The sequence below is a fragment of the Bombina bombina genome, chromosome 5 (genome assembly GCF_027579735.1).
Source record: "Bombina bombina isolate aBomBom1 chromosome 5, aBomBom1.pri, whole genome shotgun sequence".
NCBI classification, from domain to species: Eukaryota; Metazoa; Chordata; class Amphibia; order Anura; family Bombinatoridae; genus Bombina; species Bombina bombina.
Window position 1 is genome coordinate 695,987,436 of NC_069503.1, and position 72,089 is coordinate 696,059,524.

Consider the following 72,089-nt stretch of genomic DNA (forward strand, 5'->3'; position numbering starts at 1 on the left):
TAGGATGCAATGTAACCATTTATTTCTCTTTTAGCAAATGTCTAGTTTTAGCTCCAAACAGATATGTAGCATGTCCTACCTTAAATATGCAGCCATAGGATGCAATGTAACCATTTATTTCTCTTTTAGCAAATGTCTAGTTTATGCAAAATACGCATATGTAGCATGTCCTACCTTAAATGTGCAGCTTTGTGTACACAAATGCATTGTATTTTCAGATAATAATTTTAACGATATTTGTAATATTTGACATTTTTTTATGTTCATTATTTATAGGTGATTCGGGTTACATGAGCCGGCGTTGGATTATTACGCCATTGCATAACCCAGCTGACGACGCCCAGGTGCGCTATAATCGGGCACACAAGAGGACTAGGGCTGTAGTGGAGAGGATGTTTGGGCTCCTCAAAATACGCTTAAGATGCCTGGACAGGTCTGGAGGAGCCCTCCAATACAGCCCTAGTAAGGTGGCAAAGATTGTTATAGCCTGCAGCGTCCTGCATAACATAGCTCAGCGGGCTGGGATGCTGCAGGCCAAGATGAGGAGGACGACCCTGTTCTAGAGGGGCCATTCCGGGATGAGGGGCTCAATGTCAGAAACAACATCATCAACCGCAACTTCAGACGATAAATACTAGAAGTTATATAGGAGCCTTGCAAATATGTGTGAATTTTAGGGAAATGAGAAGTAGAGAATTGTGAAAACATGTTAGGATTGTTCAACAAATGATTATCAAAATTTAATTTTATAATTTTATTATCATAAGTAATTTATACATCAGATGATTCTGGCATTGGCTCCTGTAATGAATTTGCCACCTGATTTTGCAAGACAACATCAGATAGTAAGTATACACAATGTATGGACTGGGGGGGGGGTATTTAGCACAATATATGGCATACAATTTTAAATGTAGTGTTTAGTTTACACATTACTAGATTTTTAAATAATCAGAAAGGGATACTCTAGCAATACTTTGTTCTTCCAAGTCAGACATCAGTGGTTAGGTCTGCACAATGTATGACTCAGCTTCACACTTGATTTATAGAACATAAGACAAAAGATGCTATATACGCTTAGTAAGCTATTTATCTAAATAGTTTAGAAAATGTTTAGGGGGGGGGGGGTGCAAAACCAAGCCACACATTTTTATTAATGATTTTATTGACACTTTATTTTCCATTAGGTAGATGACTTCATCTACAGACAGAAAGTGAAGAATTCCAGACTGAAAGTGAAGAATTCCAGATTGAAAGTGAAGAATCCCATACTGAAAGTGAAGAATACCATACTGAAAGTGAAGATTACCAATGTGATCATGTCTGTGGCATTGTCTTTCAACTGTGCTGACTTTGAAAAACCTACAAAGACATGTTCACATGGTAAGTGGCCACAGTTCTCTTGAACAAGACTGGGGAGGCAGGATGTATCCTATGGGAGACACTTACGGTTAATATTTTTTTTTATTTTTAGATGGTATTTCACAATCCTCTATTTTGAAAATGATGAATAGGACACCTAATGAAGATAAACTTATATTTTGAAGAGAATTGCCTTTCAAAGACCATACATCCAGGTTAGTTTGCATGCTATTTAAGAATCATAGGAGGAAGAATGTTCAAGGAATTCTGAATATATACATGTCCTATTTTAGAATGTTTATTTTCTATGCATTACCCTTACTTTGTGCTAGAGTGGACTCAGATTCTGACCAATCAGACAAAGGGATATATTTAATAGTTGACATTTGGGTATATTATTATTTGAAGGGACATACAATATTACATTCAATTATGTCCCTCATACAATAGAATATATTTTATTTATTTTTAAAAAATTGCTATGCATTATTTTGTCTAATTGTAAATGCTAATATGTGTAATTCAAATATTGATTAGACAATTGAATGTGATTATTTTCAAATTATGGATAGATATAGATTTCCACTCTGAACCTGTTTTTAATATCAAGACAAAAAATACATGTTGGAGCATAGACAGAAGATGAATTCACAATTATTAGATGTAATGAATATTTTAAGACATGTGTTCATTAAATAACCTAAATGATTTATGTTTTAATATTTATTTTCTTTCTTTTTCAGATTTTCATTTTTGCTGAATTCCCAAAAACGTTTTTTTAAAAATCAATTTATTTTCATACTATATTTTTGCATTTTATTTATTGAAATACATATTTTTTGAGACATATCTCTATCACAGTAAGCTAAGAAAAAATACATCCATCTAATCTTCTGACATGTAAACAAAATATTAGTCCCATGACTGTTAAAGTATCTATTTTACAAGCACATGCCTGATATCAAATATAATAATTATGATTAATGTATTGAATGAAAAATATCAAGACAAGTATCTTACAAAATTTATGGTGGAGTTAGATACAGCCATCTATGATTTTATTGTGTGATTTATATATGTTAAAATCATAAAATGTTTATGACAAGGATATGTAGTATAAATTATACATAACAATGTTGCTCATTTCACTTTTAAGAAATGAAAGTGTTTAAACTACACTGTCACTTTAATGTAAGAAGTTAATGTTATATTTACATTCTAATCTCTATAATCTTTCTTAGGTTTCCAAAAACATTCTTACAATAAATATAGGTTATTAGGCTTTATTTGCAAGGTAATATATTTAAAATTATCTTTAAATGAAACGTAAGTTAATTTCACATTTATACCAAGCTAGTTATTGCATGACATATTGATGACTTTCCACTCTAGTGGAGTCATTTGAAGGGCCAGTTAACTATAGATATATCAAAATATAATTTCTCTCAATTATACTCTTTACCTGTTCGATAGATATCACATATCTATAAGTGTTTCTGTTACCCTTTAGTTTATTTTATTTATCAAATGTTAACTCCACATATTCCTAATGGTTTTGTCATTAAAAGGACATTAAACACAAAATATTATTTCATGATTCAGACAGAGAATACAATTTTAAACAACATTCAAATTTACTTCCATTATCTAATTAGATTCATTCTTTAGATATCCTTTGTTAAACAAATAGCAATGCACATGGGTTATCCAATTACACAAGGTATCTATGTGCAGCCACAAATCAGCAGCAACAGAGCCTATCTAGATATGCTTTTCAGGAAAGAATATCAAGAGATAAATGCTAATGAGATAATAGAAATAAATTTGAAAGTTGTTTAACATTGCATGATCCATCTAAATCATGAAAGAAAATATTCTAAAACAAAACTCTGACAACCTTACTCACATTCCTCTTGCATCAAAAGCCACTACCCCTTTCACTTGTGCACCCTGGAACTCTCGCTCTGTTTGCAACAAACTCACTTCTATACATGACCTCTTTATCTCCCGCTCCCTCAACCTTATGGCCCTAACAGAAACCTGGCTCTCTCCCCTAGACACAGCATCCACTGCTGCTCTGTCACATGGGGGTCTCCACTTCAGCCACACTCCTAGGTCTGGTAATAGACAAGGAGGTGGTGTAGGTATTTTACTTTCCTCTCGTTGCACCTTTCAACAAATACATCCCATCTCTTCCCTCACATTTTCCTCATTCGAAACCCACATGATTCACTTATTCTCTCCTCTTTCTATATATGTTGCAGTCATATACCGTCCTCCTGGCTCCTCAACTCAATTTCTAGATCACTTGGCTGCCTGGCTAACTTATTTTCTTTCCTCAGACACCCCTTCCCTCATTCTTGGTGACTTCAACATCCCTCTTGACAATCCCACTGCCTCCTCTGCAAAACAACTTCTGCAACTCACTTCCTTTTTCGGTTTGTCACAATGGACTGATTCTCCCACTCACAAAGATGGTCACTCCCTTGACCTGATCTTTAGCTATCGATGCACTCTCTCAAACTTCACAAACTCCCCCTTTCCTCTTTCTGACCACCATCTCCTTACTTGCAACATATCATCCCTCCCTACAACTCTCCCTCCTTCTGCTCCTCACACCAAACTTGACAGAAGCATTATGTCATTAGATCAACAACAGCTTTCTAATTCCCTCAAACCTCTCCTCTCATCCTTCTCCTCCTTTTCCTGCCCTGACCAATCTATCTGCCACTATAGTTCCACCCTTACATCCGTCCTTGACAATCTCGCCCCTCTTACCATAGCTCGGAAATCAAACACTCATCCTCAGCCCTGGCATACTCCTCTGACACAATACCTATGCAGATGTTCCCGTGCTGCTGAGCGGCACTGGAGAAAATCTAGGAGTGCAGCTGATTTTCAACTTTACAAATTTATCTTGAACTCCTACTACTCTGCCCTTAATTTCCATAAGCAACACTACTTCTCTACTCTTATCTCTAATCTTTCTTCAAACCCAAAATGTTTGTTCTCCACTTTCAATACTCTTCTCCTCCCTCCCCTACCTCCTAATACAACTTCTCTGTCAGTTCAAGACTTTGCCAACCACTTCAATAACAAAATCAACTCCATCAGAAATTAAATCAGCTCTCAACATAATTCCATTCTCTCACCCCCTCAAATGCTCTCAATCAACTACAACCCACATAACCTTAAACTTAGCTCATTCTCCCCTGTTACTGAGGAAGAAGTTTCGGCACTTATACTGTGCTCTCACCTCACTACCTGTCCCCTTGACCCTATCCCCTCACAGCTACTTCCCTCCCTCTCTGCCACCCTTACCCCTATTCACACACACTTTCAACCTCTCTCTCAGCACCGGTATATTTCCCTCATTGCTGAAACATGCACTGGTCACACCTATCCTCAAAAAACCTTCCCTTGATCCTACCTCCCCATCCAACTATTGCCCTATTTCCCTCCTCCCTCTTGCATCAAAGCTTCTTGAAAAACTAGCTTATGCATGCCTATCCCATTTCCTTACAATAAACTCCCTCCTTGACCCATTGCAATCTGGATTTCGTCCCCATCACTCCACAGAGACAGCAATTGTTAAGGTTACCAACAACCTACTTACATCAAAATCAAAAGGCCACTTCTCTCTGCTTATCCTCCTTGATCTGTCCGCAGCCTTTGACACTGTTGACCACCCTCTTTTGCTCCAAACCCTACAATTCTCATCTGTGACACAGCCCTCTCGTGGCTCTCTTCCTACCTGTCAAACCGTACCTTTAGTGTAGCCTTCTCTGGGGCCTCCTCTGCCCCATCACCACTTTCTGTCGGAGTACCGCAAGGCTCTGTCCTTGGTCCCTTTCTCTTCTCAATCTACACATCATCACTAGGTTCCCACGGTTTACAATATCATTTGTATGATGACGACACCCAAATCTACTTCTCTGCACCAGACCTATCTCCTTCCTTGCTAACCCGTGTCACTAACTGTCTCTCTCACATCTCTAACTGGATGTCCTCTCACTACCTCAAGCTAAATCTCTCCAAAACTGAGCTCCTTATTTCCCTCCCTTCTTCTAAACTCTCCACCCCCAATCTCTCTATAACTGTCAACAACTCCATCATTACCCCTACCCCGCACGCCCAATGTCTCGGGGTCACATTTGACTCAGATCTTTCTTTCACTCCTCACATTCAGTCATTGGCTAAAGCCTGCCGCTTCCACCTTAAAAACATCTCTAAAATTAGACACTTCCTTACACAAGACACAACCAAGATTTTAATCCACTCTCTCATTCTTTCCCGCCTTGATTACTGCAACTCTGTCCTCTCTGGTTTCCCCACCTGCCACCTAGCTCCTTTACAATCCATAATGAATGCCTTTGCCAGACTCATCTGGCACATTGCTCTTCATCTGCTGCACCTCTCCGCCAATCCCATCACTGGCTTCCTTTTGCCCCTAGGATCAAACACAAAATTCTCATTCTGACATACAAAGCCCTCAACTGCACTGCTCCCCCCTATATCTTAGACCTTGTCTCCAGATACTCTCCCTCCCGTCCCCTTCGCTCTGCTCAAGACCTTCTACTCTCCTCCTCTCTTGTCACCTCATCACACTCCCGTTTACAGGACTTCTCCAGACTGGCTCCCATCTTGTGGAACCCTTTGCCTCGCTCCACAAGACTCTCTTCTAGTTTTAAAAGCTTCAAGTGCTCCCTAAAGACTCTACTGTTCAGGGATGCATACAACCTACGCTAACCTTTCTTTATACCAGTTCCTCTCCTCCATTGCTATCCCCTGAACCCCCTTAGCATGTAAGCCTAAAAGTCCAGCTGTTTGTAGATCATCTTCTTAAGAGCTGACTACAACAGTGCAACTCTTGGCAGGGCCCTCTACCCATTTGATCCCTATAATTGTTTTGTTGTACTCCACCTCAGTTTATAGCGCTGTGGAATCTGTTGGCGCTCTACAAATAACAGATAATATTAATAATAATAATTCTTGTTTAATGTCCCTTTAAGGTAAAGCTGTATCAATACAGCCATTGTAAGATATTTCATTCACAGTGGGGCATACAATACATAAGGTAATACAAATATGCTTTATTCTCATGTTATCATTATTTATAAAAAAAACGAGATGCATAGGTTTATGATCAGCAAAGCATTACTGGGAAATATCTACTTATTTGTGGATATGCAACAATGCATATTTACTATGTTTTCACAGATGTATTTAGATAAATTTAAAGATTGCATATTAGCTCATTAACGGGACATTAATAAAAAATAGTTTCTTTCATGATTCCTAAAGAAAATATATTTTAAAACATTAAAATGTACTTATATTATCTAATTTCCTTCATTCTTTTGATATACTTTCCTTTACAGCCATATCTAGATATGCTCAGTAGCTGAAGATTGGTGGATGCACAGAGATGCCTTGTGTGATTGGTACAACCATGTGCATTGCTATTTCTTCTGTAAAGGATATCTAAAGAATAAGCTAAATATATAGATTAACATTTTAAAGTATAAAAATGTATTCTCTACCTGGATCATGAAATAAAATATTTTGTTGTAATGTCCCTTTAAAAAACTAGAAAACACAGTTGCCAAACAAAATATGTGTGAGCATTTCTGACCAATACAATCTCGATGTTTATTTAATAATAATGAGCAATCATGGAAACAAAATTAACCAACATTTTCCAAAGTTATGTCCATTATAAATACAAATTACGCATTTCAGAAATATAGCATGGTAAACGTATCTTGCAACACAAGATTTGCATCTTTAAAAATTCTATTCTAATGTCACGCACTAGCACACAATCGATGTGCCTTGTTGGGATTATAAATACATTTAATAGAGCAATGTCAATACTTCACAATGAGTCACAATATTTCTTTAATAAACTATAAAGACATACAATGTTTAGGTTTTACAATAAAATATATTTATATTAAATAACATGATCAATATTAAACATTGAAATGTGTAAAACATTTACTAATGTGACTGGATTATATTTACTATTGTGAGTAAAATCAAAGCGAGATCAAATGTAAATTTTATATATTAATATTTAACAGATCACGTATATTAAATATGCGTCACACATATACGCATAACAGTCCCATAAATTACAAAAAAGTCTACATGACAAATGTAGTAACAGCACCCCCCTGGAGATATGTGTATGGAAGTTACAAAGATATGAAACATTAAGGAACGGCCAATCAGAGTTCATAACACAAACATAACTTGAGTCAGTATGGTCTCACAGACATGACAACAAAATTTTAATTTTTTATCCAATCAGATGAACAGATACCATGTCCCATGGTATAGCTCATGTTTACTTCACCATATAAAAGTCCATTACACGTTGCCATTTTTGTCAGTTCTCTAATGCCTGCTGGCAGATATAAATAATTATATTATATTTATTATTATAAGGACTAGCAGGCATGACATCTCCCAGGTTCACACGGGCGGAGAGTGCAGCACTGGTCGTCGCGGTCGAGGACTTCTATCCGCAGCTGTTTGGGAACAAGAAGAGGTCGACGAAGCAGAGTATTAGGAAGGCCCTCTGGTTGTCTATCACCAATGATGTTAAATTGGTGTGTGGCATCCAGAGGACCACGGATCAAATCATGCAGAAAATCTGGGATATGAGGTTACAGCTCCGTAAAAAAGTCAGCCTTATAAGTGAGTGGGTAAAAGCCCATCTGAGGGATGGAAAGAAGGTCCCCCCCCCCATGGAAACTATATGTGCAACCTTATGAGGTGACTTTATGCACCCTCCTCAATCTCCGGGTCCCCAGCAGATTTGCATCCTCTCGCTCCTCAACTTCTTCTTCTTTCCCAGTTGCTGGATATGAAAGCCCAGACCCGGAGGCCAGTGCTGCAGCTTCTCCACTTGGTGACCTGGGAGAAGAAAGTCGAGAGGCTGAACCAGGTAAATATCAGACTTAATATAATATATTAATATTTGAGTAGATATTTAAGAAATGTGTATATAGTCAGATATTCAACCTATATAGATCTCACAACACACGCTACATATGATGTTTAGATATCTGAATTTAGATTCGTCACACATGAAATAGGAATGATGTTGCTTGCGGTCTCCAGAATATGCGTCACAGAGCTAAAATGGAATTGTGCATCCGTAAAATCCCTATCATCCGCCATTTCATACATTGAATATTGAATCATACAAAAGTTATAAATAAAAATTATTAGCATTCAAACTTTAAAAATATCAGATTTGAATCTCGTAATACACCCAAATGCAAATATATTTGAAGTCTTTAGAAATTATACTCATCACACTACTATATCCAAATCAATTCTGAATCACGGATGCGCAATTGCGCTTTGAATCATTGCGCAATGATTTCGAAAGATATAATTGCACACGCATGTGAACATGTGTTTGCTGTAACAGTGGCATTGCTTTAGACATGTTGGTCAAATGTACAGTATATGTTAATTAGTATATATGTGAAGAATACATTATCCTTATTTACAATCTTCTGCATTATAAAAGCTATACTAGCAAGATTCAAAGAATCATTGAACAATGTCTAACAATTGATGACAATGCAATAAGAAAAGAATTACTTAAAGCGACAGTCAACAGCATAAAATATTGTAAATAAGAATACATGATTTTATTATTATTTATTATTATCGGTTATTTGTAGAGCGCCAACAGATTCCGCAGCGCTATAAACAAAGGGGGAGTACAACAAACAATTATAGGGTAGAGGGCCCTGCCAATAGTTGCACTGTTGTAGTCAGCTCTTAAGAAGGTGATCTACTAACAGCTGGACTATTAGGCTTACATGCTAAGAGGGTTCAGGGGATTGCAGTGGAGGAGAGGAACTGGTATTAGGAAAGGTTAGCGTAGGTTGTATGCGTCCCTGAACAGTAGAGTCTTTAGGGAGCACTTGAAGCTTTTAAAACTAGAAGAGAGTCTTGTGGAGCGAGGCAGAGAGTTCCATAAGATGGGAGCCAGTCTGGAGAAGTCCTGTAAACGGGAGTGTGATAAGGTGACAAGAGAGGAGGAGAGTAGGAGGTCATGAGCAGAGCGAAGGGGACGGGAGGGAGAGTATCTGGAGACAAGGTCGGAGATGTAGGGGGGAGCAGTGCAGTTGAGGGCTTTGTATGTCAGAGTGAGAGTTTTGTGTTTGATCCTAGAGGCAAGAGGAAGCCAGTGAAGGGATTGGCAGAGAGGCGCAGCAGATGAAGAGCGACGTGTAAGGAAGATGAGTCTGGCAGAGGCATTCATTATGGATTGTAAAGGAGCTAGGCGGCAGGTGGGGAGACCAGAGAGGACAGAGTTGCAGTAATCAAGGCGGGAAAGAATGAGAGAGTGGATTCAAATCTTAGTTGTGTCTTGTGTAAGGAAGTGTCTAATTTTAGAGATGTTTTTAAGGTGGAAGCGGCAGGCTTTAGCCAATGACTGAATGTGAGGAGTGAAGGAAAGATCTGAGCCGAATGTGATCCCGAGACATCGGGCGTGCGGGGTAGGGGTAATGATGGAGTTGTCGACAGTTATAGAGATATTGGGGGTGGAGATTTTGGAAGAAGGGGGGAAAATGAGGAGCTCAGTTTTGGAGAGATTTAGCTTGAGGTAGTGAGAGGACATCCAGGAAGAGATGTGAGAAAGACAGTTAGTGACACGGGTTAGCAAGGAAGGAGATAGTTCTGGTGCAGAGAAGTAGATTTGGGTGTCATCGGCGTACAAATGATATTGGAAACCGTGGGACTTAATTAGGGAACCTAGTGATGATGTGTAGATTGAGAAGAGAAGGGGACAGAGGACAGAGCCTTGTGGTACTCCGACAGAAAGTGGTGACGGGGCGGAGGAGGCCCCAGCGAAGGCTACACTGAAGGTACGGTTTGACAGATAGGAAGAGAGCCACGAAAGGGCTGTGTCACAGATGCCGAAGGATTGGAGGGTTTGGAGCAGAAGAGTATGGTCGACAGTGTCAAAGGCTGTGGACAGATCAAGGAGGATAAGCAGAGAGAAGTGGCCTTTTGATTTAGCTGTAAGTAGGTCGTTGGTGACCTTAACAATAGCTGTCTCTGTGGAGTGATAGGGACGAAATCCAGATTGCAGCGGGTCAAGCAGGGAGTTTAATATAAGGAAATGGGATAGGCGTGCATATACTAGTTTTTCGAGAAGCTTAGAAGCAAGAGGGAGGAGGGAAATTGGGCGGTAGTTGGATGGGGAGGTCGGATCAAGGGAAGGTTTTTTGAGGATAGGTGTGACCAGCGCATGTTTCATTGATGAGGGAAATGTACCAGTGCTGAGGGAGAGTTTGAAAGTGTGTGTTAGTATAGGGGTAAGGGTAGCAGAGAGAGAGGGGAGCAGCTGTGAGGGGATAGGGTCAAGGGGACAGGTAGTGAGGTGAGAGCGTAGTATAAGTGCTGAAACTTCGTCCTCAGTAACAGGAGAGAATGAACTAAGTTTCAGGTTATGAGGGTTGTGGGTGAGTGGGAGTATTTGAGGGGGGGAGAGAATGGAATTATGTTGAGAGCTGATTTAATTTCTTAATTGTTAAGGGGGATGTTGAAGTCGCCAAGAATGAGGGCAGGGGTGTCTGAGGAAAGGAAGTAGGGTAGCCAGGCAGACAAGTGATCTAGAAATTGAGTTGTGGAGCCAGGGGGTCGGTATATGACTGCAACACGTACAGAGAGAGGGGAGAATAAGCGAATCATGTGGGTTTCGAATGAGAGAAAAATGAGGGAAGAGATAGGGTGTATTTGTTGAAAGGTGCAACGAGAGGAAAGTAAAATACCTACACCACCTCCTTGTCTATTACCAGACCTAGGAGTGTGGCTGAAGTGGAGACCCCCATGTGACAGAGCAGCAGTGGATGCTGTGTCTAGGGGAGAGAGCCAGGTTTCTGTTAGGGCCAGAAGGTTGAGGGAGCGGGAGATGAAGAGGTCATGTATAGAAGTGAGTTTGTTGCAGACAGAGCGAGAGTTTCAGAGTGCACAGGTGAAAGGGGTAGTGGCTTTAGATGCAAGAGGAATGTGAGACAGGTGTGCAGAGTTTTGTTTTCTGAGTCTATGGGATGGTACACATGGATGTGCATGGCTTGTCAGTGGTTGGGGACTGGGATTAGGGGAGATGTCACCAGCAGTAAGTAGAAGCAAGAGGGAGAGTGACATGAGATGAGATACAGATTTGCAGTAGTGAGACTGCTTTTGAGATGAGCTGCAGGGGGTAGAGAGAGTGTTTAGGAATAGTTCATGAGTAGAAAAGTAAGGTGAGTTTAAGAGAGATGGGCTAATGAACAGTGCAGATGGAGAGGGAGAAGGAGTAATTGAATAGTGTAGTTTGTTATAGAGACAAAGGGTAGCAAAAAGGAATATGAATATATTGAGCATTTTTACAGAATTGGGAACCAGTTAAAAACAAAAGACACAGAATTACTGTAAGGGAACAAAAGGTATATGAAACATAATATAATAAAAGTACTGTGTATTCTATGGGGTTAAGGGAATGGAAGGATGTGCTAATCAGTGTTTGCACCTGTCATTTCAGGAGAGTTAAAGTTGTGTGTGAGACTATCTATAAATGAGGAAATGAGCTTGGGGTGGGTGGGGTGAGGGGTAGGGTGGGAGGGAAGCTGTTTTCCAGAAGGCTACCTGTAGAAAGTTAAATGGCAGTTGCAGGAGTTAAGTGAGAAGGTCTGTGTTGATTTTTTTTTTCTGTCTTCTGAGATAGACTGTGTAAAGGGAGAGAGATAAATTAGTTAATGATGGTCAAGAGAAAGTGTGTTAAAATGAGTGGGAGGGTACATTTATGGACATTTTAAGCTAAGGGTCAGTCATGCAGAAACCAAAAAAAAAAAACACATCAAAAAACAAAAAAACATGATCTCTTTATTTATTAATTAATTTAGAAAACAATGAACTCATGTGAATACAAATAGAATATTACTTTGTCAATTATAAGAAAAATATCGGATTGTTTGTGTCCATGGTCTGATTTGTATTGATGATATCCAATCCTGATTGAATCTTTTACAGATATGGATGTTGGTGCTGGAACCTCGAGCCTGTGTTCGTCACAGCATAGTATGTCTCATTTTTATTTACCTTTGTCTTACAAACTTGGCCATAACATTACATAATCCAATCACATTGATCTATATTAATATGGATACTGTAAATCTAATTTGTTGTTATTTTAAAATAACTATCACAAATCAATGTTTGGATTCCATTATAATAAAAATTGCAATTTATGAGTATTTCAATATATTACTTCGATTATTGATATCTTCATTTGAAAAGGACAATAAACCCTATTTCTTTCTTTCATTATTCAGATAGAGCATGCAATTCTAAGCAACTTTCCTAGTATAATTTTTTCTTTGTTCTATTGCTATATTTCTTTAAAAAGCATGAATGTGATGCATAGGAGCCGGGCCCTTTGTTTCTTTTTAACTTGGGTTATGCTTGCTTATTGTTGTTTAAATGTAAGCCTCCAATATGCAAGTGCTATCCATGTTGCTGAACATAAAACAGACATTGCTAAGATGCCATTCCTGCTTTTAAAATAAAGATAACAAGAGAACGAAGATAAATTGAGAATAGGATTCAATTTGAAATTTTGATACAATTGCATGCTCTTTCTGAATCATGAAAGCAAATATTTGCTTTAGTGTTCCTTTAATGTAATCTTATGGTCATGGCCATTTTGTATTCTGCCCCTGGGTAGTGCTTGACAGTTGTTGCCTACATTTAGACCACACTAACACATTTTTACATATGTGCAGATTAGATAAATATACATCTCATATGCTTTGATATTTTCTTATTATCATTAAAGGGACATGAAACACTACATATTTATTTTATGATTTAAACACAGCGTGTGATTTTAAACAACTTTCAAATTCAATTCAATTATCTAAATTGCTTCAGTCTATTGGTATCCTTAGTTGAGAAGCATATCTAGGTAGGCTCAGGAGAAGAAATGCATTACTCTGAGTAACCTGCTGATTGGTTATTGCACAAAATTGCCGATTTGCATTGGTTCAACACATGTCTTCAGATAGCTCCCAGTAGTGCATATCTGCTCCTTTAAAAAAAGATTCAAAGACAATGAGGAAAATTAGCTAAACAAAGTATATTTGAAAGCATTTTTGAAATCACAGGCTAGATTAGAATCCTGAAGATTAATACAATTACATATTTGGAGTTTCATGTCCCTTGGTGAGAGGATAATTAAATATTCGTGATGATAGCATGAAATTATATATTTGATTGGAATTGCATGCTCTATACCATTCATTACATCAATATATGGACTCGAAAAATCATTAACAGTGACATTGTCAAATAAAGAAATATTCTTTTGAATATTAATACTAAATATCTTAATAAATCCTTACACTGTTTTGATGAAACAATATTGATATCTAAATCACATCTTTCACTCTTGGACAACCTTTATATATCTAAGCAGATTCTAACAGCACCATGATGACATATTTTAGAATATATCTTATGTTTTGCATTATGCTCTATGGGGGGTAGTTATCAAGCCGTCAACCTCAAATACGCTGGAATTCCGCAGCGTATTTGTGGCGAGGCTGATTCGTCTTAGTTATCAAAGGCTAAAGACCGGCAAAAGTAGAATTTAGTGACGTAAGCTTCGATTTGCCGGACTCAGTCCGACACAGATCGATTCTTACGTCACTCCAGATGTTCCGCACACAAGTGCGGCACAATCTGACTACTTTTGCTAGTTATCAAAAAACTAGCAGGTACGCTCGGTACTTTTCCGGCCCAGCGTACCTGGTTTTCAATCCGCCGCCCTGGAGGCGGCGGATCCCATAGGAATCAATGGGAGTCTGACCATAGCGAAAGTACAAGTTCGCTGCTGCCAGATATCTCATTGATTTCTATGGGAGATGTCTACACCTAACACCCTAACATGTACCCCGAGTCTAAACACCCCTAATCTGTCCCCCCCTACATCGCCGCAACTAAATAAATATATTACCCCCTAAACCGCCGCTCCCGGAGCCCACCGCAAGCTATACTAAATATGTTAACCCCTAAACCGCCGCTCCCGGTGCCCATCGCAAGCTATACTAAATATGTTAACCCCTAAACCGCCGCTCCCGGAGCCCACCGCAAGCTACTCTATACATATTAACCCCTAAACTGCCGCTCCCTGACCCCGCCACAACTATAATAAATGTATTAACCCCTAAACCGCCGCTCCCGGACACCGCTGCAACCTACATTATACCTAGTAACCCCTATCATGCCCCCCCTATACCGCCGCCCTCTATAATAAAGTTATTAACCCCTATCCTGCCGATCCCGGACCTCGCCGCAACTAAATAAATAGTTTAACCCCTAAACCGCCGCTCCCGGACCCAGCAGCAACCTATATTAAACTTATTAACCCCTAATCTGCCCCCCTACACCTATAATACATTTATTAACCTCTATCCTGCCTCCCCTACACCGCCGCCACTGTAATAAATTTATTAACCCCTAAACCTAAGTCTAACACTAACCCTAACACCCCCCTAACTTAAATATTAATTAAATACATCTCAATAATATTTCTATTATTAACTAAATTAATCCTATTTAAAACTAAATACTTACCTTTAAAATAAACCCTAATATAGCTACAATATAAATAATAATTATATTGTAGCTATCTTAGGATTTATTTTTATTTTACAGGTAACTTTCAATTTATTTTAACTAGGTACAATAGCTATTAAATACTACACTATCATTACATTAATAAAATAAATTAACTACAAATAACTACAATTAAATACAATTACATAAACTAACTAAAGTACAAAAAATAAAAAAAATAAGTTACAAACATTTAAAAAAAATATTACAACAATTTTAAGCTAATTACACCTAATCTAAGCCCCCTAATAAAATAACAAAGCCCCCCAAAATAAAAAAATTCCCTACCCTATTCTACATTAAAAAAGTTCAAAGCTCTTTTACCTTACCAGCCCTTAAAAGGGCCTTTTGTGGGGCATGCCCCAAAGAAAACTGCTCTTTTGCCTGTAAAAGAAAAATACAACCCCCCCCAACATTAAAACCCACCACCCACATACCCCTAATCTAACCCAAACCCCCCTTAAAAAAACCTAACACTACCCCCCTGAAGATCATCCTACCTTGAGTCATCTTCACTCAGCCGAGCCACCGATGGAACCAAAGAGGAGATCCGGAGCGGCAGAAGTGATCCTCCAAGGGGCGCTGAAGAAGTCTTCCATCCGATGAAGTGATCCTCCAGGCGGCGCTGAAGAAGTCTTCCATCCGGGCAATGTCATCTTCCAAGCGGTGCTGAAGAAGTCTTCCATTCGGGCGATGTAATCTTCCAAGCGGGGTCTTCAATCTTCTTTCTTCAGGATCCATCTTAATCCCGCCGACGCGGAACATCCTTCTTCCCCGACGGACTAACGACGAATGAAGGCTCCTTTAAGGGACGTCATCCAAGATGGTGTCCCTCGAATTCCGATTGGCTGATAGGATTCTATCAGCCAATCGGAATTAAGGTAGGAAAATTCTGATTGGCTGATGGATTAGATTAAGTGTAATTAGCTTAAAATTGTTGTAATATTTTTTTAAATGTTTGTAACTTATTTTTTTTATTTTTTGTAACTTAGCTTTTTTTATTTTTTGTACTTTAGTTAGTTTATGTAATTGTATTTAATTGTAGTTATTTGTAGTTAATTTATTTTATTAATGTAATGATAGTGTAGTGTTAGGTGTAATTGTAACTTAGGTTAGGATTTATTTTACAGGTAAATTTCAGTTTATTTTAGCTAGGTAGCTATTAAATAGTTAATAACTATTTAATAGCTATTGTACCTAGTTAAAATAAATTGAAAGTTACCTGTAAAATAAAAATAAATCCTAAGATAGCTACAATATAATTATTATTTATATTGTAGCTATATTAGGGTTTATTTTAAAGGTAAGTATTTAGTTTTAAATAGGATTAATTTAGTTAATAATAGAAATATTATTTAGATTTATTTAATATTTAAGTTAGGGGGGTGTTAGGGTTAGTGTTAGACTTAGGTTTAGGGGTTAATAAATTTATTACAGTGGCGGCGGTGTAGGGGGGGCAGGATAGGGGTTAATAAGTTTAATATAGGTTGCGGTGGGGTCCGTGAGTGGCGGTTTAGGGGTTAAACTATTTATTTAGTTGCGGCGAGGTGCAGGATCAGCAGGATAGGGGTTAATAACTTTATTATAGAGGGCGGCGGTATAGGGGGGGCAGGATAGGGGTTACTAGGTATAATGCAGGTGGCGGCAGGGTGCGGGAGCGGCGGTTTAGGAGTTAATACATTTATAAGAGTTGCGGCGGGGTCTAGGAGCGGCAGGGTCTAGGAGCGGCGGTTTAGGGGTTACTAACTTTATTTAGTTGCGGGAGGCTCCGGGGGCGCCGGTATAGGGGGTAGAACAGTGTAGTTTAGTGTGGGTGCTTAGTGACAGGCTAGCAATAAAGCTGTAAAAAAGCCGAAGAGCAGCAAGATCGGATGAGTGATAACTCTCACAATCCGCTGCTCATCGCCCCGTACTTGATGCGCGGCTTTTTGACAGATTTATTGATAACTTAGGCAAATTTTTTCAGGTCCGTGGCGGCGAAGGTAGGCGAGCTTAGGCGGGCGTATTGGTCCGGCGAAGGCAGGAAAGTTGACACGTTGATAACTAGGCCTCTATATGTTTTGTGTCCTAAAACAGATTAATGTACACTGCACAAACAGATCTATGTGCCACATAAATTAGGTTCTACTTGTCAACAGTTGTTATCCAAAGTGTTGTGTGGTGTTGGAGAAAGCAGCTTTCACTGCATGCAGCATCCACTTTAAGGTGATGATCGCCAAAAGTATCCCAACGGACGGTAGTGTTTTGGAAAGAAAACCCTTGCAGAAGCAACAGGGTTTATGCAGATAAAAAAGCCAAAATAACCAGGCTTGTGTGAAAAGAAATAAAAACAATTTATTTTAAGAGCTTAAACGCGTTTCTCGGCCGCAAGCTCCTGACCGTTTCCTCAGGTATAATCAAACATTGATTATTGATTATTATAGACACTACTATAAAGAATATGATGCACCTATACTGATATAAAAATTCAGTATAAAACTGTTTAAAAACTTACTTAGAAGCTCTCAGTTTAGCTCTGTTGAAAAGGTAGCTGGAAAGCCCACTGCAAGTGGCAAATAAGACACTCCCCCTCCCTTTCTTTTGCATATGAAAAGACCCTTTACACAAACAGGAGCAAGCTGGAGAAGGTAGCTGACGGTATTCTCATAAAACGTTGGGGCTTGGTTAGGAGTCTGAAAATCAGAGCAATGTTTTTTAAAAATAAGCAAAACTATACATTTAAAAAAAAACAACAACTTTACGGGCTATATAAATAGATCATCTACAAAACATTTATGCAAAGAAAAAAATGAGTGTATAATGTCCCTTTAACCTTTGAACAATGGGGGATTGCCTACAATGCTGGGCACGCCAACCAGTCCAATATACCAGGAAGTTTTAGGAAGTCATGCAGTCCTAACAGCATTAAAAGGGAAGCACAAACATGGATCCCAGTTACGCTTTTTCACAAAATAGATTTTTGTCATTTGTAGTATCCCTTCTCTGTCAGCAAAACATTGGTAACATTTTTATGGTTAGTGATACTAATTAATAACAGTTTGCTCTTAACATTTGTTATTATCCTGTTTTGTTTTTGTTTGCTTTTTAAAAAGAAACACCCTTTTTTCCCAAAATTTTAACCTTTTTTCTTTTTTTTTTTGCTTTTATGCCAATCTGTGTCTTCGCAATAAGAAGAATTGGAAGACGGGGAAAAAAGAATGTGCTTTAAAAAAAAGAGCTCTGTTTAATCCTTAACCCTTATGTTGTTGTACACTGAGCAATTCTCTGGTTTAGTGTAATTTTGATGATTATGTTTATCAGTTTTTCTGTAATAGTTATAAACATGAGGAGCTCAGATAATCATATAAGTGGGAGTTATATCCTCATCAGCTTGTGGTATATTAAGTATAAGTGATCTTCCCTCAACTGTTTTATTGGGACTTCCGGCCTCCTATTCATTCACAATTAAGGGGGGGAGTATATCTATTATATATATATTCGCTGTCTTATTTGTGTCTGTAATCATATACAGTAGGTAGTTACAACTTTTATGTTGACAGTAACTTTTCATCTCTTTACTGTTTTATAGCTCTCACTGTGGAAAAGACTGGAAATACTGTCAATATTTCTGTCATATTTATGAATACTTTCTCAGCCATTGGTAATAATAAATAAAATAAAAATCTAATGTGTTTGCTGCTGTTACTTGTGCTATGCAGAGTCCCATTACAGAGAGTATAACAAACTGCTTGTGCATCCTCTGTTTTATTCCTATAGTTCCAGAATTGGAGAAACTGCAAAGCTCAAAATTACTTAACCACTATGGGCTAGATTACGAGTGGTGCGCTAACAATTGCATGCAAGCGATATTGTGTTTATCTCACTTGTTTACGCGCATTGAAAGTGGAATGTGTATTACAGGTTGAAAGTAAACGTGTTCGCTTGAGCACAATTTAATTTAACGCGTATTCAGGTTAGCTCGACCACAAAGCTCTGGTTAATTGTTACACAAAAAAAAAAGTCACTTGAAAAACATTTAAAATACATTACAAAGTACAGTTACACTCATAATAGCTCTGTCTAATAAATATTATTTTAAAAAAATTGCAATAAAAAGTTATAAGGGCTCAAAGATATGAGGTCTCAGGTGTTAGAAAAAAAGGCAGGCAAAGGGCTTTAACACAGAGATACATAGGCCCGTACTTAACAACCCGTCAACTTACCTGCATTCGACGGCCCCAATATGCTCGCCTAAGTTCGCCTAACATCGCTGCCGCGGACCTGAATACGTTCTCCAAAATTATCAAAAAAGCTGTCAAAAAGCCGCGCACCAAGTACTGGGTGATGAGCAGCGGACTGTTGTTAACTAACAGTTATCGATCTCGCTGCTCTTCGGCTTTTTTACAGCTTTATTGATACCCTGTCACTAAGCACCATCACTATACTATAACTATTAGTTATATTGTAGCTATCTTAGGGTTTATTTATAGGTAAGTATTTAGTTTTAAATAGGTATAATTTACGGCTAGATTTAGAGTTTTGCGGCCAAAGGGGTGCGTTAGCTACGCGTGTTTTTTTCCCCCCGCACCTTTTAAATACCGCTGGTATTTAGAGTTCTCTGAAGGGCTGCGTTAGGCTCCAAAAAGGGAGCGTAGAGCATAATTTACCGACACTTCAACTCTAAATACCAGCTTTGCTTACGGACGCAGCCAGCTTAAAAAACGTGCTCGTGCACGATTTCCCCATAGGAAACAATGGGGCAATTTGAGCTGAAAAAAAAACCTAACACCTGCAAAAAAGCAGCGTTCAGCTCCTAACGCAGCCCCATTGTTTCCTATGGGGAAACACTTCCTAAGTCTGCACCTAACACCCTAACATGAACCCAGAGTCTAAACACCCCTAATCTTACACTTATTAACCCCTAATCTGCCGCCCCCTGCATTATATTATTAACCCCTAATCTGCCGCTCCGGACACCGCCGCAACCTACGTTATCCCTATGAACCCCTAATCTGCTGCCCCCAACGTCTCCGACACCTACATTATAATTATTAACCCCTAATCTGCCCCCCACGTCGCCGCTACCTTACCTACACTTATTAACCCCTAATCTGCCGACCGGACCTCGCCGCTACTCTAATAAATGTATTAACCCCTAAAGCTAAGTCTAACCCTAACACTAACACCCCCCTAAGTTAAATATAATTTTTATCTAACGAAATAAATTAACTCTTATTAAATAAATTATTCCTATTTAAAGCTAAATACTTACCTGTAAAATAAACCCTAATATAGCTACAATATAACGAATAATTATATTGTAGCTATTTTATGATTTATATTTATTTTACAGGCAACTTTGTATTTATTTTAACTAGGTACAATAGCTATTAAATAGTTAATAACTATTTAATAGCTACCTAGTTAAAATAATTACAAAATTACCTGTAAAATAAATCCTAACCTAAGTTACAATTAAACCTAACACTACACTATCAATAAATAAATTAACTAAACTACCTACAATTACCTACAATTAAATCAACTAAACTAAATTACAAAAACAAACTAACACTAAATTACAAAAAATAAAAAAAGATTACAAGAATTTTAAACTAATTACACCTACTCTAAGCCCCCTAAAAAAATAACAAAGCCCAATCAGCCAATAGAATGCGAGCTCAATCTGATTGGCTGATTCAATCAGCCAATCGGATTGAACTTGAATCTGATTGGCTGATTCAATCAGCCAATCAGATTTTTTCTACCTTAATTCCGATTGGCTGATAGAATCCTATCAGCCAATCGGAATTCGAGGGACGCCATCTTGGATGACGTCATTTAAAGGAACCTTCATTCGTCATTAGTCCGTCGGTGAAGAAGGATGGCTCCGCGTCGGCTGCTTCAAGATGGTCCCGCTCCGCGCCGGATGGAAGAAGATAGAAGATGCCGCCTGGATGAAGATGTCTGCCGGTCCAGATGTCCTCTTCTGCCCGGATAGGATGAAGACTTCGGACCCTCTTCTGGACGGATCGGTGATACCCGGCTGGGTGAAGATAAGGTAGGAAGATCTTCAGGGGCTTAGTGTTAGGTTTTTTAAGGGGGGTTTGTGTGGGTTAGATTAGGGGTATGTGGGTGGTGGGTTGTAATGTGGGGGGGGTATTGCATGTTTTTTTTACAGGCAAAAGAGCTGTTTTCTTTGGGGCATGCCCCGCAAAAGGCTGTTTTAAGGGCTGGTAAGGTAATAGAGCTGTTAACTTTTATTTTAGAATAGGGTAGGGCATTTTTTTTATTTTGGGGGGCTTTGTTATTTTTTTAGGGGGCTTAGAGTAGGTGTAATTAGTTTAAAATTCTTGTAATCTTTTTTTATTTTTTGTAATTTAGTGGTTTTTTTTTGTAATTTAGTTTAGTTGATTTAATTGTAGGTAATTGTAGGAAGTTTAGTTAATTTATTTATTGATAGTGTAGTGTTAGGTTTAATTGAAACTTAGGTTAGGATTTATTTTACAGGTAATTTTGTACTTATTTTAACTAGGTAGCTATTAAATAGTTATTAACTATTTAATAGCTATTAGACTTAGGTTTAGTGGTTAATAACTTTAATATAGTGGGTTAGACTTAGGTTTAGGGGTTAATAACTTTAATATAGTGGCGGCGGTGAAGGGGGAGCAGATTAGGGGTTAATAAATGTAATGTAGGTGGCGTTGGGCTCCGGGAGCGGCAGTTTAGGGGTTAAACATTTTATTTAGTTGCGGCGGGGTCCGGGAGCGGCAGGATAGGGGTTAATAACTTTATGTAGGTGGCAGATTTGCAAATCAAAATTCTTCTACAAACAGAAGCGAGGTGGATACACCGGTTAAATACGGTGCAACCAAATGGATTGAACACTGTTGTGGATTGGCATTGTTTTTTATAAAACAATGGTCCACCATGCACCTCCTGAGATATCCAACACTGTGGTGGGATCTGCCTTCCATTTTTTCTGTTTTGATGAGAGCCACAATCCAACAATATGTTTAAATAACAATATATTAATTGATGAAATATGTTGATTGGCCATTCTATATGTGGGTTTACTATTTATCATGGCTACCCAGCCTGCTGCTAGGATATAGTCGTTGCGTTCATGGGAACCGTCATCCCCCTATTTCCCTATCTTTCTGTCTTTTTTGTCTTTTTTTGCCTTGTTGTCCTTTTTTTTGTCATTAAGTTTAGGTATATTTAGACGTGGTTTCTCTCTATGACTTACTTTAGATATGTGGGCGTTCATGTCTTCCTTTTAAATGTGCACCATTAATTCACATGATGGATTATTCCTGTTTTATTAAGTAGCCATTGTGCATTTAACATACTTTAGGTACCTCACTTATTGTGCTATTTCTATAATGTATATATTTGTATACAATAATAGATGGGATTTAGATGGATGTCATTTCGTTTAAATGTCACTGGTTTCTCCTTCACATTCACCATGTTACGGGCATGTATTTGCCAGTCTATGTGGCTTATACACAGAAGTGTGTTATATTCAACCGGGATGTTTACATCGGTTGCCATGGTTCCCGAACAGCTCGACTCCGACCTCTAGGTGCGATATACCCGGTGACGTCACGTGGTGTTAGTTTCACACCCCTCCTCTCACTTCCGGTTTCGGGGTTGGCGTGGTCAGGGCTATGGCGGCTCCCAGATCGCATAACTGCATTGCTTATAGGATAAGGTAGGTTTTACAATTAAGCCACAGATCCTTTCCTAGCAGTTTATACCATATTGAGTATCACACATACGAAATAAACAGAAGGGCTGCATCAGTTGAACACTTTAATCATTACGTTAACAAGTATTCAGTACACATAGTAAGCCACGTTTTTTTTTAAGTTTCAAATAAGCTTTATTAGCGAAATGGTATAACAAAAGCGACAAACATACAAGTATGATAAGTACATAACAGTATTCAGTATTATATAATATTTTGCAGTTGTACAATTAACCAGAAGCATTTCGCGATATAATAGATATTCAAATCTAATCTAACAGCCCAGAAAGCGGCGTCAGGTACAAAACCACTATACGCTGACTATACTAATAAGACTATTCGCATAGACTGTGTTTATGATAAGAACTATCGTATCAGATGATTCTTCTTTTAAATAATAAATAATGCGTATTAAAAATTATAGTTCATCGAGTACAGAACAATAAGAAAAGTCTCGTTTCCACAGCTTACTTTTTACACACAGCTGTGGGCCAAGCTGTTCTCGATGTATTAATCTCTAACTAGTAGGAAAGGAAATTTGGAGTAGGGTGGAGTAGTCAGCCTTCAGGAGAAGGGGAGTGAAAAAGTTAGGGGGGGAAGAGAGAGAAAAAGACGAGAAAAGGAAAAAATAAATAAAAAAAATTTAAAAAAAATAAAGGGGGCGGGGATTGGTGCATGAATTGGGGAATGGAAATTGTGTTCTCTTATTTCAATCTCAGTTACAGATAATTTTACAGAAAAAATTAGATTCCTCACCCTTCCCAGTTTAACAACATCAGCTCGTGTGTGCCCAACTTCCCAATTTTAAGGTAATGATATCTTTCAAGTCTCAGCAAATCGGCTACCCTGTTCTTCCATTCTTGTATATTGGGAATGCTCTGTTTTTTCCAATATAAGGGAATTAGACCTTTTGCGCCATTAAGCATCAACAGGAGAAGTAGATACTTATCCTCCCCAACAATTTTAGGTAACTGGTGATATAATAAATAGCAAGGGTTAGGAAGTATGATAATACCAAGTACTCTACTCATTTCAGCCAGTATGTTGTTCCAGAAAGGTTGTATCAGCGGGCAGGTCCACCAAATATGCAAAAGGGTTCCCTCCCCCCCACATCCTGTCCAGCAGTTCCCGCTTGTGTGTGGGTATATATGTTTTAGTCTGTGGGGAGTCAGGTACCACCTACTTAGCAATTTATATTGTGTTTCTTGTATCTTGGCTGATACAGAAGCCCTTCTTGTTCGATCAAAAATTTTTTTCCAGTCCTTGTGCTCTATCTCAAGGTCTAGTTCGTCTTGCCAGGTCTGTGTGAAAGATGGAAGAAAATAGTCTTCTCCCAGCAACAATATTTTATATAGTTGTGAGATCAAATGGGTCGGGTGATGGGTCATCATACAGAGAGTCTCAAAGGGAGTCATACGTCTTGTCAGATTATGTTTGTCTCTGTGAGTGTCAAAGTAGTGTCTGATCTGTGCTATTCTGAACCATGAAGCAAATACTCTATTATCCCATACCGCCAAATCCTCCTGGGATTTCAGCTTGTCCTGTTGGAGTATATTATGTACAGCCGATTCAGCAAGGCCATAGGTCCTATTCGGGGAAGAAAGGCCAGTTAGGAAACCCAAATCAGGATTTTCTCTGAGTGGGGTAACTGGTGAGACAAAGGTGGAGATATGAGAGGTCTTCTTAATCAATCTATCCCAGCTCGTTAGTACATTGTCTATCAGAGGATAAAGCTTGATCTCAGGGGGTCTGTGTGTGGGAGAAATCCACGCCAGAGCGCCTACATTTCCCCTCTTTAGGATGGCATTGTCAACATGTATCCAAGCTTTTTGAGCTGAATTTTGGCACCACTCTACCAATCTCTGGAGGGATATTGCCCTTTGATATGCTTTCAAATCAGGCACTCCCAATCCACCTCTATTCCGGGGTAGGAATATAGTTCTCCTACCGATTCTCGGTTTTAGATCCCTCCAGATATAAGACTCCATAGCCGATTGTATTTGATGTATGATGTGGGAAGCTGTAAATGATGGGATAGTCTGCAGGATGTAGAGTACCCTTGGCATCACATTCATTTTGACCACTCCTATGCGGCCTAACCAGGAGATGGTTTTGTTTCTCCAGTTCGACAGATCTCTAAAGATCTCATCTTTGATGTTTTTGTAGTTCAAAGTCACTATCTCTTTAATATTAGATGTCAAGATGACACCTAGATATTTCAGCTTATCCTTTGCAACTCTTAATGGACAGTCTTCATCTAGTTTCCCAAACTCGGCCTTAGGAATTGTGATATTCATAATCTCAGACTTTGAAGGGTTTAACAGAAAGTTTGATACATTGCCGAAGAGTGTGAATTCTTCAATGGCCATTTTGAGGGATTGTGTCACATCCGATATCAGCAGTAGGACATCATCAGCATACATGGCAAGCTTATGTGTGGTGCCCCCTATACTGATTCCACTGATCTCAGGGTTTGTTCTAATCCTGTTTGCTAATACTTCGATCGTCAGAGCGAACAGGAGGGGAGACAGGGGACAGCCCTGTCTGGTCCCATTGCGTATAGCAAAGGTATCAGAAAGGGTTCCATTTACTCTCACTCTGGCATTGGGTGCTGAGTACAAAGACATTATCCAATTTGTGAGTTTTGGTCCAAAACTGAATTTTCCCAATGTGAGCCGCATAAATGTCCAACTGACCCGATCGAATGCTTTCTCAGCATCGGTTGAGACCAGGGCCAGCGGGATTGAATTGTTATGCGCATATGTTATCATCTGGAGAACTTTGAAGGTATTGTCTCTAGCCTCACGTCCCGGTATAAAACCCACCTGGTCGGTGGAAATAAGATGCGGGAGATGTCTATTGAGGCGATTGGCAATTACCTTCGCTAGTATCTTGATGTCTGAGTTGAGCAACGAGATAGGGCGGTAGTTCTCCGGCTTACTTTCTGATTTGCCTGGTTTGAGGATCACAGCAATGTGGGCCTCAAGCATTGTATGAGGTAAAAAAGAGTCCTCCGACAGTTGATTAAAGAGATTTAACATTTTCGGCGTAAGTATTTCGCCAAACATTTTGTAGTACTTGGCTCCGAAGCCGTCAGGGCCTGGGCTCTTGCCCGACGTTATGTCCCTGAGGGCTTGCTTAAATTCCATAAGCGTAAATGGGGAGTCCAAAGCTTCAGAGTCTTGCTTCAAGAGCTTTGGGGTGTTAACACTAGCAAGATACTTTAACATCTTGGGTATCTCTTGTTCCCGAGTAGGGGAGTTTCCCCCTATTCTATCCGCATTCTGGATATTGTATAGAGTTTCGTAGTAATATCTAAAGATCTCAGCGATGGACTTCCCATCCTCTCTAGGTTTCCCATCAGGGTGAGTCATACTATGCACATATTGTTTCTTTTTTTTCCGGGCAATAGAACTGTTGTCTCAGAACAAGGGCCGCTTTTTGATAGTCTTTTTGCAGGAACTTCAAGAGTTCCGCTCTCGCTTGGGACAAACACTTATTAAGTGTTACGTCTGCTGGTGCTACCTTGTGTGCACACTTCGCTTTTTCCACTTCAGAGAGGAGTTTCTGATATTTCACTCTCCTACTCTTAACTATCCTGGCTTTCTGCTTAAGGAAGAGGCCTCGGATAGTACACTTATGGGCCTCCCATATCATGGTAGGTTGCGTTTCGCGTTTCTGATCTTTCATGTATCTGAAAATATTCTATCAAGGCCTTCTCTATCTCTAGTTTAAAGAGTGGGTCATCTAACAAGGTATCATCTAGCCTCCAAATGTAAGGTGTGACAGGGGCATTAGACCATAGTATTGAACATGTAAACGGGGCATGGTCTGACCAGGTGATGGGAAGTATATTGCTACAAGTAGCAATTGTAAGGCCAGTTGCATCTGTAAACCAATAGTCTATTCTCGAGTATTTTTTATGAGGATGGGAGAAGAATGTGAAGTTCTTAGATGTGGGGTGATGTGATCGCCAAATGTCATGTAATTTTGCGTCTCTGAGTGAAGATGTTATGTGTTTGAGGGTCTTATGGGGAACACTGGAGATTCCATCTGAGGTGTCTAGGGTAGGGTCCAAGGGGGCATCCAAATCTCCCCCAAGGAATATTATACCAGACTGTAGTTCCAGAACTTTATGGATAACCTTTTGAAAAAAGGTTTGTTGAGATTGGTTGGGACAATAGACAATGACTAGAGTTATGGGTCTACCATATAGTAAACCTATTAGCATCAAGTACCTGCCCTCTGAGTCTCTGTATGCTTGCGTAAGCTGAAACGGTATATCTTTGCTGAAAAGAATGCCCACCCCATTTTTTTTTTAGGGCCGGATGCAAAGAAAGCAGTGGGATATTGTTGACTAAACCAACGGGGTTCATGGCCAGTGGCAAAATGTGTCTCTTGCAAGTATACAATATTTCCACCTAGCCTATATATGTCTCGTAAAACCATGGAACATTTAGCTGGGCTGTTTAGGCCCTTTACATTCACAGAAAGTAGCTCAATCTCTCGGGGTCTAGCCTCTGTGTGTGAGGACGTCATGTTAATGACGAGGAAAGTGAGAGAAAAAAAAGTTATATCAGGGTAAAGATGGTGCAGAGGGATATGTAAAGTTAAATGGGGGAGAAGAAGGAGGATGCAGGAGGAAAGAAGAAAGCGACCTAAGTCGTTGAGCAGTAGATAAAAGTAAGGTCAAACCTATGTAGTTGACAATTTAATCAAACAATAGTTCAATAATGTAACATACACAGGCATGCATCAATTGGAAAAATAATTAAGACTAACTATATATAACAAAAGCAGGGGTATTGTTCCCTGCTAGTCTACACTATGTAGAAAACTTTTGAAAAACATTAAATAGAAACAAGTACAGTTGTGTGTTGCATTTTTGCAACTTACTCTTTATCTGTTCAAAAAGGAAGGAAAAAACTCTAACATCAAACATCTTTCAGATAAGATAGTAACCAGGTGTAAAAAGTTATAAATCATGTGAAGCAATATAGATAGTGATCAAAGTACACCTTATAGGGGTAGACTCTTCCTCTCACTTCGACTGTTGTTGGGCAAACATATTATTACATCTCCCTGACTTATGCCACTCTAAGGGTATCCTACTCATCTAAGCTGAGTGTGCCATTTAGTCTGGATGGATATGTAGGATATGCGATGTTCATTATACTGTCATCAGGGGTAGTACGTAATTGAACCAAGCTGGACTATAGCTCAAGGGTGTTATAGGGATGTAACTGCCCATACAGTACCATTTAGGAAATCTACTGTTATCTTAACCTGTCTATTATCTATACACATGTATCAATCTCAACGAGAGTACATTCAGTAATAATGAGCTAGGCATTTAATGATTTAAACCTTCTTGGAGTTGAATCTCCCCTACGCTTCCACTATCAGTGGATAATCTCAGTATATTGTCTGCGTGGCACGTGATATATGTGATGGTCAGTAGGTTATCATCTAAATAGACATGTTTTTGGGCCATATTAAGTTAAATCTGAAAGGCTTTTGTAAGTGCGTTATAGGACATCCAACTACATTGAGGAAGCTTTTAGACTGTCTAAGCAGCCCATAATTTAAATCTGGATAATACTCCCAATCATCACATAAATATTGAACCTATCACAGATATGCATATTGGTGTCTTAATAATGATAATACAATTGTTAGAGGCAGTTAACTATCAGGTTACATTTAAAGAATTGCTGACTATGTCATAGTAGAACTTCAAATTGGTTCAGCACACAATGTCCAATAACTTTAAACAGTAACTTATCTGAGTCAACCCTCTATGTCCGATCGAAAGAATTATGTCAATCAGCTCATTGTAAGAGCCGGGCGGCCCAGAGCAGCTGAGAGGGTTATTACAAGGAAGTTTCTGCTGGTCACTCTAGATGATGCTGTATCTCATTGAGTTCCCCCGCGGCCTGTCCCTCTAATGCTGCGGGAGCCTTAGAGGGGAGTCTGATGTTTAGGCCCAAGGCCTGGCTGAAGGAAGGCAGGTCGGCAGGGGTCTTGAGGATGTGCGTGGTGTTATTTTTAGTGACAATGAGGCTTGTGGGGAAGCCCCATCTGTAAGGAATTTTGTTAGCTTTCAACGTAGACATGACAAACCTAAGGTCTCTCCTTTTCTGAAGGGTAGTTGGACATAAATCGGAGTAAACCTGCAATTCATCTCCTCTGAATTCGATCTGTTGTTTGTTTCTAGCCAATCGAAGAATCTCCTCCTTCTCTTTAAATGATAGAAGTTTTAAAATGATGTCTCTAGGAGGGGCCCTTCCTGGGGGTTTGGGGCGCAATGCCCTATGCGCTCTCTCTATCTGAATGTCAGGGCAGAAATCCTCGTTTCTGAGGTATTTAACAAAATCTTGGATGTATGTTTGGATAGCAGCAGATTCTACTGTTTCGGGTACCCCTCGCAGTCTGAGGTTATTCCTCCTGCTGCGGTTTTCGAGATCTTCAATTCTCTCTAATAGGGTGTGCACAGTGTTCTCTTGGGCCTGTAAGAAGCTGGTTTGATGTTGGAGATCTGAGCTAAGGGCCTCTTGTTTTTCCTCTATCTGAGTTACTCTGTGATCAACAGCTGAGATGTCTCTTTTTAATTCTTGGAACATAGACTTAAAATCTCTCATCGCCTCTTTTATGTCCTCTTTTGAGGAAAGACGCTTAAGGTCATCTTTGGTCACACAGTTCTGATGGGTGGACATTGTCTCTGCGTTGTGAACCTGTGCTGCAGTGGTTTTCAGATTTGTATCTGGTTTTGTAGCTGTAGGATCGTTATTTATTAAATAATTTTCCAAGATGGTGGGCTGGGTGCTTTTAGGAGGTCTAGTATTTATTTAACTAGACATCACATGTGCCAAGATAGTCTGTTTTATATAGATGGAGTTACCAAGCAGTATATCCCCTTTCCTCCCTTATCACTCAAACAGATAGAGCACGGTTATGAATTATAAATCAGCAGTGAAAATCAGCGACATTAAGTATAATATCATTTACTCCTGCACAGGCCCAGGACACTGATATGGAGGTTCTTAAGGCCGGGATTGTATATTTGGGACACAGTATTACAGGCAGAGTCACTTTGCTAATTTACCCTTTAAAAAAATAAATGTTTACGATTTATTCTGCTCAAATAGCTAGGGTGCATTCAGGGTATTCACATAGGATAAAGTCTGTAAGGCTCCAGGCTGGCTGTCATGTGAGCTAGTAGTGAAGAGCCTTTATGTGGTCTATGATAAGCCCAAATATTGCTGCCCTCTGTGCTTTGAAAACGTTTAGACTGAGGTCCGGTGTTACCCCGGTGTCTATATTACCTGTCTGGGAGTGAGTCCCGAGTGCTGCGCCCCCCTGCCATGTGGCGTTGTCTTTATCGTGCAGGCCCAGTGCTCCTGAACTCTCAGCGTTAGTGCCGCATTGTTTCCGAGGGTTGCCACACTCTCACCGCTGGGTCCCGGCTTCAAGTCTTGTCTCGCCGGGTTCAGACCCCCCAAGTTGCCTTAGACTGATATCAAACAGGCAGAGACCCGCAAAGCTCGCTCACTAGGCCTCACCTCTCGCACGTCAGGAAAGTCCGTGCTGTGTCAGGAGTGCTCCGGCGTTGGTCAGGTAATCTCCGGCTCTTCTTTTGTGAAGTTATTTGTAATTAAGTCGGAGTCGTGTCTCTCTCATACTGGCTAAACAGTCTAGGCAGGGATATTTTCTTGGGCACAGCGCTCCTCTGATGGATCCAGTCCGAAGAGAAGGCCTCAAACTCACGGTTCCCTCCCATCACATCTCTGCTAAGCCATCCGGTCTTATGACCTATGCCAAGTTAGTGAGCTGTGCTTAAAATATAGTGATAAACATTTTATATACTAATTTTGTGCCATGAGTGTACTTGTTTTAAGTGTAGTTTTAGCAGGGACTACAGAGCTTGTTTAGAAAGCAGCCATTCCAGTCCGTGGCTAGGCTCCGCTCCCCAACATTGTTATAAACTAAGCCATAATGGTTCATCATTTATCTGGTTGTTTGGCTATTATAGGTTTTTATACTGTGTCACTTCATCTATTCTGTGTTTATTATCACTCATTTTATGAATGATCATATTTAAATTACCAACCATTGCCATGTCACTATTGTTTACATTATTTTGTTTAGGTGGTTTCCATGACTGCTGTTTGGCGTTTTTTTGGTCTCATTTTGGGGGAGGGGCTATTGTTTTGTTTGCTCTATAAATTGTTGGAGTTGCCATTACACTATGTCTGAGGAAGGGGAATTTTTATCTCCGAAACGTCACAGTAAAAGTGTGTTTTGATATAAGACCAGTGAGTGCCAGTTTTTTGTTACCTGTATTCTACCCGCTACTAGCTACCTGGCTTTTGGAAGTGAGAGTGCTCTCCTGCATGTTTATATATATATATATATATATATATATATATATATATATAAGTGCATTGGAGCCCTTTGCAGTTAAGAAGATGAAAATATGAAAAATCATATTTATTCTATATTCATATTTAATAAAGTGTTTATTTATTTACTGTAAATATTTCACATTCCAATGTTCTTCACATAGTTGAATATGTTCTAAGTTTTCTTAAATAGATATTAGTATATATATATATATATATATGTATATATAATTATCTACAGTATATATAGGTATAGATCTATATTTTACCAAAAAATCATTATATATATATATATATATATATATATATATATATATATATATATATATATATATATGTGTGTGTGTATTTATGAATAAATAGAACATATTCTGCTATGTGAATAACATTGAATGTGAAATATTAATATTTTATGTCAGGTTAGCGCCCTTGAAAAAATTGCGATCAAATTGTCATGACTTGTTAGTTTTTTTCCACTTTTAGCGCTCCATTGAAGTCTATGGGAGCAATATTATACGGTTGCAATATTATAACTGACTTTTTGCATGTGTCGGGTTTAGCGCTTGTATTAAAACTTTTTACTTGAAACTTCTAATACACGCAGTATCCAACGCACGCAAAAAGCCAAAGTTGAGCAGTGTAAACAATTTAGTGAGAGCAATAATTTGTGCTCCACTTGGAATCTAGCCTTATATCGCTTAACTTACAAATTTATATGTACAATTTTGTTTTTACAAAAGCATGCAGTTGTGGCAATAGAGGAAATTCAATAGAGCCTCAGATGGGTATCATTTAGGTAATTCACTAAAATGTTATCTAAAATTACGTAAGTATTGGCGTAAAGTAAGGGGCCATATTAGTCTTATTAGTATGAGAAAAAGGACTTCTAAAGAAGAATAACAACAAAGGCATATTCTAAAAATGCACTTTATACATAAACTGTGTCATTTTTATGTACAAGCTGATACATTTATATGATAAATGTAAAATACATTACACAGCTTATTTGTGGTATAAAAATAATAACAACAAACATTTAATTTACAGCAATTTATCCATTTCAGAATAAGTAATTCATATAATGTATTTATTCCTCCCTTACTAAGTGATACACACTATAATGCAATATGTTTATTTATTTAGTAAGGATAATCAAAACTCTAATTTCCTTTGCATAAATTAATAGTTACCTTAGTGAAAAACATTCCCATTGTTTATACTAGAGAAAGAAAGAAATGGTAAAGAGTTGGTTAAGTGTAAAAGACAATTAAAGATGAGGGTCTAAGATATGAAAACTTGTGAGGTAACCAAGGTTACAAAAACATCAGTAGTACTGCGACAGGCACTGGTAATGACAGATGTGTAAGCCAATTGTAACATGACATTAGTTGTATATATTCTTACATCAAGGGTTGAAGAAATTCAAAATTATGTAAAGGTTTAATCAAAATCAGTGACATACTTTATAGGGACAGTAAACACCTTGAGATTTGTATATAAAATGTTAAGTTATGACTAATGAAACAACTTTGCTTTATATTTTCATTATTTATTTTACCTCCTTTTCATGTAGATTAAAAAATTAACATTTTATAATACCTAGAAGTTAAACTACAACTTGTTGATTTCTCAAAGGCTACCTGTGCTCTATATCTGTCCCCAATTGTCTTTAATTCATAACAACTCCAAAACAAGGCAGTGACACTCTATAGTAATATTATAGCAAACATTATATCCCTAACATTAGGACCACAGCCCATATTGGCTCCACTAAGGCAAATGGTAGGTGTAGTTTGGTTATTGATAAATTATTGCAGTAAAAATTATCATTATTTGTTTTAACAATGTTATGCCTTGACTGATATGTTATTCTATAGCAACATAACAGAAATGCCTTGTTATTACCAGGTGTTTACTGTTCCTTTTCCAGTGTACATGAAACTTGTATTATTCAGGCAATTTTAAACAACTTTCCAACTCACTTCTATTAATACAGTACATTTTCTTAGTTATTTTGGTATCCTTTGTTGAAAAGTCAACTCCAGAGCAGCAATGTGCTACTGGGAGCTAGATTCAACAAGAATACCAATAGAATAAGACATATTTGTATAGAAGTAACCAGGAAAGTGGTTTGCTGTATCTGAATCATTAACCATTAAAAAAAATCATTAACCAGAAGTAACCAGGAAAGTGGTTTGCTGTATCTGAATCATGTTGACTTTACTGTCCCTTTAAATAGAAATACAATATTTATCGATTTTTATATAATGCACTAATATTTACTTTAAATGGATAATATTTTTGTTTTACAATTATGTATTGATGTTTTAAAGTCAGCTTTATGTCTCAGATTGTATATTTATTATTAACATTGTTATCACTTTAATATATTTCCATTATTGACTAATACAATTTACCTTTTGATCTACAGTCAACTTGACAGCAAGATCTTATTTATTTTTCTTACAAATATGTTCATCCATACAGCACACTGTAGCATTGTGCGATTTGTTGACGCCAATCTGTGATCACATGATATCCTGGCTGGCAGTGATACAGACACATCAAAAGGGAAGCCATGTTTGATTTAATATTAAACAAAACTAAAAGAAAGTTTCTCTGGACATTGTACCGTATGAATTCATCATTTTTTTTAACACAACAGAAATGGAATCTAGCACCTTTACAGAAAATAATGCAACTTGAGGCACTATTGACTTGATTCAGTATACACTTCTTTGCTGGTTATTTTTTCTCTTTGCCTCTTCTTCATGGAAAGCTCTCTGAAGAATCTCATGTATGGAGACTTTAGGTGTTGTCTTTCTGTGTCTCCCAACAATGAAGTAAATGTAGGGATTCAGTGTGCTATTAAGCACTGTGCAGAACACGCTGGCATAAAATAAACTCACTATATGAACATCAAAAGGCAAAAGATTAAAGTACATAAGAAACCACATAAAGCTGAATGGAGTAACTGATAAGATGAATACAAAGACTGTAGTAATAATAATGACATACAACCTTGGTGGGTACTGTTGTCGTAATGTTCTTTGTATCCTGAGGAGCAGAATAAGACTTGAAGTCACCATTAATGGCAGACAAATACCAATACTTATAACAAATGTCATTATTTCAATTCCTGTACATGTATTTGTCTGGGCCATAAAATCCTTCGGTGAACAAGCAAGATTTTCAATTAGACTCTCAGAGCAGCCAAGAATCCAAAGACAGATACACACAATGGAAGACTGGTTCTTTCGTCGATTACATTGGTACCAAATGGGAAATAAGACAGCCAGACACCTTTCTACACTAATAGCTGTGAGGAAGAACATTCCAGAGTATTGTGCAAAATCATAAAATATCTCAGCAAATATATACAATTGTTCTTTTCCTGTAAAATCATCATTTCCCCCAATTAATTTATTAAGCTGGATCCCCATTATAAAAACAGTGAACGTTAGAAAGAGGAAGTCAGCTGCTGTCAGGTTTATAATATAAACAGTATATTTGTTCTTTGGAATCCTAAAGCAGAGGTACCAGAACACTATTATATTTCCCAACATTCCAAATAAACAAAGCGCTACGGCACACGAGGCTGCAATAGCAAAATGTATGCTCGCATTTACACCAAAACCGCTTTGATCTTCGCTTGTATTTAGACCCGTCTGACTTGTTCCATTGAATTCCATGTTACTAGTTTTGTTGTTCAATTTGAGTCTTGTAAAAAGCCTTTGTGTACCCTATTAAAAACAATAAAATAGATATTTTACAAAACAAATATATGACCCATTTAATTACTTGCATTAAAAATAATTCTCCAAAGCAATATTTTGAGCTGTTCATTCAGAATTTGTTTGTTGATAGAATGAGAGTGAGTTTAGTATGTCAGTCTCTGAGGGCAAAGATGAGGGGCTATGCAGTAGTTTAGTAATCTTTAATTGGCATTAACCAACTTAATGCCAATAATTTTTTTAAATCTTTTTTCATAATTTTAGACTTTCAGCCAGACTACGAGTTGTGCATTATGAGTGAAAAAGCATCGTTATGGCCCATAATACGAGTCTTATTGATATAGTTGTATCGCACACCTTTTTGGCCGTCACGCATTGTCAGTACGGCCCTTTTGAAAAAGTCCTTTTTCATTGGGACTTCCATAGCACCGGTATTACGAGTTTCCCTGGCAGGCCAAAAAGTGAGCGGTACAGTCTATAACTACAAGATCCTGTACCGCCATCTGAAGTCAGTAGTTATGAGTTTTACGTTACAAAGCTGTACCATAAAACTCAATAACTAAAGTGTTACAAAGTACACTAACACCCATAAACTACCTATTAACCCCTAAATCGAGGCCCTCCCGCATCGCAAACACTGAAATAAAATTATTAACACCTAATCTTCTGCTCCGGACATCGCCGCCTCTATTATAATTTATTAACCCATTTTCCATCGCTCCCTGACATCGTCGCCACTATAATAAACCTATTAGCCCCTAAACCGCCGCCCTCCTGCATCGCAAACAATATTTAAATATTATTAATCCCTAATCTGCTGACCGCCCACCCCGCCGCTATAATAAACTTATTAACCACTAAACCGCAAGCCCCCCACAACAAAATATACTAAAATAAACTGTCAATCCCTAAACTTCTGGCCTCCCACATCACTACATAAATATATTAACCCCTAAACCTAACCTTAACGTAACCCTAACCATAACCCTAACTTAACCATAAGCCTAAATCTAACCCTAACCCTAACACCCCCTAACTTAAATATAATTAAAATAAATCTAAATAAAACTCACAATTATTACCTAAATAATTTCTATTTAAAAATAAATACTTACTTACTTGTAAAATAAAACCTAATCGTTATATTGTAGCTATCTTAGGTTTTATTTTTATTTCACAGGTAAGTTTGTATTTATTTTAACTAGGTAGACTAGTTATTAAATAGTTATTAACTATTTACTAGCTACCTAGTTAAAATAAATGCAAACTTACCTGTATAATAAAACCTAACCTAAGTTTCACTAAAACCTAACATTACAATAAAATTAAATAAATGAAATGAATAAAATTAACCCCTAATCTGCTGGCCCTAACATCGCCGCCACCTACCTACACTTATTAACCCTTAATCTGCTGCCCCCAATGTCGCCACCACTATACTAAAGTTATTAACCCCTAAACCTCTGGCCTCCCACATCACTAACTCTACATAAATATATTAACCCCTAAACCTAACCCTAACGTAACCCTAAGCATAAGTCTAACCCTAACCCTCCCTAACTTAAATATAATTAAAATAAATCTAAATAAAACTTACAATTATTACCTAAATAATTCAAATTTAAAAATAAATACATACTTACCTGTAAAATAAAACCTAAGGGCTAGATTAGGAGTTTTGCGTTATGAGTGAAAAAGCCTCATAACGCTGCTTTTTCACTACCGCTGCTATTATGAGTCTTGCAGGTACAGCTGTACCGCACACTTTTTTGGCCGTCACGCAACGTAACTACCACAGTTTTCAAAAAGTCCTTTTTCAATGGGACTCACATAGCGCCGGTATTACGAGTTTGTCTATCCAGCCAAAAAGTGAGCGGTACAGCCTATACCGCCAAGATCCATAACGTAAACTGAAATCCGTAACATAAAACTCATAACTTAAGTGCTAAAAAGTACACTAACACCCATAAACTACCTATTAACCCCTAAATCGAGGCTCTCCCGCATAGCAAACACTATAATAAAAATATTAACTCCTAATCTGCTGCTCCGGACATTGCCGCACTATAATAAACATATTAACCCCTAAACCGCGGCACTCCCGCATCGTAAACACTAGTTAAATATTATTAACCCCTAATCTACTGTCCCTAACATCGCCACCACTATACTACAGTTATTAACCCCCTAAACCTAACCCTAAGTCTAACCCTAACCCTAATGTAACCCTAACCCTAACACCCATTAACTTTAATATAATAAAATAAACCTAAATAAAAATTACAATTGATACCTAAATAATACCTATTTAAAACTAAATACTTACCTGTAAAATAAACCTAAGCTAGCTACAATATAACTAATAGTTACATTGTAGCTATTTTAGGATTTATTTTTATTTTACAGCTAAGTTTGTATTTATTTTAACTAGGTAGACTAGTTAGTAAATAGTTATTAACTATTTACTAGCTACCTAGTTAAAATAAATACAAACTTACCTGTAAAATAAAACCTAACCTGCCTTACACTAAAACCTAACATTACAATACAATTAAATAAATGAAATTAATAAAATTAACCCAATCTGCTGGCCCTAACATCGCCACCACCTACTTACACTTATTAACCCCTAATCTGCTACCTATTTAAAATGAAATACTTACCTGTAAAATAAACCTAAGCTAGCTACAATATAACTAATACTCAGTGGAGGCTCATCTATAGGAGCACTTGAGCACGGGAACCCCCTGACCCCTGATGAACAAAAAAAAAAAAGAGCAAGAAATAAAAATAAAAAATTAACTTTTTAAACTTTATTTGTTGACTAAATAAAAAAAACCTCCAGGCTCCACTGCAGTTTTGACTTAAACACATTAAAATTGCAGTTTTTAATTCTTTAGGCTGAAGTGTGGAATGGGCTTTTGCCTAATACTTCTATCTATCGCACATGCTGTGCAGTGTGATAGATAGAAGTATAGGCAAAAGTCCTTTCCACTTTCAGCCTGCATTGCCTTCAGCGCCACCTACAGGCCAGCCCATAGCTTTCCTAACTGCAAAGCTCTTAGTGTGCGAGAGCCAGCTGTCACATGACACTTGCACACTAAGAGCTGTGTGTGTGTGGGACTCGGGAGGAGGAGCATCGTGGGTTGCCTTCAGTTCAGACTGAGATGAGGTACGGGAAATAGTATGGGATGCCTGGCGCCACAACACCACCACAAATGTCCAGTCATCCAGACGGCCAGACGACCGGTACTTCTGAAGACAGTGAGGTAGGATGGGGATGCGATGGTGGGGGTCTGAGGGCAGCCGGGCAGGGGTCTGGCTGTTGACAAGACATGGTATTCACATTGCGGACAGGATCATTTCTCTGCACACACAGGTAGGGGGCACACATGCGGAACCTCACTCCCTTTGGGCTTGCTCTGTATACTTCAGTTGTGTATGGGACTACTGGGTTATTGTAATAAGCCATCGATCATGTATGCAAGCTTTTCGAGTCCCTTGACATTTGATATGGATTTTTTAATTCTGCAGTTAATTTCATTATCTGATACAGTCTGTAAGAAAAAAAAAAACTATTATATTTAAAGAACATTTTTATTACAGTTTGAGTGGTTACAGTAACTGCCTTTTCTGGACTATATTCTGGTAAATAATGTAGGAATCGTGTGTGCGTGTTTAAGAACATTAGGCATGATGAACAAGTGTGCGCTCATTGGCTAAGGGTGAAACACGTTTTGCAGTAGCTGGGGGAAACCGAAGTAGTGAGTGTTGTCTTTATGCAATTCCAGTACGCATCAGAAGGGTTCCCACTGTACTTTAATGAACTCAACTATCATTGCATTTAAGTATGGAGGAGGAGAATGGTTCTGCACTGAGAAATCCCAGCTATCAGTCATGGCGGAGACTGCAAGGTGTAAACCACGTGCTGGATCCGGTGAGCTGTTGATTACTTTTTGAACTGTTGTCCGTGTGATCTGGGGACATTGTTATATGGATGTTTTGGGACCATGCTGAGTGCTCCTAACTGCAGTGCTGCTACAGCATTTTAAGCAAGAGTATGATGGAGTGACAGTGTTGACTGAAGTCTCAGAGCCACTGCAACATAATTTGGGACAGAGGAATTTTGAAGAAAGCTAATTAGCTGAGAGAAATATAGACCTAGATTTGGAGTTTGGTATTTGGAGTCACTCAAAATAGGGTCAAAATAGGGTCTAACGCTCACTTTTCATCCGCGACTTTTCCATACCGCAGATCCCCTTACGTAAATTGCGTATCCTATCTTTTCAATGGGATCTTTCTAACTCCGGTATTTAGAGTCGTTTCTGAAGTGAGCGTTAGACATCTAACGACAAAACTCCAGCCGCAGGAAAAAAGTCAGTAGTTAAGAGCTTTCTGGGCTAACGCCGGTTTATAAAGCTCTTAACTACTGTGCTCTAAAGTACACTAACACCCATAAACTACCTATGCACCCCTAAACCGAGGTCCCCCCACATCGCCGACACTCGAATAATTTTTTTTAACCCCTAATCTGCCGACCGCCACCTACGTTATCCTTATGTACCCCTAATCTGCTGCCCCTAACACCGCCGACCCCTGTATTATATTTATTAACCCCTAACCTGCCCCCCACAACGTCGCCTCCACCTACCTACACTTATTAACCCCTAATCTGCCGACCGCAAAGCGCCGCCACCTACGTTATCCTTATGTACCCCTAATCTGCTGCCCCTAACACCGCCGACCCCTATATTATATTTATTAACCCCTAACCTGCCCCCCACAACGTCGCAGCCAGCTACCTACAATAATTAACCCCTAATCTGCCGACCGCAAAGCGCCGCCACCTACGTTATCCTTATGTACCCCTAATCTGCTGCCCCTAACACCGCCGACCCCTATATTATATTTATTAACCCCTAATCTGCCCCCCACAACGTCGCAGCCAGCTACCTACAATAATTAACCCCTAATCTGCCGACCGCAAAGCGCCGCCACCTACATTATCCTTATGTACCCCTAATCTGCTGCCCCTAACACCGCCGACCCCTTTATTATATTTATTAACCCCTAATCTGCCCCCCACAACGTCGCAGCCAGCTACCTACAATAATTAACCCCTAATCTGCCGACCGCAAAGCGCCGCCACCTACGTTATCCTTATGTACCCCTAATCTGCTGCCCCTAACACCGCCGACCCCTATATTATATTTATTAACCCCTAATCTGCCCCCCACAACGTTGCAGCCAGCTACCTACAATAATTAACCCCTAATCTGCCGACCGCAAAGCGCCGCCACCTACGTTATCCTTATGTACCCCTAATCTGCTGCCCCTAACACCGCCGACCCCTATATTATATTTATTAACCCCTAATCTGCCCCCCACAACGTCGCAGCCAGCTACCTACAATAATTAACCCCTAATCTGCCGACCGCAAAGCGCCGCCACCTACATTATCCTTATGTACCCCTAATCTGCTGCCCCTAACACCGCCGACCCCTTTATTATATTTATTAACCCCTAATCTGCCCCCCACAACGTCGCAGCCAGCTACCTACAATAATTAACCCCTAATCTGCCGACCGCAAAGCGCCGCCACCTACGTTATCCTTATGTACCCCTAATCTGCTGCCCCTAACACCGCCGACCCCTATATTATATTTATTAACCCCTAATCTGCCCCCCACAACGTCGCCTCCACCTGTCTACATTTATTAACCCCTAATCTGCCGACCGGAGCTCACCGCTATTCTAATAAATGTATTAACCCCTAAAGCTAAGTCTAACCCTAACACTAACACCCCCCTAAATTAAATATAATTTTAATCTAACGAAATTAATTAACTCTTATTAAATAAATTATTCCTATTTAAAGATAAATACTTACCTCTAAAATAAATCCTAATATAGCTACAATATAAATTATAATTATATTATAGCTATTTTAGGATTTATATTTATTTTACAGGTAACTTTGTATTTATTTTAACTATAACACTATCAATAAATTAATTAAATAAACTACCTACAATTACCTACAATTAACCTAACACTACACTATCAATAAATTAATTAAATACAATTCCTACAAATAAATACAATTAAATAAACTAGCTAAAGTACAAAAAATAAAAAAGAACTAAGTTACAAAAAATAAAAAAATATTTACAAACATAAGAAAAATATTACAACAATTTTAAACTAATTACACCTACTCTAAGCCCCCTAATAAAACAATAAAGCCCCCCAAAATAAAAAATGCCCTACCCTATTCTAAATTACTAAAGTTAAAAGCTCTTTTACCTTACCAGCCCTGAACAGGGCCCTTTGCGGGGCATGCCCCAAGAAGTTCAGCTCTTTTGCCTGTAAAAAAAAACATACAATACCCCCCCCAACATTACAACCCACCACCCACATACCCCTAATCTAACCCAAACCCCCCTTAAATAAACCTAACACTAAGCCCCTGAAGATCATCCTACCTTGTCTTCACCTCACCAGGTATCACCGATCCGTCCTGGCTCCAAAATCTTCATCCAACCCAAGCGGGGGTTGGCGATCCATCATCCGGTGGCTGAAGAGGTCCAGAAGAGGCTCCAAAGTCTTCATCCTATCCGGGAAGAAGAGGCGATCCTGACCGGCAACCATCTTGATCCAAGCGGCATCTTCTATCTTCATCCGATGACGACCGGCTCCATCCTGAAGACCTCCACCGCGGACCCATCTTCTTCCGGCGACGTCCAACTGAAGAATGACGGTTCCTTTAAGGGACGTCATCCAAGATGGCGTCCCTCGAATTCCGATTGGCTGATAGGATTCTATCAGCCAATCGGAATTAAGGTAGGAATATTCTGATTGGCTGATGGAATCAGCCAATCAGAATCAAGTTCAATCTGATTGGCTGATCCAATCAGCCAATCAGATTGAGCTCGCATTCTATTGGCTGTTCCGATCAGCCAATAGAATGCGAGCTCAATCTGATTGGCTGATTGGATCAGCCAATCGGATTGAACTTGATTCTGATTGGCTGATTCCATCAGCCAATCAGAATATTCCTACCTTAATTCCGATTGGCTGATAGGATTCTATCAGCCAATCGGAATTCGAGGGACGCCATCTTGGATGACGTCCCTTAAAGGAACCGTCATTGTTCAGTTGGACGTCGCCGGAAGAAGATGGGTCCGCGGTGGAGGTCTTCAGGATGGAGCCGGTCGTCATCGGATGAAGATAGAAGATGCCGCTTGGATCAAGATGGTTGCCGGTCCGGATCGCCTCTTCTTCCCGGATAGGATGAAGACTTTGGAGCCTCTTCTGGACCTCTTCAGCCACCGGATGATGGATCGCCAACCCCCGCTTGGGTTGGATGAAGATTTTGGAGCCAGGACGGATCGGTGATACCTGGTGAGGTGAAGACAAGGTAGGATGATCTTCAGGGGCTTAGTGTTAGGTTTATTTAAGGGGGGTTTGGGTTAGATTAGGTGTATGTGGGTGGTGGGTTGTAATGTTGAGGGGGGGTATTGTATGTTTTTTTTTACAGGCAAAAGAGCTGAACTTCTTGGGGCATGCCCCGCAAAGGGCCCTGTTCAGGGCTGGTAAGGTAAAAGAGCTTTTAACTTTAGTAATTTAGAATAGGGTAGGGCATTTTTTATTTTGGGGGGCTTTGTTGTTTTATTAGGGGGCTTAGAGTAGGTGTAATTAGTTTAAAATTGTTGTAATATTTTTCTTATGTTTGTAAATATTTTTTTATTTTTTGTAACTTAGTTCTTTTTTATTTTTTGTACTTTAGCTAGTTTATTTAATTGTATAATAAATAAATACAAACTTACCTGTAAAATAAGGGGTTAATAACTTTATTATAATAGCGATGCGGTCCGGTCGGCAGATTAGGGGTTAATAAGTGTAGGCAGGTGGAGGCGACGTTGTGGGCGGCAGATTAGGGGTTAATAAATATAATATAGGGGTCGGCGGTGTTAGGGACAGCAGATTAGGGGTACATAGGGATAATGTAAGTAGCGGCGGTTTACGGAGCGGCAGATTAGGGGTTAATAATAATATGCAGGTGTCAGCGATAGCGGGGGCGGCAGAATAGGGGTTAATAAGTGTAAGGTTAGGGGTGTTTAGACTCGGGGTACATGTTAGGGTGTTAGGTGCAGACGTAGGAAGTGTTTCCCCATAGCAAACAATGGGGCTGCGTTAGTAGCTGAACGCGGCTTTTTTGCAGGTGTTAGGTTTTTTTTCAGCTCAAACAGCCCCATTGTTTCCTATGGGGGAATCGTGCACGAGCACGTTTTTGAAGCTGGCCGCTTCCGTAAGCAACTCTGGTATCGAGAGTTGCAGTGGCGTTAAATATGCTCTACGCTCCTTTTTTGGAGCCTAACGCAGCCTTTCTGTGGACTCTCAATACCAGAGTTATTTTAAAGGTGCGGCCAGAAAAAAGCCAGCGTTAGCTACGCGGGTCGTTACCGACAAAACTCTAAATCTAGCCGTTAGGTTTTATTTTTATTTCACAGGTAAGTTTGTATTTATTTCAACTAGGTAGACTAGTTAGTAAATAGTTATTAACTATTTATTAACTACCTAGTTAAAATAAATACAAATTTACCTGTAAAATAAAACCTAACCTGCCTTACAATAAAACCTAACATTACAATAAAATAAATTTAATTAATAAATACAATTATCTAAATTACACAAAAAAAAAATGTTACACAAAATAAAAAATGAAATTATCAAAAATAAAAACGAGTTACTCCTAATCTAATAGCCCTATCAAAATAAAAAAGCCCCCCAAATTAAAAAAAACCCTATGCCAATATCCCTTAAAAGGGCCTTTTGCGGAGCATTGCCCCAAAGATAACAGATCTATTACATATCAATTAAAAATACAAACATCCCCCCAACAGTAAAACCCACCACCCACACAACCAAACCCCCAAATAAAATTCTATCTAAATAAAGCAAACCATTGCCCTGAAAAGGGCATTTGGATGGGCATTGCCCTTAAAAGGGCATTTAGCTCTTTTGCCATGCCCTGAAAAGGGCAATCAGCTCTTTTACGAAGTGCCCAAACCCTAAGCTAAAAATAAAACCCACCCAAAAAACCCTTAAAAAAACCTAACACTAACCACCGAAGATTCAATAACAGTTTTCGAAGTCCGGACATGCATCCTCATCCAGGTGGCGAAGTCCTCATCCAAGCAGGCAGAAGTCTTCATGCAAGCAGGCAGAAGTCTTCATGCAAGCGGGCAGAATTCCTCATCCAAGCGGGCAGAAGTCTTCATCAAAGCGGGCAGAAGTCCTCATCGAAGCGGGCAGAAGTCTTCATCCATACGGCATCTTCTATCTTCATCCATGCAGAGTGGGTCCATCTTCAAGACATCTGGCACGGAGCATCCTCTTCATACGGTCGCCGCCGTACACTGAAGGTTCCCTTTAAGTGACGTCATCAAAGATGGCGTCCCTTACATTCCGTTTGGCTGATAGAATTCTATCAGCCAATGGGAATTAAAGGGGAAAAAATCCTATTGGCTAAACCAATCAGCCAATAGGATTGAGCTTTAATCCTATTGGCTGATCCAATCAGCCAATAGGATTGAGCTCGCATTCTATTGGCTGATTGGAATAGCCAATAGAATGCAAGCTCATTCAGCCAATCGGAATGTAAGGGACGCCATCTTTGATGACGTCACTTAAAGGGAACCTTCAGTGTATGGCGGCGACCGCATGAAGAGGATGCTCTGCGCCGGATGTCTTGAAGATGGACCCGCTCCACGCCGGATGGATGAAGCTAGAAGATGCCGTCTGGATGAAGACTTCTGCCCGCTTAGATGAGGACTTCTGGCCGCTTGAATGAAGACTTCTGCCACTTCGATAAGGACTTCTGGCCGCTTGGATAAAGACTTCTGCCCGCATTGATGAGGACTTCTGCCCACTTGGATGAAGACTTCTTGCCGCTTGGATGAGGACTTCGCCAGCGGGATGAGGATGGATGTCCGGACTTTGAAAACTGTAAGTGGATCGTCGGGGGTTAGTGTTAGGTTTTTTTAATTTTTTTTTGGGTGGGTTTTATTTTTAGCTTAGGGGTTGGGCACCGCAAAAGTGCTGAATGCCCTTTTAAGGGTAAAGCAAAAGAGCTAAATGCCCTTTTAAGGGCAATGCCCATCCAAATGCCCTTTTCAGGGCAATGGTTAGCTTAGGTTTATTTGGGGGATTTGGTTTTGTAGGTGGTGGGTTTTACTTTTGGGGGTTGTTTGTATATTTTATTGCCAGGTAAAAAAGCTGTTATCTTTGGGGCAATGCCCCGCAAAAGGCCCTTTTAAGGGCTATTGGCAGTTTAGTGTAGGCTAGGGTTTTTTTTTTTATTTTTGGGGGGATTTTTTATTTTGATAGGGCTATTAGATTAGGAGTAATTCGTTTTAATTTTTGATAATTTCATTTTTTATTTTGTGTAATTTAGTGTTTATTTTTTTTGTAATTTAGATACTTGTATTTTATTAATTTAATTTATTTTATTTTATTGTAATGTTAGGTTTTATCGTAAGGCAGGTTAGGTTTTATTTTACAGGTACATTTGTATTTATTTTAACTAGGTAGTTAATAAATAGTTAATAACTATTTACTAACTAGTCTATTTAGTTAAAATAAATACAAACTTACCTGTGAAATAAAAATAAAACCTAAGATAGCTACAGTATAACTATTAGTTATATTGTAACTAACTTAGGTTTTATTTTACAGGTAAATATGTATTTATTTTGAATTATTTAGGTAATAATTGTAGGTTTTATTTAGATTTATCTTAATTATATTTAAGTTAGGGGGTGTTAGGGTTAGGGTTAGACTTATGCTTAGGGTTACGTTAGGTTTAGGTTTAGGGTTAATATATTTATGTAGAGTTAGTGATGTGGGAGGCCAGAGGTTTAGGGGTTAATAACTTTAGTATAGTGGCAGCGACATTGGGGGCAGCAGATTAGGGGTTAATAAGTATAGGTAGGTGGCGGTGATGTTAGGGCCAGCAGATTAGGGGTTAATAAATGTATGTAGGTGGCGGTGATGTTGGGGCGGCAGATTACGGGTTAATAACTGTAATGTAGGTTGCAGCGATGTTAGGGGCAGCATATTAGGGGTTAATAATTTTATGTAGGTGGTGGAGATGTTGGGGAAAGCAGATTAGGGGTGTTTAGACATGGGGGCCCATTTAACAAGCTTCGTATGGAGCTTGAGGGCCCGTGTTTCTGGCGAGTCTTCAGACTTCTCTTGTGAGCTGCTGGTGCAATGCTGTATACGGAGAGCGTATTGCTCTCCGCATTCAGCGATGTCTGTCGGATCTGATCCGCACTGTCGGATCAAGTCCGACAGACATTTGATAAATAGGCCTCATTGGGTTTATGTTAAGGTGTTAGGTTTAAACATACATTTTTTCCCCCATAGACATCAATGGGGCTGCATTATGGAGCTTTTAGTTCCGCGATCGCAGGTGTTAGGCTTTTTTTAGCTAGCTCTCCCTATTGATGTCTATGGGAAAATCGTGCACGAGCATGACAAAGCAGCGCTTGATTTGTTTGCAGTATGGAGCTCAACGCCGCCATATCGGCCGCACAAGCCTGCTTTTTCAAAACTTGTAATAACAGCGCTATAGGGGAGTGAAATAACGCCGAAAATGTTGCGGTCATTAATTTCCCTATATCGCTCAAAACTCTTAATTTGGCTGTTTGTTTTTCTTTGTAATGTTAGGTTTTTTTTTTCCACAGTGTTAGGATTTTTTAATTTTGTATTTTAGGTTTTTTATTTTTGGTATATATATTTATTTAAATAGTAATGTTAGGTTTATTTATAGTTTAAGCTTAGTTTTTTTATGTCACAGGTAAGTTTTTATTTATTTGAAGGTAGTTATATTGTAAGTTTAATTTAAAGTTAGTGGAGATGTTAGGTTTAAGGGTTAATTTTGGTGTTTGGCGGGTTTAGGGGTTATTTGGTTTAGTTTAGTATTTTTTATGTGGGTGTTTGGCGTTTAGGGGTTTATAGCTTTAGTTTAATAATTGCGATGTGGGGGGCAGCGGATTAGGCGTTAATAACTTTATTTAGTGTTGGCGATATCTGGGGCGGTGGTTTAGGGGTTAATTACTTTATTTAGGGTCGGGGCAGCATTTTAGGGATTAATAGCTTTATTTAGTGTCGCAATGTCAGGGGGGCGGATTAGGGGTTAATAGGTTTATTGTAGTGTTGGCGATGCAGGTGGGTTGCGGATTCGGGGTTAATAGTTTAATTGTAGTGTTGGAGGGGCGGTGGATTAGGGGTATTCAGACTAGGGGTTTATGTTAGGGTGTTAGGTTTTTACATAACCTTCTTGTCTCCATAGACATCAATGGGGATTGCGTTATAGCGATCGCCATTCCACAATCTCAGGTGTTAGTTTTTTCTAACAATTTTTCTCCATTGATGTCTATGGGAGAAAACGTCCACGAGCTTGTCAAGTCAGGACTTGGCTTTTGTGCGGTATGGAGCTTAACGCACCATATCGCACAACACAACAAGGTTTTTTTGTAACTTGTAATGGCAGCGCTATGGAAAGTGCGGTACAGCTAAATGTTTAGCATTATTTACACACAGGGTTTAGCGCACAGCGTGTAATCTGGGTGATAGTTTGCTTAAAGGACACTAAACTGAATCATCTAAATTTAAAAGGACAGTTTACAAAAAATAATTGTTATTGTTTAAAAAGTTAGATAATCCCTTTAATTCCCATTCCTCCATTTTGCATAACTAACACTGCTACATTAATATAATTTTTACCTTTGTGATGACTACGTTGTATCTAAACCTCTGAAGACTGGCCACCTTATCTCAGTGCTATTTACTATCTTGCATTTTATCCGTGCTGCTTCATAAATAACTCCACAGGATTGACCGCAATGTTATCTATATGGCACACATGAACTAGCATGGCTGGCTGATAAAATGCATTGAGATAAGAGGCGGCTTGCAGGAGACTTAGAAACAAAAATTTAGAGATTTTAAGAATGTTAATATAACAATTTTAGTTGTGCAAATCTGAGGAACAGGTAGAAAAAGGTGTTAAAAAAAAATCAAGAAGACTGTCCCTTTAATCAACAGACTAGTTCAAATACAGGGTGCAGTTAGTCTTTATGCACATTAAAAATATTAATTCAACTATGCTCGAGTCTAGCTCCATGTAGCTCCAACACCTCCCCCCCCCCCCCGCTCTATGTACAAGGCTTCAAGCAGGGCTGGCAGGTCAGGACTGCATGGTGGGAGAGGGGGGGGGGGGGGTTAAAGCAGATAAGAAAGTCCATTATATCCTAACAGTTTACAAAGTGCTGGCAGCTCAGCTACTGATTTCATTGTCTGGGTTCTATGCAGGGGACATTCTAGCACTAAACACACAGGGGGCGAGCACCTGCATGATCTACTCACTGACACACAGCATTTCAGGCTCCTTACCTTTCTCTGTCAATAAACAGCTGGAAGAGTGACCATACTTTCTATTGAGAATAATGCACAGGCAATGCAAACACTAGCTCTTCTATACAGTCTTCTTAACAAAAAAAATAATTCATATTGAAAGGACAGGGCCCAGCCAAAGAGTTAGATTAAATGTAAAATATGCACACAAAAAGGCAAATACAGAATGTAAAGAAAATGATAGTTACTATAGCCACTGGACTGTTAATGATGTATTGGACTTGATGCACCATTTCAGCTCTTCATAGAAAGAACATTCGGCTAGATTACGAGTTTTGCGTTATGGCTGCCTCGCTGCTAACTTGCAAGTTATTTCCACTGCTCACCTTTAACAGCGCTGGCATTACAGGTTTTCAAAAACCCGGCGTTTGCGGGCGATATGGCAGCGTTGAGCTCCATTGAACTCCATACCGCACCCAAATACCAGTGCTGTTGTGAGCTGATTTTACGTGCTTGTGCATGATTTCCCCATAGACATCAATGGGAAGAGCAGGCTAAAAAAAAGCGTAACACCTGCAATAATAGGCTCCGTAACACAGCCCCATTGATTCCTATGGGGAAAGAAAATGTATGTTTAAACCTAACACCCTAACATAAACCCAGAGTCTAAACACCCCTAATCTGCCACCCCCGACATTGCCGACACCTACATTACACTTATTAACCCCTAATCTGCCACCCCCAATGTTGCCGCCACCTACCTACACTTATTAATCCCTAATATGCCGCCCCAATGTTGCTGCCACCTACCTACACTTATTAACCCCTAATCTGCCGCCCCCAATGTCGCCGCCACTATACTAAAGTTATTAAGCCCTAAACCTCTGGCCTCCCACATCACTAACACTAAATAAATATATTAACCCCTAACCCTAAGTCTAACCCTAACACCCCCTAACTTTAAAATAATTTAATAAAAATCTAGTTAAAAATTACTATTATTACCTAAATAATACCTATTATATAAGACTAAATACTTACCTGTAAAATAAACCTAAGCTAGCTACAATATAACTAATAGTTACATTGTAGCTATCTTAGGTTTTATTTTTATTTTACAGGTAAGTTTGTATTTATTTTAACTAGGTAGACTAGTTAGTAAATAGTTATTAACTATTTACTAGTAATGATGTCGCGAACAGTTTGCCGGAGAACAGTTCGCAGCGGCGGGCGAACATATGCGATGTTCGATCCGTCCCTATTCATCATCATTGCCTAAACTTTGACCCTGTATCTCACAGTCAGCAGGCACATTCCAGCCAATCAGCAGCAGACCCTCCCTCCCAGACCCTTACACCTCATGGACAGCAGCCATTTTAGATTCATTCGAAAGCTGCATTGCATATACTATGCCTACTTGCTCAGTGCCACCACCAGTCATATCTGATGTGTCAGTAGTGTAAATTTAAAAAAAAAAACTTTTACATCAGTTTGCTAGTGTAATCTAATAGCAGTTGCCTGCCTGCCACTGCCAGCCTGTGTGTCAGGCTCACAGCTAGGGATGGGCGAATGTTTCGCAACATTTGAAAAACGGCACAAATTTTAACACATTCGTTCAAATCGAATTTCGAATGTTTACATAACATTCTAACATTCGATTTTCGAATGTTCGGTTTCGAATTTTACGATTACATTCGAAAATATTCTTTTAGAAAAATTCGAATTTAGATTGTAATAGTATTTCTAATGCTTTTTCTTTAAATGTAATATTCGAATTATGCAAATTTTCGAATTCGAAAAATTCGAATTTAGATTGTAATAGTATTGTAATAGTATTTCTAATGCTTTTTCTGTAAAATTTAAAATTTGAATTATGCAATACGTGTATTCGAATTCGAAAAATTCGAATTTAGATTGTAATAGTATTTCTAATGCTTTTTCTTTAAATGTAATATTCGAATTATGCAATATTCGAATTTGAAAAATTTGAATTTAAATTGTAATAGTATTTCTAATGCTTTTTCTTTAAATGCGATATTCAAATTATGCAATACGTGTATTCGAATTCGAAAAATTCGAATTTAGATTGTAATAGTATTTCTAATGCTTTTTCTTTAAATGTAATATTCGAATTATGCAATATTCGAATTAGAAAAATTCGAATTTAGATTGTAATAGTATTTCTAATGCTTTTTCTTTAAATGTAATATTTGAATTATGCAATACGTGTATTCGAATTCGAAAAATTCGAATTTAGATTGTAAAAGTATTTCTAATGCTTTTTCTTTAAATGTAATATTCGAATTATGCAATATTCGAATTCGAAAAATTTGAATTTAAATTGTAATAGTATTTCTAATGCTTTTTCTTTAAATGTAATATTCGAATTCTGCAATACGTGTATTCAAATTCGAAAAATTCGAATTTAGATTGTAATAGTATTTCTAATGCTTTTTCTTTAAATGTTATATTCGAATTATGCAATATTCGAATTCGAAAAATTAGAATTTATATTCGAATTCGAAAAATTTGAATTTATATGTTTGTAATAGTATTTCTAATGCTTTCTTTAAATGTAATATTCGAATTATGCAATATTCTATATGGAAACATTCAAAATGATATATTTGTATCTATTATGTATCAATTTACTAGATTCCCGCCCTACCACATGAACTATTGAACTTCTGAATAGTATTTGTTAAATAGAATGTTAAATTCAAAATTTCGAATGTGGACATTCGATATAATTATAAACATTCAAATTCGAAAGTGACATTCGAAAACTGTAAATAACATTTGATTTTTGAATTTTTAAGAATATTCGTTCTTATCGACATTCGGATTTAGAATTCGAATTTCGGTAATAACATTCGTTCTACATTCGAAATTCGAAAATTTACACATTCGCCCATCCCTACTCACAGCATATACTGTGCCTACTTGCTCAGTGCCACCATTCATATCTGGGGTAACATTAGTGTAAATTAAAAAAAAAAAACTTTTACATCAGTCTGCTAGTGTAATCTAATAGCAGTTGCCAGGCCAGCCTCCCACTGCCAGCCTGTGTGTCAGGCTCACAGCATATACTGTGCCTACTTGCTCAGTGCCACCACTCATATCTGGTGTAACATTAGTGTAAATTTAAAAAAAAAAACTTTTACATCAGTCTGCTAGTGTAATCTAATTTCAGTTGCCAGGCCAGCCTGCCACTGCCAGCCTGTGTGTCAGGCTCACAGCATATACTGTGCCTACTTGCTCAGTGCCACCACTCATATCTGGTGTAACATTAGTGTAAATTTAAAAAAAAAAGCTTTTACATCAGTCTGCTAGTGTAATCTAATTTCAGTTGCCAGGCCAGCCTGCCACTGCCAGCCTGTGTGTCAGGCTCACAGCATATACTGTAACTACTTGCTCAGTGCCACCACCAGTCATATCTGGTGTAACAGTAGTGTAAAAAAATTTTTAAAAACTTTTACATCAGTTTCCTAGTGTAATCTAATAGCAGTTGCCTGCCTGCCACTGCCAGCCTGTGTGTCAGGCTCACAGCATATACTGTGCCTACTTGCTCAGTGCCACCACTCATATCTGGTGTAACATTAGTGTAAATTAAAAAAAAAAAACATTTACATCAGTCTGCTAATGTAATCTAATTTCAGTTGCAAGGCCAGCCTGCCACTGTTAGCCTGTGTGTCAGGCTCACAGCATATACTGTGCCTACTTGCTCAGTGCCACCACCAGTCATATCTGGTGTAACAGTAGTGTAAATTTTAAAAAGAAAACTTTTACATCAGTTTGCTAGTGTAATCTAATAGCAGTTGCCTGCCTGCCACTGCCAGCCTGTGTGTCAGGCTTACAGCATATAATGTGCCTACTTGCTCAGTGCCACCACTCAAATCTGGTGTAACATTACTGTAAATTAAAAAAAACAACTTTTACATCAGTCTGCTAGTGTAATCTAATTTCAGTTGCCAGGCCAGCCTGTCACTGCCAGCCTGTGTGTCAGGCTCACAGCATATACTGTGCCTACTTGCTCAGTGCAACCACCAGTCATATCTGGTGTAACAGTAGTGTAAATGAAAAAAATACTTTTACATCAGTTTGCTAGTGTAATCTAATAGCAGTTGCCTGCCTGCCACTGCCAGCCTGTGTGTCAGGCTCACAGCATATATTTTGCCTACTTGCTCAGTGCCACCACTCATATCTGGTGTAACATTAGTGTAAATTTAAAAAAAATTTTTTTTACATCAGTCTGCTAGTGTAATCTAATTTCAGTTGCCAGGCCAGCCTGCCACTGCCAGCCTGTGTGTCAGGCTCACAGCATATACTGTGCCTACTTGCTCAGTGCCACCACTCATATCTGGTGTAACATTAGTGTAAATTTAAAAAAAAAAGCTTTTACATCAGTCTGCTAGTGTAATCTAATTTCAGTTGCCAGGCCAGCCTGCCACTGCCAGCCTGTGTGTCAGGCTCACAGCATATACTGTGACTACTTGCTCAGTGCCACCACCAGTCATATCTGGTGTAACAGTAGTGTAAAATTTTTTTAAAAAACTTTTACATCAGTTTCCTAGTGTAATCTAATAGCAGTTGCCTGCCTGCCTGCCACTGCCAGCCTGTGTGTCAGGCTCACAGCATATACTGTGCCTACTTGCTCAGTGCCACCACTCATATCTGGTGTAACATTAGTGTAAATTAAAAAAAAAAAAACATTTACATCAGTCTGCTAATGTAATCTAATTTCAGTTGCAAGGCCAGCCTGCCACTGTTAGCCTGTGTGTCAGGCTCACAGCATATACTGTGCCTACTTGCTCAGTGCCACCACCAGTCATATCTGGTGTAACAGTAGTGTAAATTTTAAAAAGAAAACTTTTACATCAGTTTGCTAGTGTAATCTAATAGCAGTTGCCTGCCTGCCACTGCCAGCCTGTGTGTCAGGCTTACAGCATATAATGTGCCTACTTGCTCAGTGCCACCACTCAAATCTGGTGTAACATTACTGTAAATTAAAAAAAACAACTTTTACATCAGTCTGCTAGTGTAATCTAATTTCAGTTGCCAGGCCAGCCTGTCACTGCCAGCCTGTGTGTCAGGCTCACAGCATATACTGTGCCTACTTGCTCAGTGCAACCACCAGTCATATCTGGTGTAACAGTAGTGTAAATGAAAAAAATACTTTTACATCAGTTTGCTAGTGTAATCTAATAGCAGTTGCCTGCCTGCCACTGCCAGCCTGTGTGTCAGGCTCACAGCATATATTTTGCCTACTTGCTCAGTGCCACCACTCATATCTGGTGTAACATTAGTGTAAATTTAAAAAAAATTTTTTTTACATCAGTCTGCTAGTGTAATCTAATTTCAGTTGCCAGGCCAGCCTGCCACTGCCAGCCTGTGTGTCAGGCTCACAGCATATACTGTGCCTACTTGCTCAGTGCCACCACCAGTCATATCTGGTGTAACAGTAGTGTAATTTTTTTTAAAAAAAACTTTTACATCAGTTTTCTAGTGTAATCTAATAGCAGTTGCCTGCCTGCCACTGCCAGCCTGTGTGTCAGGCTCACAGCATATACTGTGCCTACTTGCTCAGTGCCACCACTCATATCTGGTGTAACATTAGTGTAAATTAAAAAAAAAAAAAACTTTTACATCAGTCTGCTAGTGTAATCTAATTTCAGTTGCCAGGCCAGCCTGCCACTGCCAGCCTGTGTGTCAGGCTCACAGCATATACTGTGCCTACTTGCTCAGTGCCACCACCAGTCATATCTGGTGTAACAGTAGTGTACATTTTTTTAAAAAAAATTTATATCAGTTTTCTAGTGTAATCTAATAGCAGTTGCCTGCCTGCCACTGCCAGCCTGTGTGTCAGGCTCACAGCATATACTGTGCCTACTTGCTCAGTGCCACCACTCATATCTGGTGTAACATTAGTGTAAATTAAAAACAAACAAACTTTTACATCAGTCTGCTAGTGTAATCTAATTTCAGTTGCCAGGCCAGCCTGTCACTGCCAGCCTGTGTGTCAGGCTCACAGCATATACTGTGCCTACTTGCTCAGTGCCACTACCAGTCATATCTGGTGTAACAGTAGTGTAAATTAAAAAAAAAAAAACTTTTACATCAGTTTGCTAGTGTAATCTAATAGCAGTTGACTGCCTGCCACTGCCAGCCTGTGTGTCAGGCTCACAGCATATATTGTGCCTGCTTGCTCAGTGCCACCACCAGTCATATCTGGTGTAACAGTAGTGTAAATTAAAAAAAAAACTTTTACATCAGTTTGCTAGTGTAATCTAATAGCAGTTGCCTGCCTGCCACTGCCAGCCTGTGTGTCAGGCTCACAGCATATACTGTGCCTGCTTGCTCAGTGTCACCACCAGTCATATCTGGTGTAACATTAGTGTAAATTTTTTAAAAAAAAACTTTTACATCAGTCTGCTAGTGTAATCTAATTTCAGTTGCCAGGCCAGCCTGCCACTGCCAGCCTGTGTGTCAGGCTCACAGCATATACTGTGCCTACTTGCTCAGTGCCACCACTCATATCTGGTGTAACATTAGTGTAAATTTAAAAAAAAATACCTTTTACATCAGTCTGCTAGTATAATCTAATTTCAGTTGCCAGGCCAGCCTGCCACTGCCAGCCTGTGTGTCAGGCTCACAGCATATACTGTGCCTACTTGCTCAGTGCCACCACCAGTCATATCTGGTGTAACAGTAGTGTAATTTTTTTTAAAAAAAACTTTTACATCAGTTTGCTAGTGTAATCTAATAGCAGTTGCCTGCCTGCCACTGCCAGCCTGTGTGTCAGGCTCACAGCATATACTGTGCCTACTTGCTCACTGCCACCACTCATATCTGGTGTAACATTAGTGTAAATTAAAAAAAAAAAACTTTTACATCAGTCTGCTAATGTAATCTAATTTCAGTTGCCAGGCCAGCCTGCCACTGCCAGCCTGTGTGTCAGGCTCACGGCATATACTGTGCCTACTTGCTCAGTGCCACCACCAGTCATATCTGGTGTAACAGTAGTTTAAATTTTTTTAAAAAACTTTTACATCAGTTTTCTAGTGTAATCTAATAGCAGTTGCCTGCCTGCCTGCCACTGTCAGCCTGTGTGTCAGGCTCACAGCATATACTGTGCCTACTTGCTCAGTGCCACCACTCATATCTGGTGTAACATTAGTGTAAATTAAAAAAAAAAAACTTTTACATCAGTCTGCTAGTGTAATCTAATTTCATTTGCCAGGCCAGCCTTTCACTGCCAGCCTGTGTGTCAGGCTCACAGCATATACTGTGCCTACTTGCTCAGTGCCACCATCAGTCATATCTGGTGTAACAGTAGTGTAAATTAAAAAAAAACAACTTTTACATCAGTTTGCTAGTGTAATCTAATAGCAGTTGCCTGCCTGCCACTGCCAGCCTGTGTGTCAGGCTCACAGCATATATTGTGCCTACTTGCTCAGTGCCACCACTCATATCTGGTGTAACATTACTGTAAATTAAAAAAAAAACTTTTACATCAGTCTGCTAGTGTAATCTAATTTCAGTTGCCAGGCCAGCCTTCCACTGCCAGCCTGTGTGCCAGGATCACAGCATATACTGTGTCTACTTGCTCAGTGCCACCACCAGTTATATCTGGTGTAACAGTAGTGTAAATTTAAAAAAAAAAACTTTTACATCAGTTTGTAATGTAATCTAATAGCAGTTGCCTGCCTGCCACTGCCAGCCTGTGTGTCAGGCTCACAGCATATACTGTGCCTACTTGCTCAGTGCCACAACTCATATCTGGTGTAACATTAGTGTAAATAAAAAAAACAACTTTCACATCAGTCTGCTAGTGTAATCTAATTTCAGTTGCCAGGCCAGCCTGCCACTGCCAGACTGTGTGTCAGGCTCACAGCATATACTGTGCCTACTTGCTCAGTGCCACCACCAGTCATATCTGGTGTAACAGTAGTGTAAATGTTTTTAAAAAAACTTTTACATCAGTTTGCTAGTGTAATCTAATAGCAGTTGCCTGCCTGCCACTGCCAGCCTGTGTGTCAGGCTCACAGCATATACTGTGCCTACTTGCTCAGTGCCACCACTCATATCTGGTGTAACATTAGTGTAAATTAAAAAAAAAACTTTTACATCAGTCTGCTAGTGTAATCTAATTTCAGTTGCCAGGCCAGCCTGTCACTGCCAGCCTGTGTGTCAGGCTCACAGCATATACTGTGCCTACTTGCTCAGTGCCACCACTCATATCTGGTGTAACATTAGTGTAAATTAAAAAAAAAACTTTTACATCAGTCTGCTAGTGTAATCTAATTTCAGTTGCCAGGCCAGCCTGCCACTGCCAGCCTGTGTGTCAGGCTCACAGCATATACTGTGCCTACTTGCTCAGTGCCACCAGCAGTCATATCTGGTGTAACAGTAGTGTAAATTTTAAAAAAAAACTTTTACATCAGTTTTCTAGTGTAATCTAATAGCAGTTGCCTGCCTGCCACTGCCAGCCTGTGTGTCAGGCTCACAGCATATATTTTGCCTACTTGCTCAGTGCCACCACTCATATCTGGTGTAACATTAGTGTAAATTTAAAAACATTTTTTTTACATCAGTCTGCTAGTGTAATCTAATTTCAGTTGCCAGGCCAGCCTGCCACTGCCAGCCTGTGTGCCAGGATCACAGCATATACTGTGCCTACTTGCTCAGTGCCACCACCAGTCATATCTGGTGTAACAGTAGTGTCAATTTAAAAAAAAAAAACTTTTACATCAGTTTGCTAGTGTAATCTAATAGCAGTTGCCTGCCTGCCACTGCCAGCCTGTGTGTCAGCCTCACAGCATATACTGTGCCTACTTGCTCAGTGCCACCACTCATATCTGGTGTAACATTAGTGTAAATTAAAAAAAAAACTTTTACATCAGTCTGCTAGTGTAATCTAATTTCAGTTGCCAGGCCAGCCTGCCACTGCCAGCCTGTGTGTCAGGCTCACAGCATATACTGTGCCTACTTGCTCAGTGCCACCACCAGCTATATCTGGTGTAACAGTAGTGTACATTTTTTTTTAAAAAACTTTTACATCAGTTTTCTAGTGTAATCTAATAGCAGTTGCCTGCCTGCCACTGCCAGCCTGTGTGTCAGGCTCACAGCATATACTGTGCCTAATTGCTCAGTGCCACCACTCATATCTGGTGTAACATTAGTGTAAATTAAAAACAAACAAACTTTTACATCAGTCTGCTAGTGTAATCTAATTTCAGTTGCCAGGCCAGCCTGCCACTGCCAGCCTGTGTGTCAGGCTCACAGCATACACTGTGCCTACTTGCTCAGTGCCACCACCAGTCATATCTGGTGTAACAGTAGTGTACATTTTTAAAAAAAAAAATTACATTAGTTTTCTAGTGTAATCTAATAGCAGTTGCCTGCCTGCCACTGCCAGCCTGTGTGTCAGGCTCACAGCATATACTGTGCCTACTTGCTCAGTGCCACCACTCATATCTGGTGTAACATTAGTGTAAATTAAAAACAAACAAACTTTTACATCAGTCTGCTAGTGTAATCTAATTTCAGTTGCCAGGCCAGCTTGTCACTGCCAGCCTGTGTGTCAGGCTCACAGCATATACTGTGCCTACTTGCTCAGTGCCACCACCAGTCATATCTGGTGTAACAGTAGTGTAAATTAAAAAAAAAAAACTTTTACATCAGTTTGCTAGTGTAATCTAATAGCAGTTGTCTGCCTGCCACTGCCAGCCTGTGTGTCAGGCTCACAGCATATATTGTGCCTGCTTGCTCAGTGCCACCACCAGTCATATCTGGTGTAACAGTAGTGTAAATTTTTTAAAAAAACTTTTACATCAGTTTGCTAGTGTAATCTAATAGCAGTTGCCTGCCTCCCACTGCCAGCCTGTGTGTCAGGCTCACAGCATATACTGTGCCTACTTGCTCAGTGCCACCACTCATATCTGGTGTAACATTAGTGTAAATTAAAAAAAAAACTTTTACATCAGTCTGCTAGTGTAATCTAATTTCAGTTGCCAGGCCAGCCTGCCACTGCCAGCCTGTGTGTCAGGCTCACAGCATATACTGTGCCTACTTGCTCAGTGCCACTAGCAGTCATATCTGGTGTAACAGTAGTGTAAATTTTTTTAAAAAACTTTTACATCAGTTTGCTAGTGTAATCTAATAGCAGTTGCCTGCCTGCCACTGCCAGCCTGTGTGTCAGGCTCATAGCATATACTGTGCTTACTTGCTCAGTGCTACCACTCATATCTGGTGTAACATTAGTGTAAATTAAAAAAAAAAAAAACTTTTACATCAGTCTGCTAATGTAATCTAATTTCAGTTGCCAGGCCAGCCTGCCACTGCCAGCCTGTGTGTCAGGCTCACAGCATATACTGTGCCTATTTGCTCAGTGCCACCACTCATATCTGGTGTAACAGTAGTGTAAATTTAAAAAAAAAAACTTTTATATCAGTCTGCTAGTGTAATCTAATTTCAGTTGCCAGGCCAACCTGCCACTGCCAGCCTGTGTTTCAGGCTCACAGCATATACTGTGCTTTTTTTCTCAGTGCCACCACCAGTTATATCTGGTGTAACAGTAGTGTAATTTAAAAAAAAATGTGGACATTCGATATAATTATAAACATTCAAATTCGAAAGTGACATTCGAAAACTGTAAATAACATTTGATTTTTGAATTTTTAAGAATATTCGTTCTTATCGACATTCGGATTTAGAATTCGAATTTCGGTAATAACATTCGTTCTACATTCGAAATTCGAAAATTTACACATTCGCCCATCCCTACTCACAGCATATACTGTGCCTACTTGCTCAGTGCCACCATTCATATCTGGGGTAACATTAGTGTAAATTAAAAAAAAAAAAAACTTTTACATCAGTCTGCTAGTGTAATCTAATAGCAGTTGCCAGGCCAGCCTCCCACTGCCAGCGTGTGTGTCAGGCTCACAGCATATACTGTGCCTACTTGCTCAGTGCCACCACCAGTCATATCTGGTGTAACAGTAGTGTACATTTTTTAAAAAAAAATTTACATTAGTTTTCTAGTGTAATCTAATAGCAGTTGCCTGCCTGCCACTGCCAGCCTGTGTGTCAGGCTCACAGCATATACTGTGCCTACTTGCTCAGTGCCACCACTCATATCTGGTGTAACATTAGTGTAAATTAAAAACACACAAACTTTTACATCAGTCTGCTAGTGTAATCTAATTTCAGTTGCCAGGCCAGCTTGTCACTGCCAGCCTGTGTGTCAGGCTCACAGCATATACTGTGCCTACTTGCTCAGTGCCACCACCAGTCATATCTGGTGTAACAGTAGTGTAATTTAAAAAAAAAAAACTTTTACATCAGTTTGCTAGTGTAATCTAATAGCAGTTGCCTGCCTGCCACTGCCAGCCTGTGTGTCAGGTTCACAGCATATATTGTGCCTGCTTGCTCAGTGCCACCACCAGTCATATCTGGTGTAACAGTGGTGTAAATTTTTTAAAAAAACTTTTACATCAGTTTGCTAGTGTAATCTAATAGCAGTTGCCTGCCTCCCACTGCCAGCCTGTGTGTCAGGCTCACAGCATATACTGTGCCTACTTGCTCAGTGCCACCACTCATATCTGGTGTAACATTAGTGTAAATTAAAAAAAAACTTTTACATCAGTCTGCTAGTGTAATCTAATTTCAGTTGCCAGGCCAGCCTGCCACTGCCAGCCTGTGTGTCAGGCTCACAGCATATACTGTGCCTACTTGCTCAGTGCCACTAGCAGTCATATCTGGTGTAACAGTAGTGTAAATTTTTTTAAAAAACTTTTACATCAGTTTGCTAGTGTAATCTAATAGCAGTTGCCTGCCTGCCACTGCCAGCCTGTGTGTCAGGCTCATAGCATATACTGTGCTTACTTGCTCAGTGCTACCACTCATATCTGGTGTAACATTAGTGTAAATAAAAAAAAAAAAAAACTTTTCCATCAATCTGCTAATGTAATCTAATTTCAGTTGCCAGGCCAGCCTGCCACTGCCAGCCTGTGTGTCAGGCTCACAGCATATACTGTGCCTATTTGCTCAGTGCCACCACTCATATCTGGTGTAACAGTAGTGTAAATTTAAAAAAAAAAACTTTTATATCAGTCTGCTAGTGTAATCTAATTTCAGTTGCCAGGCCAACCTGCCACTGCCAGCCTGTGTTTCAGGCTCAGAGCATATACTGTGCCTTTTTTCTCAGTGCCACCACCAGTTATATCTGGTGTAACAGTAGTGTAATTTAAAAAAAAATGTGGACATTCGATATAATTATAAACATTTAAATTCGAAAGTGACATTCGAAAACTGTAAATAACATTTGATTTTTGAATTTTTAAGAATATTTGTTCTTATCGACATTCGGATTTAGAATTCGAATTTCGGTAATAACATTCGTTCTACATTCGAAATTCGAAAATTTACACATTCGCCCATCCCTACTCACAGCATATACTGTGCCTACTTGCTCAGTGCCACCATTCATATCTGGGGTAACATTAGTGTAAATTAAAAAAAAAAAACTTTTACATCAGTCTGCTAGTGTAATCTAATAGCAGTTGCCAGGCCAGCCTCCCACTGCCAGCGTGTGTGTCAGGCTCACAGCGTATACTGTGCCCACTTGCCCAGTGCCACCACTCATATAATCTTGTTTAATAGTAGTGTAAGTGTACATTTAAAAATAAAAAAACCATTTTGACTGTGAAACATCAGTCTGCTTTTTTGTGTCAGGCTCACAGCGTATACTGTGCCCACTTGTCCAGTGCCACCACTCATATTATCTTGTCTTATAGTAGTGTAAGTGTACATTTTAAAAATAAAAAAACTATTTTGACTGTGAAACATCAGTCTGCTTTTTTGTGTCAGGCTCACAGCGTATACTGTGCCCACTTGCCCAGTGTCACCACTCATATCTTGTTTAATAGTAGTGTAAATGTACATTTAAAAATAAAAAAACTATTTTGACTGTGAAACATCAGTCTGCTTCTTTTTGTCAGACTCACAGCGTATACTGTGCCCACTTGTCCAGTGCCACCACTCATATTATCTTGTTTAATAGTAGTGTAAGTGTACATTTTAAAAATAAAAAAACTATTTTGACTGTGAAACATCAGTCTGCTTTTTTGTGTCAGGCTCACAGCGTATACTGTGCCCACTTGCCCAGTGCCACCACTCATATTATCTTGTGTAATAGTAGTGTAAGTGTACATTTTAAAAATAAAAAAACTATTTTGACTGTGAAACATAAGTCTGCTTTTTTGTGTCAGGCTCACAGCGTATACTGTGCCCAATTGTCCAGTGCCACCACTCATATTATCTTGTTTAATAGTAGTGTAAGTGTACATTTTAAAAATAAAAAAAACTATTTTGACTGTGAAACATCAGTCTGTTTTTTGTGTCAGGCTCACAGCGTATACTGTGCCCACTTGCCCAGTGCCACCACTCATATCTTGTTTAATAGTAGTGTAAGTGTACATTTTAAAAATAAAAAAACTATTTTGACTGTGAAACATAAGTCTGCTTTTTTGTGTCAGGCTCACAGCGTATACTGTGCCCAATTGTCCAGTGCCACCACTCATATTATCTTGTTTAATAGTAGTGTAAGTGTACATTTTAAAAATAAAAAAAACTATTTTGACTGTGAAACATCAGTCTGTTTTTTGTGTCAGGCTCACAGCGTATACTGTGCCCACTTGACCAGTGCCACCACTCATATTATCTTGTTTAATAGTAGTGTCAGTGTACATTTTAAAAAATATATATATTTTTGACTGTGAAACAACAGTCTGTTTTTTTGTGTCAGGCTCACAGCGTATACTGTGCCCACTCACAGTTGCTTGCACGCATTGTAGCACTAATCGAAAAAAAAATGACAGGCAGAGGCAGGCCAACCCGCAGGGGCCGTCGTGGTCGTGGTGCTGTGATTCCCTTTGGCCATAGAATAATGCCCAGTGTTAGGCCACGTACCATGAACACAAAAAGTTCTGATGAAATAGTTGACTTTATAACACAGCACACCCAATCTTCTACAACTTCCGCTCATAACCGCTCATAACCTTGACGCACCATCCTCCTCCTCTAGCTTAGCTTTGGGCACCTCTCAACTTACCACTCGCCCGCCTGCCGCCACCACCGACACTAGCACCACAGCCTCCTCACTTGATCTGTCAGAGGAGTTATGTACACCTCAGTGTGAAGAAATGAGTGATGCGCAACCATCATTGACAGAGGATGTAGATAACTGTGATATGTCTCAGAGTATCAAAATATAAAATGAGAGGGCGCTAAAAGCAAGAATAAATACCACACTTAATCTCTAAAAAATTATAGGTTTAATAAACATAATTATACATATATATAACAAGTAAAAATTACTAACATCAAAAAATTGAAGGGACGTCTCCCTATAAAAAATTAATCTTAAAAATACCACCAATATATTCCAAAAAAATGTTAAAATTTCATTTATCATCCATTTGTATAAGGACAAAAGAGTATAGTCAAATCGATGTAGGCCACTGGTAATTGCAATAAAATTAATCCGCAAATGTTCAGGGACCAGCAGTTGGTAATGATCCAAAAAACGATTAACAATGTTGCATAACACTTTCAGTCACTTTGTGGCAGTTCTTAAATAGATAAGTGCCTAAAGTTTAAAGACAGTGTTCCACCTTTTATATGCAATTATCAAAGATACTTGTGTATATATTAAGAAGGGCGCTCCAGGGCGTCTTACCGTTCTCTTCTGTCGGCTAAAAGCAGGCCGCTCAGCTTTTGTGGTAAAGGTTCACCCGTGGTGATTAAGTGATGTTCAAGCTTCCAGGTAAAATCCCACTCAGGTTTAACCGTCTCACAGCAAGCCGCTCTGACCACACTGGTGGCGGTTTCCTCTCGGTGGTTGAGCACGGTTTGTAGCCGTAGTGGTCCGTGTCACTGGCTGGATCTGTACTGACTGAGGTTAACACCTTACTTTGTAACTGTTAGTAACAGCGGCTCCAGGACCAAATTGAAATTCTGGCAGCATGAAGTAACGAAGAATGTCAGTGAGTCCCGCACTTAGCGTGTATCACGCGCGGGGTAAAAAGACTAGGTACCTAGTGTCAGTTATTTGCTCTTAGCAGGATAAGCAACTCTCCTTCTACGCGTTTCACCCAGCTGTGGGCTTTTACCACAAAAGCTGAGCGGCCTGCTTTTAGCCGACAGAAGAGAACGGTAAGACGCCCTGGAGCGCCCTTCTTAATATATACACAAGTATCTTTGATAATTGCATATAAAAGGTGGAACACTGTCTTTAAACTTTAGGCACTTATCTATTTAAGAACTGCCACAAAGTGACTGAAAGTGTTATGCAACATTGTTAATCGTTTTTTGGATCATTACCAACTGCTGGTCCCTGAACATTTGCGGATTAATTTTATTGCAATTACCAGTGGCCTACATCGATTTGACTATACTCTTTTGTCCTTATACAAATGGATGATAAATGAAATTTTAACATTTTTTTGGAATATATTGGTGGTATTTTTAAGATTAATTTTTTATAGGGAGACGTCCCTTCAATTTTTTGATGTTAGTAATTTTTACTTGTTATATATATGTATAATTATGTTTATTAAACCTATAATTTTTTAGAGATTAAGTGTGGTATTTATTCTTGCTTTTAGCGCCCTCTCATTTTATATTTTGATACTCTGTTTTCCACATAGCCATTTGGAGAGGTGGTTAGGGAGAGGCTTGGATATATTTTTAGACCTTAGCGCTATATAACACTTGTTTTTTCCACTACCTTGTGATATGTCTCAGTCAGGCAGCATTACAGACATGGACGACGCACGGTATGATGATGATGATGATGTTGTACCCGCCGTTGCTTCCGTTGTTTAGTTGTCAGATACAAGTGAAGGGGTTGATGATGACGATGCATCCGTGGATGTCACGTGGGCGCCCGGTAGAAGAGAAGAAGAACAGGGGGAAAGTTCAGATGGGGAGACAGAGAGGAGCAGGAGGAGGAGACGAGTTGGAAGCAGGGGAGGTCGTCACAAGGAGCTAGTGGCACAGTCAGACAGCATGCATCGGCACCCGGGGTCAGCCAGACAGCAAGCCAATCAACGCATGCTGTTGCCACCACCAGAATGCCGTCATTGCAGAGCTCAGCAGTGTGGCATTTTTTTATGTGTCTGTCTCTGACAACAGCAATGCCATTTGCAACCTGTGCCAAAAGAAACTGAGTCGTGGGAAGTCCAACACCCACCTAGGTACAACTGCTTTGCGAAGGCACATGATCTCACATCACAAACGCCTATGGGATGAACACATGAGGACAAGCAGCACACAAACTCAAAGCCGCCATCCTCCTCCTGGTCCAGCATCTTCATCCACATCAACCACTGCTTTGCTCCTTGCCCCCTCTCAACCATCCGCCAATCCGTCTCTCTTCCGGCGCAGTTCCTGCTCATCTGCCCACAGTCAGGTGTCTGTCAAGGACATGTTTGAGCGTAAGAAGCCAATCTCACCAAGTCACCCCCTTGCCCGGTGTCTGACAGCTGGCTTGTCTGAACTCTTAGCCCGACAGCTTTTACCATACAAGCTGGTGGAGTCTGAGGCGTTCAAAAAATTTGTAGCTATTGGGACACACCGCAGTGGAAGGTACCCGGCCGAAATTTCTTTGCACAAAAGGCAATCCCCAACCTGTACTCGATTATGCGAAAGGAAGTAATGGCATGTCTGGCACACAGTGTTGGGGCAAGGGTCCATCTGACCACTGATAGCTGGTCTGCAAAGCATGGTCAGGGCAGGTATATCACCTACACTGCGCATTGGGTAAACCTGCTGATGGCTGCCAAGCATGGAATGCCTGGCTCTGCAGAGAAGTTGGTGACACTGCCACGACTTGCAGGCAGGCCTGCTGCCACCTCCTCTACTCCTCCTACTCCATCCTCTTACATAACCTCCTCGGCTGAGTCCTCTTCTGCTGTTGCGTCTTGCTCCACATCAACGGCACCCCCCCCCAGCTCCCCAGGTACTATTCCACATCCCGGATACGGCAGTGTCACGCCCTCTTGGGGTTGACTTGCCTGAAAGCAGAGAGTCAAACCGCAGCAGCACTCCTGTCCACCCTGAATGCACAGGTGGATCAGTGTCTGACTCCACACCAACTGGAGATCGGCAAAGTGGTTTCTGACAACGGAAGTTATTTGGTGGCGGCATTGAAATTGGGCAAGTTGACACATGTGCCGTGCATGGCACATGTGTGTAATCTGATTGTACGATGCTTTGTGCATAAGTACCCAGGGTTACAGGACGTCCTGAAGCAGGCCAGGAAGGTGTGTGGCCATTTCAGGCGTTCCTACATGGCCATGGCGCACTTGTCAGATATCCAGCGGCGAAACAACCTGCCAGTGAGGCGCTTGATTTGCGACAGCCCGACACATTGGAATTCAACACTCCTAATGTTTGACCGCCTGCTCCAACAAGAAAAAGCCGTTAACGAGTATTTGTATGACCGGGGTGCTAGGACAGCCTCTGGGGAGCTGGGAATTTTTTTGCCACGTTACTGGACGCTCATGCGCAATGCCTGTAGGCTCATGCGTCCTTTTGAGGAGGTGACAAACCTAGTCAGTCGCACTGAAGGCACCATCAGCGACATCATACCATTTGTTTTCTTCCTGGAGCATGCCCTGCGAAGAGTGCTGGATCAGGCCATAGATGAGCGTGAAGAGGAAGAGTTGTGGTCACCATAACCACCAGAAACAGCCTTATCAGCATCGCTTGCTGGATCAGCGGCAACGCAGGAAGAGGATTGTGAGGAAGAGGAGTCAGAGGAGGAATGTGGCTTTGAGGAGGAGGAGGAAGACCAAGCACAACAGGCATCCCAGGGTGCTCGTTGTCACCTATCTGGTACCCGTGGTGTTGTACGTGGCTGGGGGGAAGAAGATACCTTCAGTGAGATCAGTGAGGACGAGGAACGGGACATGAGTAGCTCGGCATCCAACCTTGTGCAAATGGGGTCTTTCATGCTGTCGTGCCTGTTGAGGGACACTCGTATAAAAAAGCTGAAGGAGAACGAACTGTACTGGGTGTCCACGCTACTAGACCCCCGGTATAAGCATAAAGTGACTGAAATGTTACTGAATTCCCGCAAGTCGGAAAGGATGGAGCAGTTCAAAAATAAATTAAAAAGTATGCTTTACACAGCGTATAAGGGTGATGTCACAGCACAACGGGAATCTAACAGGGGAAGAGGTGAAAGTAATCCTCCTCCTCCCACGACCACTCCGGCAAGGACAGGACGCTTTACAGACGTGTTGTTGATGGAGGACATGCGGACCTTTTTAACTCCTGTGCATCACCACAGCCCTTCGGGATCCAGCCTCAGAGAACGACTCAACCGACAGGTAGCAGACTACCTCGCCTTAACTGCAGATCTCGACACTCTGAGGAGCGATGAACCCCTTGACTACTGGGTGTGCAGGCTTGACCTGTGGCCTGAGCTATCCCAATTTGCAATCGAACTTCTGGCCTGCCCCGCTTCAATTGTCCTGTCAGAAAGGACCTTCAGTGCAGCAGGAGGTATTGTCACTGAGAAGAGAAGTCGCCTAGGTCAAAAAAGTCTTGATTACCTCACCTTTATTAAAATGAATGAGGGATGGATCCCGAAGGGACTGACATTAGGTGATACATTAGAGTAAAAAAGGCCTGATGAGATGAGCTGCCTTGGGTTAAAATGGTCCACACGCTGCTGTATTTTATCTTCAAATGCCGGATGACTTGCGTGACTTATCCGCCAACAACTATGGTTCATAGCAGCGGCTGCAACAATACCTAATTTTTCAGGCATGTGTACATTTTTTTTACAATTTTTCTGACCTCTGGTGCTGCACTGTGGCTTCAAAACCCAAACCAAAAAAAAGGCACATAACAGGGATTAAACTGCTAAGAATAGTACTACTTAACACACCACTCATATCTGGTGGCACAGTAGATTGCACGCGCAGTGCCCCAAATTTGAAGTAGGAGGACCGACCAAGCATCTTTTTCCATCTCCCGTTTCCTAAAATCCATGCCATATACACATCCCCTGATAGGGGACACCGCAGTGGAAGGTACACAGCCGAAATTTCTTTGCACAAAAGGCAATCCCCAACCTGTACTCGATTGCGCAAAAGGAAGTAACCTTACCATGGGTCCCAGATCGCACGTCTTGTAATTCTCTGTCTGGGAAATTATCTATCTATCAAATCTATCTATTTATCTATCAAATCTATCTATCTATCTATCAAATCTATCTAATGTATCTATTACATCTATTGATCTATCTATCTATCTAATCTATGTATCTATCTATCTATCTATCTATCTATCAATCTATCTATCTATCAAATCTATCTATCTATCAAATCTATCTAATGTATCTATTACATCTATTGATCTATCTATCTATCTAATCTATGTATCTATCTATCTATCAATCTATCTATCTATCTATCAAATCTATCTATCTCGTGGCCGGACCGACCAAGCATCTTTTTCGATCTCCCGGTTCCTAAAATCCATGCCATATACACGTACCCTGATAGGGGATGTAACAGGTATTAAACTGATAAGAATAGTACTACTTGACAGACCACTCATATCTGTTGGCACAGTAGATTGCACGCGGTGCTCTGACAAAATGCAGAAGGACATTTGGCAGACGGACATTTGGCAGACGGACATTTGGCAGACGGACATTTGACCGACAGACAGAAAGCTAAAGAATGTTCCGATTTCGGCTGAGGGCAGATACGTTCCAGAGTGCTCTGTTCTAATCAGAGCCTTGAGCGCCGCAACTGCCTCTGGGAACCTTACCATAATCTATCTATCAAATCTATCTATTTATCTATCAAATCTATCTATCTATCGTATCTATCATCAAATGTATCTATTGTATCTATTTATCTATCTATCTAATCTATGTATCTATCTATCTCGTGTCCGGACCAACCAAGCATCTTTTTCCATCTCCTGGTTCCTAAAATCCTCTCCGGGTTCCTAAAATCAATGCCATACCTGTACTCTATTGTGCAAAAGGAAGTAATGGCATATGGGGTCTTTCATGCTGTCGTGCCTGTTGAGGGACCTTGTATAAAAAGGCTGAAGGAGAACGACCTGTACTGGGTGTCAAAGCATCTTTTTCCATCTCCCGGTTCCTAAAATCCATGCCATATACACATCCCATGATAGGGGACGTAACAGGGATTAAGCTGATAAGAATAGTACTAGTTAAAACACCACTCCTATCTGGTGGCACAGTAGATTGCACGCGGTGCTCTGATAAAATGCAGAAGGACATTTGGCAGACGGACATTTAGCAGATGGACATTTGGCCAACAGACAGAAAGCTAAAGAATGTTCCGATTTCGGCCGAGGGCAGATACACAGAGTGCTCTGTTCTAATCAGAGCCTCGGGCGCCGCAACTGCCTCTGGGAACCTTACCATGGGTCCCAGACCGCCCGTCTTGTAATTCTCTGTCTGGGAAATTATCTATCTATAAAATCTATCTATTTATCTATCAAATCTATCTATCATCTATCGTATCTATCATCAAATGTATCTATTGCATCTATTGATCTATCTATCTAATCTATGTATCTATCTATCTATCTCATGGCCGGACCGACCAAGCATCTTTTTCCATCTCCCGGTTCCTAAAATCGATGCCATATACACGTCCCCTGATAGGGCACGTAACAGGGATTAAACTGATAAGAATAGTACTAGTTAACACACCACTCCTATCTGGTGGCACATTAGATTGCACGTGCAGTGCCCCAAATTGGAACTTGGAAGTAGGAGGACCGACCAAGCATCTCATCTCTGTGTGATTCCTTTTCTTGTAGGACAGTTAATGGGTCAGTCATGTTGCACAGCTCCTCAATGTGACAAATTTTCCTGTTAGCTTGTCGTTCTCTTTCTCCCAGCTGCTGGATCAGATCAGAGATTGTGAGTAAAACCTGCTCCTGCTGCCGGGTGATCTCACTCAGGACTCGCTTCTCTACGTCTTCCAGCTGTTTCCTGATGTCCCTAATCAGGGCAGTGAGTCTCTCTGTTACACCAGCTGCTTTCTCTTGCACCCCTCTCCTGTGCTTCTGCAGACTCTGGACTCTTTTCTCAGTCTCCTCTCTCTTTGTGGTCAGTTTCTGCAGAACATTTCTCAGTTTCTTTTTCTTCTTCTCAGAAGCCTCATTCAGCAGCTCGACCTGGTGTCCCCTGTCCTCTCCCACCAGAGAGCAGGACACACAGATACAGGCAGCATCCTCAGTGCAGTAATATAATAGGAGCATCTTGTGGGTGGAGCATTTTCTGTTACCCCAGGAAGTGATTGCATGCGCAGGGACATCAGTGAGGACAAGGAACGGGACATGGCTAGCTTGGTATCCAACCTTGTGCAAATGGGGAGTTTGCGGTTGTGCAAATGGACTGTTTGCGGTTGTTTGCGGTGCGTTAAACGGGGAGTTTGGTCTGTCACTGTGAAGCGGGCGTAACCCTTACACTACCTGAACGATACAACATCATACCTGATGTTTTAAAGCACGTTATTCCAAACAATTTAGGAACTCTAGGTGATTTATGCCCTTTATGGCTTAAAACCAGACTCTGCATCTTTTGGGCTCAAATTGAGCGTTGCATCAACCTTACACTGGGCACACAGCTATCCCTTTCAGCAACTATGATTTTATTAAATCAAATACCTAGTTTGCAGTGTGTCTACCGTAGGAAACTCCTCCAACTGATGCTCACATGTGCCAAACCTATTATCCCTCGACTATGGAAACAAGCTCTCCCCCCTACTTTTGACCAATGGGTGACAGAAGTTACGTTTATTATCCCTGGAGAAGAGACATTATTGCTTTTTGGAGAAGAAAGACTTTATACTAGATATAAGCAAAGAGCATCATAAAACTGAAATGATAGCCCTTCTTCACGATTATAAACACTAGACCCTACAAATGTTTAAGGTGTGTGCTCCTACCTTTAAATAGACTAGGTGCAAGGGAACTATACTATTCCATATCTCTATTTTTCCTCTGTACCTCCCCCCTAATTCCCATAGCCCCCTACATGAACCCCTCCCATTCCTCCCCTCCTATTACCCCTCCCCCTCTTGTTCTTTCACAGAAATGGTTAGTAAGATATTGCAATGATTTAATGTAGTTGAAAAAATGTACTGATCTTTGTTATCCATTTATCTGTTTATGTTAAAGGGACAGAAAACCTTAAAAATAATGTTATATAATTCTGCACATAGTGCAGAATTATATAACATTATTTAAGTGCTATAGTTCTAAAAGCCTTTTTTACCTTTTAATATGTAAAAAATATGGCGCTTTTACAGACCCGCTCTCTGCTCTCTGCTGAGCGGGTCTGTTATATTTAGTCACCGCATCGGGCCAGCTGTATAGTCACAGCCCGGCCTGACCGCACCATAAGACTAAGTGCAGCTCGCTCGCTATCTATCTCATGGCCGGACCGACCAAGCATCTTTTTCCATCTCCCGGTTCCTAAAATCATCTTCTGGTTCCTAAAATCGATGCCATATACACGTCCCCTGATAGGGCACGCAACAGGGATTAAACTGATAAGAATAGTACTAGTTAACACACCACTCCTATCTGGTGGCACATTAGATTGCACGCGCAGTGCCCCAAATTGGAACTTGGAAGTAGGAGGACCGACCAAGCATCTCATCTCTGTGTGATTCCTTTTCTTGTAGGACAGTTAATGGGTCAGTCATGTTGCACAGCTCCTCAATGTGACAAATTTTCCTGTTAGCTCGTCGTTCTCTTTCTCCCAGCTGCTGGATCAGATCAGAGATTGTGAGTAAAACCTGCTCCTGCTGCCGGGTGATCTCACTCAGGACTCGCTTCTCTACGTCTTCCAGCTGTTTCCTGATGTCCCTAATCAGGGCAGTGAGTCTCTCTGTTACACCAGCTGCTTTCTCTTGCACCCCTCTCCTGTGCTTCTGCAGACTCTGGACTCTTTTCTCAGTCTCCTCTCTCTTTGTGGTCAGTTTCTGCAGAACATTTCTCAGTTTCTTTTTCTTCTTCTCAGAAGCCTCATTCAGCAGCTCGACCTGGTGTCTCCTGTGCTCTCTGGCCAGGGATCAGGACACACAGATACAGGCAGCATCCTCAGTGCAGTAATATAATAGGAGCATCTTGTGGGTGGAGCATTTTCTGTTACCCCAGGAAGTGATTGCATGCGCAGGGACATCAGTGAGGACAAGGAACGGGACATGGCTAGCTTGGTATCCAACCTTGTGCAAATGGGGAGTTTGCGGTTGTGCAAATGGACTGTTTGCGGTTGTTTGCGGTGCGTTAAACGGGGAGTTTGGTCTGTCACTGTGAAGCGGGCATAACCCTTACACTACCTGAACGATGTTATTAAGGAGAAGGACAGAATAAGTGAAGCATATTGGGCACACTTGTTGGGGGTCGAAACCAATGCTGTGGGTAGTGTGGTGTGTCGTGTATTTGGTTAAAACTTAACTTTTACTTCAAATATATTTTGTAAAAAAGAGTGGAATTATCCACTAGTAGGAATAAAATAACAAACAAATAAAAAATATGTCCGAGTGATACTCGGTACACAAGAGCTCCTCTCTGGTGTGATACAGTGATCAGTCTGTATCACAGAGTCCGGTGTATAGCTTAAACAATAACTATAAGTATCCTCACCTATACATTTGAACT

General features: G+C 39.9%; 1 protein-coding gene across 1 annotated transcript; it reads right to left on the reverse strand.

Annotated features, from left to right (window-relative positions):
• Nucleotides 1–33,914: 33,914 nt before the first annotated feature.
• Nucleotides 33,915–34,883, reverse strand: LOC128661596 (mas-related G-protein coupled receptor member D-like). The gene has a single exon (XM_053715831.1). It carries the CDS (start codon nucleotides 34,881–34,883, stop codon nucleotides 33,915–33,917), a length of 969 nt encoding a protein of 322 aa, XP_053571806.1.
• Nucleotides 34,884–72,089: the final 37,206 nt, after the last annotated feature.

Bases quoted from the DNA above. Each gene is read 5' to 3' on its own strand.
- LOC128661596 (XM_053715831.1), bottom strand. From the start codon at position 34,883: ATGGAATTCAATGGAACAAGTCAGACGGGTCTAAATACAAGCGAAGAT.